General features: G+C 40.9%; 3 protein-coding genes across 4 annotated transcripts in view; all 3 read right to left on the reverse strand.

Annotated features, from left to right (window-relative positions):
• Positions 1 to 2,008: 2,008 nt before the first annotated feature.
• On the reverse strand, positions 2,009 to 3,348 carry LOC133613446 (ADP-ribosylation factor-like protein 4C). The gene is made up of 2 exons (XM_061970991.2): positions 2,511 to 3,348; positions 2,009 to 2,364 (listed from the first exon to the last, which is right to left on the reverse strand). Exon 1 carries the CDS (start codon positions 3,146 to 3,148, stop codon positions 2,576 to 2,578), a length of 573 nt encoding a protein of 190 aa, XP_061826975.1. The 5' UTR covers positions 3,149 to 3,348; the 3' UTR covers positions 2,009 to 2,364; positions 2,511 to 2,575.
• A 4,149-nt stretch (positions 3,349 to 7,497) lies between these two features.
• On the reverse strand, positions 7,498 to 52,440 carry LOC133613444 (SH3 domain-binding protein 4). Its single transcript, XM_061970990.2, has 5 exons — positions 52,236 to 52,440; positions 31,552 to 31,744; positions 28,270 to 30,599; positions 10,151 to 10,339; positions 7,498 to 10,064 (listed from the first exon to the last, which is right to left on the reverse strand). The coding sequence occupies exons 2-5, from the start codon at positions 31,673 to 31,675 to the stop codon at positions 9,840 to 9,842; spliced, it is 2,868 nt and encodes a 955-aa protein (XP_061826974.1). The 5' UTR covers positions 31,676 to 31,744; positions 52,236 to 52,440; the 3' UTR covers positions 7,498 to 9,839.
• Positions 52,441 to 56,147: 3,707 nt separating this feature from the next.
• pde1a (phosphodiesterase 1A, calmodulin-dependent) overlaps positions 56,148 to 72,089 on the reverse strand; it is a 21,914-nt gene continuing 5,972 nt past the window's right edge. The window contains exons 3-16 of one of the 2 annotated variants that reach the window (XM_061970984.2): positions 68,094 to 68,207; positions 67,857 to 68,039; positions 67,304 to 67,370; positions 66,663 to 66,779; positions 66,432 to 66,572; positions 61,605 to 61,705; positions 61,414 to 61,509; positions 61,246 to 61,347; positions 61,043 to 61,163; positions 60,881 to 60,962; positions 58,942 to 59,062; positions 58,687 to 58,871; positions 58,528 to 58,623; positions 56,148 to 58,455 (exon numbers count right to left, since the gene is read on the reverse strand). In XM_061970984.2, coding sequence (XP_061826968.2) covers positions 58,403 to 58,455; positions 58,528 to 58,623; positions 58,687 to 58,871; positions 58,942 to 59,062; positions 60,881 to 60,962; positions 61,043 to 61,163; positions 61,246 to 61,347; positions 61,414 to 61,509; positions 61,605 to 61,705; positions 66,432 to 66,572; positions 66,663 to 66,779; positions 67,304 to 67,370; positions 67,857 to 68,039; positions 68,094 to 68,207 — 1,579 coding nt within the window. In that variant the 3' untranslated portion in view covers positions 56,148 to 58,402. Of the gene's footprint in view, positions 58,456 to 58,527; positions 58,624 to 58,686; positions 58,872 to 58,941; positions 59,063 to 60,880; positions 60,963 to 61,042; positions 61,164 to 61,245; positions 61,348 to 61,413; positions 61,540 to 61,604; positions 61,706 to 66,431; positions 66,573 to 66,662; positions 66,780 to 67,303; positions 67,371 to 67,856; positions 68,040 to 68,093; positions 68,208 to 72,089 lie in introns of both variants that reach the window. The other variant, XM_061970983.2, reaches the window with a different exon arrangement.

Here is a 72,089-nt window from a genome sequence, read left to right on the forward strand (position 1 = left end):
AAAAAAACAAAAATATAATGAAAAATAAATAAATAAAATAATAAATAAACAAATAAGTTAATTGTCATGAGGTCAGACTTTGTCGTCTCTCACTGGGATTCTTCCAAATTCCCAGCTGTATTTGAAGGCAACATGAGGTCAGATCACACAAACACTGCAGAGGCTTGTGAAAACCTTCTTTTTACGTCATTGCTGTCTTGCGCGTGTGTGTGTGTGTGTGTGTGTGTGTGTGTGTGTGTGTGTGTTTGTGTTGCCCCCACCCCATGGGTGGAATCCTGTCCTGCTCAAACATTTAACATGTGAATTGTTGAAGACTCCTGAGAGTCATCTTTTGTTTACTCTGCAGGCTAAGAGTGCGTGTCGCTGTGGTCCCCCCCCCATAAAAGGGGAAGACTAAAAATAAAAGTACACAACTTGACAAAAAGAGTACACACCCAAACTGCAGCTAGAAATACAACTACCAAAAGTGGTCACATGTGTCCCAAAACTAGCAGCGACTACTTCTGTCAAAGAGAATATAACATCACAGCTGTGTGTGTGTGTGTGTGTGTGTGTGTCACAATAACATGAAGGACTCACACAACAGTATTTCTGAGTGAAGTCTCAGATAAAATACTTAAGTCAGTACACTCAAACAAGTGCACTTGTCCTCACAATAATTGTCCACTTCCTTGTCGTCTCCTCTCATTTTTCACGGCCAATTGCAACCACTACAGTCAGTCCCGCACCTTCCCACCAACGTGGCTACTTTTGATGTGCGGCTTGGGTGTCCATAGCGGCGTTCGTTACTACACGACTGTATTTAATGTTGTAATTATGGTGGTACTTAATGAATACTTAAGTCTATTAATGTTGTAATTATGGTGGTACTTGATGAATACTTAGGTCTACTACACTACTGTATTTAATGTTGTAATTATGGTGGTACTTGATGAATACTTAGGTCTACTACACTACTGTATTTTAATGTTGTCATTATGGTGGTACTTAATGAATACTTAGGTCTATTACACTACTGTATTTTAATGTTGTCATTATGGTGGTACTTAATGAATACTTAGGTCTACTACACTACTGTATTTTAATGTTGTCATTATGGTGGTACTTAATTAATACTTAGGTCTACTACACTACTGTATTTTAATGTTGTCATTATGGTGGTATTTAATGAATACTTACGTCGAATACACTACTGTATTTAATGTTGTCATTATGGTGGTACTTAATGAATACTTAGGTCTACTACACTACTGTATTTTAATGTTGTCTTTATGGTGGTACTCAATGAATACTTTGGTCTATTACACTACTGTATTTTAATGTTGTCATTATGGTGGTATTTAATGAATACTTATGTCTATTACACTACTGTATTTTAATGTTGTCATTATGGTGGTATTTAATGAATACTTAAGTCTACTACACTACTGTATTTAATGTTGTCATTATGGTGGTACTTGATGAATACTTAGGTCTACTACACTACTGTATTTTAATGTTGTCATTATGGTGGTATTTAATGAATACTTAGGTCTATTACACTATTGTATTTTAATGTCATTATGGTGGTACTTAATGAATACTTAGGTCTATTACACTACTCTATTTTAATGTTGTCATTACAGTGGTATTTAATGAATACTTAAGTCTACTACACTACTGTATCTTAATGCTGTCAACATGGTGGTACTTGGTGAAAAAGTTTGAGAATCATACATTTTATTCTTACTTATTTGTGTATTTTGTTCTATATTGTTAACATGTAAGAGAGTTCAACCCAGTGACGTCACTGCAATACATATTTACAATAATAACACTACAACAACAAAAGTATCATACGTTATAAAAAATAACTATAATAACGAGTCTTGGAAAGAAACAGCTCCTCAAGACCCGACTCTCTGTCACCATTCGAGTACTGCCAGACAGTGTACTCACTCGGCATGTTAAGTGCACTCAGGACGTGCGCAGCCAGCTCCTCTGTGAGTCAGTATAAACGCTCAACGTGTGATGATAACAGCCACTTTATTAGGAACATCCTCGAATGAAAACTTTTTTTTTCTTACAACACGTCTTTTATGAACTCCTATTTCCACCTCACGGTCATATTATTAGCAACAGTTTTTCCATGGCGCGCGCGTGTGTGTGTGTGTGTGGTCCATACTGAGACATCTCCCAGACTAAACTGCAGCAGGCGCGCGACACATTTGTCAGCGCTCTGTTAAACACATCAGCGTGCACACGCACCCGAGCGCGCGCACGTCTTGCCCATGCAGTGGAATGTCTGCTCGCGCGCGTGCCCGCCAACCTCGGACGAGCCTAAAAGATTCCCATAGGAAACAATGGCAATTGGTCCGTTCCGGGGTCAAACTGCGGCCACCGTGAACGATCCACGGCCACGCTGTGATGTCCTTCAGTGTTCTTGTCACACTCCCGAGACGAGGAAGTTTTTTGTTTTGTTTTTCCCACGGCCGCAGCTTGACCCCGGAACGGACTATTTTGGACCCGAGGCCAACACAGCGGCACCGTTTCATATACTCGGGAAAAGTGCAAAGTCGGACATCCGGATGTGACGTCACCGCTTCTTCTTGGCCTTCAGGCTCTTCCGCCGCTTGACGATCATCTCGTGCAGCTTGTCCATGCCCTCGTGCAGACCCTCGCCGATGATGGCGCAGGCGGGCTGCACGTGGTAGCAGGTGGCGGGGGCCAGCTCGTGCAGGGCCAGCTGCTTCTCGATGGCGTCCACCGGCAGCGAGCGGGGCAGGTCCTGCTTGTTGGCGATGACCAGCAGCGGCGTGCCCTGGTTCTCCGCGAACTTGGTCACCTTGTGCAGCTCGGTGCGGGCCTCCTCCAGCCGGTCCACGTCCACCGAGTCCACCACGTAGACGATGCCGTCCGTGCAGCGGCTGTAGGACTTCCAGAGGGGGCGGAGCTTCTCCTGGCCGCCGACGTCCCAGAAGTGGCAGCTGATGCCCTTGGCGCTGCTCAGCTTGATCTTCTCCGTGTTGAAGCCGATGGTGGGCACCGTGTTGACGAACTCGTTGAACTTGAGCCGGTACAGGACCGTGGTCTTGCCGGCCGAGTCCAGACCCAGCATGACGATGTGGAGCGACTGGAAGGCGGACACGTTGGACAAACTGTTGCCCATGTCGGCCGGGCTGGTCCACCTCCCTGGGGCTCAGGTGGCGAGCAACCGGTGTAGTCCCCGGTCTCGACTGGCGGAAAAAAAAAAACACCACCTCCCTCCCCCTTCTTGTTAGTCCTCTCAGGCGACCATCGGCGTGCTCCCGGCGGACACGTCAGAGAAACACGGCCTCCACGGACTGCTCTCCGCTACTAACAACAAAACCCGCATAGAGGAGGAGGCCCCGCCAAGCTCCGCCCCCCGAGGGCGAGAGCCAATCAGAGGGCGAGTGTCTCAGAACCGGAAGCAACAAAGACGTCAAATAAAGAAAAACGGATAAAAAAAAAACAACAATTATATAATCTTAACTGATCGAAATATGCAACGAGTGCTGCCCAACTATCATTTATCCACGCCACTTTTATTTAAAAACTATTGAATTCTCTATTTGGTTCAAATCTATACAAAGTCAACCGCTTACAAAGTACAACTTTGCCGCCACCTGCAGGCCACCAAGCAGCAGTACAGTTTACACATTCATACAGTAAAGCATCCATCCATCCATCCATTTTTTATCGCTTGTCCCAGCTTGTTAATTATTTGATGTTTCCCCAGTAAGAAAATACAGTTCACCCCCCCCCCCCTCTAAATAATTTTTATTTTACAATAAAAGTACTTTTTAATTTTCCTGAGGGAACTCTCCTGAAGGAATCAATAAAGTACTATCTATCTATCATTTTTCTGTAAAATTGGTGTGTGTACACCTCCACATAACACTGTATCTTAAACAAGAGAGAGAAAAAGAAATATAGATCAAATTATAACAAAGAATACGTGTTTTAGTCTGTAGCAGAAAACATTTAAAGTGCATCAGTTTGCCATAAATAAAAATAAATAAATCCTTGTTTAAACTATACTTTTTTTTGACCGACTTAAACCATGCAATTCAAATACATTCGCAGCACTAACTCAGTGGCACAACATATAAAAACAATTTAACCTACAAAACAAAAATGAATAAAATGTTGTGTGCTGATTAAATTGTTTATTTTTTAATCAAAATGAGGACGTCATGAATAAAGGCTACAATGAGCACGTTTTGTCAGGTACAGTTTCCTGAATCAGGGTTTGAAGCGTGATGCTGTATGATACTGATAAAACATGTTCCCGGGGTCCACAAAAGGGGGGCCCACCTGAATATTTAGGAACTCAATGGGCGAGAACAGGGGTCCCCAAAGTTTTTGACTCTGGGCCCGCATTGAGAGAAACAAATTTGGGCCGGGCTATATATATATATATATATATATATATATATATATATATATATACATACATATACACATATATATATATATACATACATATATATATATTTACATATAAATACATATATAAATATACATATTTACATATAAATACATATATAAATATACATATATATATATATACACACATATATATGTATATATATATACATATATATATATACATATACACACACATATATACATACATATATATATACATATATAAATATATATATACATATATATATACGTATATATATATATATACAAAATATACATATATACACATATAGATAATATGTATATACACATATATATATAATATACACATATAGATAATATGTATATACACATATATAAATAATATACACATATATATATAATATAGCAGCATGGTGGAGGAGGGGTTAGTGCGTCTGCCTCACAGTACGATGGTTCTGGGTTCGATCCTGCGCTGGGAATCTTTCTGTGTGGAGTTTGCATGTTCTCCCCGTTACCGCGTGGGTTCCCTCCGGGTACTCCAGCTTCATCCCACCTCCAAAAACATGCATCTGGGGATAGGTTGATTGGCAACACTAAATTGGCCCTAGTGTGTGAATGTGAGTGTGAATGTTGTCTGCCTATCTGTGTTGGCCCTGCGATGAGGTGGCAACTTGTCCAGGGTGTACCCCGCCTTCCGCCTGAATGCAGCTGAAATAGGCTCCAGCACCCCCCGCGCCCCCGAAAGGGAGAAGTGGTAGAAAATGGATGGATATATATATAATATATACACATATATATAATATATGTATATATATATACATACATATATATATATATAATATATATACATATATGCATGTACATGTATATATATATATATATATATATATATTCCGAGCGCGATGATGTCACGTTATCGATGGAAAAGTGCATTTTTAGACAATATGATTTGCCTGAGCGGCTAGGAGACACCAAGAGTAACAAGCGGTAGAAAATGGATTAGAAAGGACAGATTTAAAATAATAATAATAATAATTTAAAAAAAATTCATAAATATGTACTTTTTTTTTTTTTAACTTGGGACTTCCCGTGGGTCGTAGTTTGGGTACCACTGGGCTAGAAACAACCCTTCCCATAAAACAGGGGAGTCCAAACAATTTAGCGACTGAAAAGTTGAAGTATGCGGCTGCCATTGGGATATTTTTTTGTTTTGTAAAAAAAACAAAAAACAATATACATATACATGTGGAATATATAAGTGTATATATATATATATATGTAAACACACACACACATATATCTCTGTGTTATAGGCACGAGGGTCATTTGTAGCCCGCAGCTTGAGTTCTGTTGGCCTGCAGCATACACATTAAAATGAATCATTAATGAAAAGGAGCACAAAGAAGTAGAAACTTATATCTTCCTCTTAGTCACACAATTTCAACACTTGTTGTTCAACCCAGAAGACTATTAAGGTGATATTTGTATTTCATAACATCCATCCATTCATTTTCTACCGCTTGTCCCTTTCGGGGTCGCGGGGGGTGCTGGAGCCTATCTCAGCTGCATTCGGGCGGAAGGCGGGGTACACCCTGGACAAGTCGCCACCTCATTGCAGGGCCAACACAGATAGGCAGACAACATTCACACTCACATTCACACACTAGGGCCAATTTAGTGTTGCCAATCAACTTATCCCAAGGTGCATGTCTTTGGAGGTGGGAGGAAGCCGGAGTACCCGGAGGGAACCCACGCAGTCATGGGGAGAACATGCAAAAAAATAAAAATAAAAACAATAGCTTACAATAATATTGATAAACTATTATTAGTATCACTTACCCTATTTCAATGTGACGAAGCCTGCAAGCCAACAGTACTTCTTCCTGCCACTAGAGGTCGACATTGTATGAGGTTTGTTCTGCTGCATGAAGTTGAAGTACTGTAAAAATAGAACCCATCCATCCATCCATTTGCTACCGCTAGTCCCTTTTGGCGTCGCTGGAGCCTATCTCAGCTGCATCCTTTTTTGTAAAAATATTTTTAACACACACAATTTTTGACTGACAGGTTGTTGTTAAAAACACTTCTGACTATTTTTTGAGTTTTTTTCCGTTTTGTGGGGAAAATAAACTTTGTTTTGTCACAAAAGTACATCCATATCCTACCGCTTGTCCCTCTCGGGGTCACGGGGGTGGCTGGAGCCTATCCCAGCTGCAAGTCGCCACCTCATCGCAGAGCCAACAACTTTTTCCTAATGTTATATTAACAACTGTACACAAGTTTTGTCTCACACTTTTGTGAGTTTCATGGTGTAGTTTTCTTCTTTTCAGCACATCCTGTTTGCCTACAAAGGGTTAGGAGAAATCTCTGAAAAGGCCCCCCGCGGGGATGATGCAACCCCGGCACCGCTGTGCAACGCTGTTTCAAAGCGACTCCATGGCGTGCACCGCTTCTTGGCTTGTGAAAAGCTGAAGGACTAAGACGTCGCCCCCTGGCGGCTGGCTGCGCAAAGTGCGGGTCAAGGGTCATCATTAACATACAAACTTAATCAGTTCCCACGAGGTCACACATCGTGGCCTCCAGTGTGCTCATCCTCGACACACGCACACACACACACACACACACAAAGGTTGCCATGGAGACGAGCATGCTGCGCTGTGGAGGTCGCCATGGCGCCAGTGTTTACTCGAAGCAGAGGCGGGCGGAGCCAACTGTGAGGCTTCAAGTGGCTGACGAGTGTTGAAAGCACTCAGGACAAGATTCTCTGGAAGACCCACACACACACACACACACACACACACACACACACACACACACACACACACACACACACACACACACACACAGAGGAAGGGGAGGGGGCTGCCAGGTGAGCAGAGAGAGAGAGAGAGAGGTTTCGGTGTCCATCACCTTTGACCGTGAGGACAATCAAGCTTTTGTTCTTCTGGACAAATACTTGATGACCTTCTATGCAAATGAGTTTCCCTTCCACGTAAAGTGCTTCATTCTTCCGCCGTGAGCGCGCGGGGACGGACCGCACGGTCACACAAGGCGATAGGGTACAGCGTGAGCGAGGAGGCAGGATGACGGTGCAAATATTGACACTTTATTACTCGGGACCACAGTGAACAGACGCTGCCGGGTCACATGACGTCGGGCGCCTTTTTGGCAGGTGCTGATTAAAAGACGGACAAAAAAAAAAAAAAAGTCCACGTGGTGAAAACCCGAGAGCGTTTCTTGAGTGGTTCTGCCTAAAAACGAGCCAAGGAGTGGACCTGAGCTTTTGAATTGTTCTAGAAACATCCAAAAGACGGGCTGGTTGGGAACGTTTGCTGGTTGGACGGGGGGGTGTCCCTAAAGTGTGGACACTAACCTGCTCAAAGTATACAAAATGAACTGTTGTTTACATTTATTTACTGTACATTCCGGACTATGAGCCGCTCATTTTTTCCTACACCTGCGGATTATAAAACGGTGCAGCTAATTTATGAATTTCTCTTCACTGACGGCCGTAATGCAAATCGTTTTTTTTAAAAAAGCAACAAAATGTGTGTTTTGGTTTGTCCTATGGCGCCGTATTTTGGACGAGTTTGCTCACTGCAGGTGCTGCAGTGCCTTCAACCGGAAGTACAAGTGCCGTCCATAGCGTTTTTACTTGTATGGATTATACAATTGTTTGTACCGTATTTTTCGGACTATAAGTCGCAGTTTTTTTCATAGTTTGGCCGGGGGTGCGACTTATACTCTGGAGCGACTTATGTGTGAAATTATTAACACATTACTGTAAAATATCAAATAATATTATTTAGCTCATTCACGTAAGAGACTGGACGTATAAGATTTCATGGGATTTAGCGATTAGGAGTGACAGATTGTTTGGTAAACGTATAGCATATTCTATATGTTATAGTTATTTGAATGACTCTTACCATAATATGTTACGTTAACATACCAGGCACGTTCTCAGTTGGTTATTTATGCCTCATATAACGTACACTTATTCAGCCTGTTGTTCACTATTCTTTATTTATTTTAAATTGCCTTTCAAATGTCTATTCTTGGTGTTGGGTTTTATCAAATACATTTCCCCCAAAAATGCGACTTATACTCCAGTGCAACTTATATATGTTTTTTACCTTCTTTATTATGCATTTTCGGCCGGTGCGACTTATACTCCGGAGCGATTTATACTCCGAACAATACGGTAAGTTTTACAATATAACCAAAACAATTCTTACTTACTAAACCGTCCCATGTGAGATGCCTGTAGGAGTGTTTTCATGCATATTTGTCGTTAGCATTAGCTGGTATGCTAACACGTGTTAGTATTATTCATTTCCAATGGCGTTCTTTTTGTATTGTTTCAGTTTCACAAATTAACTAAAATGTCACCGTGGAGTTATTGAGTCTGTTTAGCTGATTGGAGAGTTAGCTTCTGTAGCTAGTGGGTCCATGACGATGACTTCTGTTTTGTTTGATCAGCCGTTTTACTGCCGTGTTACAGACACCGTTTGGAAACAATTAAGGTATGTAAATAAACATTTACAGAATATTTATGTGTAAATAACTCATACCTGCGGTTTATATCCCGGTGCGGCTAATATATGGAAAAATTGTGTTGTTGTTTTTTAAATGTAGCGGGTGCGGCTTATATACCGTGTAGATAAAGGGTTTTACTAGGTAAACCGTTTTGAGTCTCTAGAAAAAAGCGCTACATAAATATAAATCACTTCACTCTATAGTCCGGAAAATACAGTATGAATATTTCTAATTAAATCCTTTGTTATAAAATGAATTCTTATTCTGGTGGTTAATTACATTAACAAAAAGTGTGTATTTTGTTGGTTGCTGTGGTTGAATCCAAGTTAACACTGCCATGCTTTTATTTTGAAGCTTACATTGCATTAAACAGGAAGTTTTAATGCGTTGTAAGTAGACAGTAGTTATGTTGCTTATATTAATGATAACAATAATAATAATAATAATATAACGGACCATTTTTCATAGAAATGTCAACTTAAACAGGCACTAATAAGTGCAACAACTTAAACGGGAAAGACCTAAGCTGGTAAAATGATAAAAACATTAAGTAAATATATATAATACATTATTTATAATGGTAATGATTTATGTAGTAATTAATTTTTTAAAAAAAAGGTAAATTTCTTGGATGAATGTGTGTATTTTATGTCCAGACTTTAGGGTCCCCCTGATAGCTCACAGAAAGAATAAATTAGCACAGGAAGTCAATAAATAGAAGACACAGTTGAACTCACGTGTCTCTGCCCACAGTTTGGAACCAAGAAGGTGTGCCGCCAGGACATAGAAAATACACCACGCTGCGGGACGACTAGAAAAGGCGAATACTACCGGCGGTGTACGGGGCACCAGGAGGCACAGGCTGGTGGTGTTTTTAGGGGGCTAGCTCAGATGGCATAGTCGTCCTGGGCGGTGGGGCTGAAGGCGGAGCTCCGCAGGGCGTCCAGGCAGTTGACCAGGATGAGCGTCCCGGTCAGGTGCTTCCAGCGTTTGGTGATGGGACTCTTCATCTTGTCCAGGCCCAGGTGAAGGTCCTGGATCACGTCGCGGTAACTGTCGCCGATCTGCGCCGCCCACGTGACCAGGAAGTCGTACGCCGGTTTCCACATGGCCTGCGGAAACATCACCAATGCATCGTGCGCTAAGAATGAAATGTTGCCTTCACTGACAGTCCGAGTGTAACAGCACATGGACGCACCTCGCTGTCCACCACGCCGTTCCTGTCGCGGTGCGGCGCCTCGTAAGCGTCCATCTGCTGGCGGGAGACTTTGGCCAGCCTCTCTGCCAGCTCCCGCCAACGGCCCGCCACCTCCACCGCTGTGGTCAGCAGGACGAAGTCCATGACAAGCCGGGCCACCAGACCCTGACAGTCCAGCTTCAAGAGCGCCTGTGGGGACCAGACCTCTTAGTGGACATGATAGTATAGTAATAGCAAGAGTATAGTACAGTATAGTTTACTTTAATATAGTATAGTAGTTGTAGTATAGTACAGTACAGTATAGTATAGTGTACTTCAATATAGTATAGTACAGTATAGTGTGATTTACTTTTATACAGTATAGTATAGTTTATTTCAATATAGTATAGTGTAGGAGCAAGATTTTAGTAGAGTACAGTACAGTATAGTTTAGTTTAATATAGTATAGTAGTTATAGTATAGTATAATAGCAAAAGTATAGTATAGTACAGAGGTCCCCAACCACCGGGCCGCGGCCCGGTACCGGTCCGTGGATCGATTGGTACCTGGCCGCACAAGAAAAAAAAAAAGAAAAAAAAAAGAAAGAAAAAAATATATAAATCAACATAAAAAACACCAGACACACTTACAATTAGTGCACCTACATTATATATCAATATAGATCAATACAGTCTGCAGGGATACAGTCCGTAAGCACACATGATTGTATTTTTTTATGACAAACCCCCCCCGGTACGTGGGACAAATTTTCAAGCGTTGACCGGTCCGCGGTTCCAAAAATGTTGGGGACCACTGGTATAGTACATACTACAGTATAGTAGAGTTTAGTTTAATATAGTATAGTAGCAAAAGTATAGTATAGTATAGTTCTTATAGCATAGTAACAATAGTATAGTATAGTTTAATATAGTATAGCAGTTATTGTATAGGAGCAAAATTATAGTATAGTGCAGTTTAATATAGAATAGTAGTTATAGTATAGTAGCAAAGGTATAGTATAGTACAGTGTAGTTGTTATAGCATAGTACACTATAGTAGCAATAGTACAGTATAGTTTAATATAGTATAGCAGTTATAGTATAGTAGCAAAAGTATAGTACAGTATAATTTAGAATAGTATAGTAGCAAAAGTATAGTATAGTACAGTAGAGTATATTGTATTCTAATATAGTATAGTAATTCTAATATAGTATCGTAGCAAAAGTATATTATATTATAGTTATTATAGTATAGTTATAATAGTATAGTAGTTATAGTATAGTAGCTATAGTATAGTATAGTAGCAATAGTATAGTAGCCATACTATAATATAGTTTATTAGAAATAGTATAGTATAAATTAGAGCTGGGAGATATATCGAGTTTGTAAGATATATCGATATATTTTTAAACAAGATATGAATTAGGAAAATATCGTAATATAGATATAATTTTTTTCACGTTAAAATGACCAAACGCCGCTTATTTGTTGTTTTCCTTGTTCTCCCCTGCAACACTCCATGGGCTCCCCTTCCCCCTTCCAAGACGTGCTTGTCATACTTGCCAACCCTCCCGGATTTTCCGGGAGACTCCCGAAATTCAGCGAATCTCCCGAAAACCTCCCGGGACAAATTTTCTCCCGAAAATCTCCCGAAATTCAGGCGGACCTGAGTGACGTGTCGACAGCCTGTTTTCACGTCCGCTTTCCCACAATATAAACAGCGTGGCTGCCCAATCACGTTATAACTGTAGAATGATCGAGGGCGAGTTCTTGGTTTCTTATGTGGGTTTATTGTTAGGCAGTTTCATTAACGTCCTCCCAGCGCGGCAACAACACACAACAACAGCAGTCACGTTTTCGTCTACCGTAAAGCAGTTTGTCTGCTGTAAACAGCAATGTTGTGACACTCTTAAACAGGACAATACTGCCATCTACTGTACATGCATATGTGACAATAACATCTACGGCTTTTAGAGAGTGCAGTGCACAACTGCGCACACAACAAGGAGACGAAGCACAATGCATCATCAGAGAGGGTGTTCAGCATGGTTAGAAAAATAGTGACAGAGAATAGAACAAGGATGGACAATTCAACCCTTAACTCAACAATGAGTAGATGAGTGTTATGTGTGTGTGTATATGTGTAAATAAATGAACACTGAAATTCAATCAAGAATTTCTCTTATATATATATATATATATATATATATATATATATATATATATATATATATAATAAAATAAATATATATATATATATATATAGCTAGAATTCACTGAAAGTCAAGTATTTCTTATATATATATATATATATATATATATATATATATATATATATATATATATATATATATATATATATATATATATATATATATATAGGTGAATTCTAGCTGTAAATATACTCCTCTCCTCTTAACCACACCCCCGCCACCCCCCATCGCCCACCTACCGAAATCGGAGGTCTCAAGGTTGGCAAGTATGGTGACAGTCCATTACATCAGTGTTTCTCAAATGGGGGTACTTGAAGGTATGCCAAGGGGTACGTGAGCTTTTTTTAAATATTCTAAAAATAGGAACAATTCAAAAATCCCTTATAAAATTTTTTTTTTTAATAATACTTCAACAAAATATGAATGTAAGTTCATAAACTGAACATCAAATCAAGTAGGCTATTCCATTCATTACCATAAACCCAGAGTTTCCCCCATGCCATGATGGTTTGACCCTACCTGGCGGTGCCACACGACACCAACTGTCAATCAACTATCGATGTAGAAAACAATGGAGGCTTGGTTAAAGCGTAGCAGTAATGCAGCTGAAAACAAGGAGGAACATGTGCCAAAGAAGGCCAAACCAGAGCAAAATTCAGACCGTATTCCGAAGAATATGTGTTAATGGGATTTACGGCTTCGAGTTGTAACCCCCCAAGGCATTGTGTTTTTTCTGTGGAGAAATGTTAGCTAACAGCGGCATCTCCGGACAAAACACGCTTGCCATGTCGGTCAGCCACCTGATTTTTTAAAGAGGAGACTAAATAAATTCCGGTCATCTCAAGACACGATGCGGAAAGCCTCCACAACATCAGCCAAAGCCCTGGAGGCTTCTTACGCGGTGTCTTCGCTTGTTGCTAAAGCCAAAAAGCCGTTCACTATCGCTGAAGAGCTGATACTTCCAGCCGCTGCTGTCATGTCTGTGTAATCATGTTTTGTTTTAAGTCATGTTTTGTTTAGTTTCTGGCTTTTCACTCCCTTGTCTTGTTTGCATGATTACCCATTAGTTTCACCTGTTCCACGTTTGGACTCATTGTGCACTCTTGTTTGTCACCATAGCAACCATTAGTTTTCACCTGTCACGTCACGCACCTGTTTCACGTTTTGAGTCACGCACCTGTTTTCGTTAATCATGTCTGTGTTATTTAAGCTTTTCATTTTCTGTTGTTCGTCCTGACGACATCCCCGCATTTATGCTCCTGCACACTCTCCACACCCTTATGACCCTTGCTACTCTTTTTTCATGCCGGTTCCATGCCAAGTAAGTTTTTGTTTATTAAGCCACAGTTAGTGTTTTGTTTAATTGTTCATAGTTTCTGCCAATGTGCAAGTTTTGTGTTTATAGTCTAGTTTTGTACCTCCGCCCCTGTACGCGCTTTTCGTTTATTCCTTTTTTGATAGTTTAAATAAATCATGTACCGTATTTTCCGCACCATAAGGCGCCCTGGGTTATAAGCCGCGCCTTCAATGAACGGCATATTTCAAAACTTTGTCCACCTATAAGCCGCCCCGTGTTGTAAGCCGCATCTAACTGCGCTAAAGGAATGTCAAAAAAACAGTCAGATAGGTCAGTCAAACTTTAATAATATATTAAAAACCAGCGTGATGTGGGCGCGCATGGAATCGTATATCAACATGGACAGAGCTGCTGAAAAAAGCCACCCGGCCTCTTCGCGTAAACTTAAACTTACCTTAACCACTCGCTCATCTTTTCTTCATCCATCCCTTCGAGTTAGCTTTTATGATGACGCCGGCTGGAAAGGTCTCTTTTGGCAAGGTCTTCCTTTTGAATATCACCATGGGTGGAAGTTTCTGGCCATTAGCATGGCAAGCTAGAACCACAGTGAAGGATGACTTCTCATTCCCTGTGGTGCGAATATTCACCGTACGTGCTCCCGTTGTATCCACAGTGCGGTTCACAGGAATATCAGTTGCTGTGAAATAGTAATCCGTGTGCGGATGGAGAGATTGCGTCTTTTCATGAACCGGATCCCTGTCACTTGGTAGGAGCCATTTTGTGGTCTTTACAGATGTAAACACACAAAGGAAATGAAACGTACGGTATATCCGCGCGCTTTTTCTTCTACTACGCGGGCGGGTGGTTGCTTACAGTAGAAGAAGAAGCGCTTCCTGTTCTATGGGGGCGGGTGCTTACCTTGGCGGTTGCTTGCGTAGAAGAAGAAGCGCTTCCTGTTCTACCGGGAAAAAAGATGGCGGCTGTTTACCGAAGTTGCGAGACCGAAACTTTATGAAAATGAATCTTAATATTTATCCATATATAAAGCGCACCGGGTTATAAGGCGCACTGTCAGCTTTTGAGAAAATTTGTGGTTTTTAGGTGCGCCTTATAGTGCGGAAAATACGGTACCCACCTTCAAGCCTTGACCAGTCCAATTCACTTGCACCTCGGGAGAACAAACCAAGCCATAGTCCAAGTCGTGACAGATGTCATCAGCAAAAAAGTTCTCCCGCAAGATTGGACGAAGGAACGTGGGAGGTCCTGCGCGCCATGGAAGCTGAGACGCTCCGCTATTCCCCCACGGAGCGCAAGGAACTCATGTGGGGTCCGACCGGCAAACTGGTGCCGATCAGCTCCGTTTGGCCCGGGGACGTTGGCGCGTCATCCCAGCCACGGAAGCGCCGCCAAAGGAGAGGGACGTCAGGTAGAACTTCCGCGAGCCAGCAGGACGCGCCGCTCCCACAAGCCCCGCCCCCTCCGGGCGGAAGCAAGCAGCAGTCTGCCCGGCTTCCCCAGGATGACATCACAGCCCAGGATTTTTTTTCAACTCTTTTTCTTTTGAACACCCGCCTCCAACAAAAGACTCTAATGCCATGACTTTGATAAAACATTATCAAAACATGTTTTTAGAAATCAGATCTAATCAGTCCAAGCCACGTCCCAAACTTCATGCCCCGCCCCCCAAGACTCATGCCCCGCCCCCCAAGACTCAAGTCCCGCCCCCGTCACAATTTTTTTCTTTTTTTCCGCCCACACAACCCCAGGTGGGGGATAAAAAAACCCATTGTGGACAACTTAAAGGGGGAGTTTCAGCCCCCCTCCAGACCTCCCTCCGCCCACCCCTAGAGAGAGTTCCAGACCGCAGGGAGCGCGTCTGGTATCCGCCCCTTGAGGGGGGGGCTGGGGTCGGGAGCTGTGTAGGTGGGGTGGCTCTGCATCACCATGTCAAGCCACAGCCTCCAGCACGGCCGCCACCACCAGTCTTCCGACCTGTCAAGCCACAGCCTCCAGCACGACCGCCCTCACCAGTCTTCCGACCCGTCAAGCCACAGCCTCCAGCACGACCGCCCTCACCAGTCTTCCGACCTGCCAAGCCGCAACCCCCAGCTAGGCCACCTCCACCTGCTCCAAGGCTAGCACCACGGCTAGCTTCTCCAAGGCTAGCACCTGTCGCTGCTCCAAGGCTAGCACCTGTCGCTGCTCCAAGGCTAGCACCTGTCGCTGCTCCACGGCTAGCACCTGTAGCTGCTCCACGGCTAGCACCTGTAGCTGCTCCACGGCTAGCACCAGACCCTCCACACCAAGACCCTCCACGCCAAGTCCAAGACCCTCCACGCCAAGTCCAAGACCAAGACCAAGACCCTCCACGCCAAGACCAAGACCCTCCACGCCAAGTCCAAGAACAAGACCCTCCACGCCAAGTCCCGCCAGTCGCAGCTCCAAGACGCCAAGTGCCGCCAGTCGCAGCTCCACGACGCCAAGTGCCGCCAGTCGCAGCTCAACGACGCCAAGTGCCGCCAGTCGCAGCTCAACGACGCCAAGTGCCGCCAGTCGCAGCTCAACGACGCCAAGTGCCGCCAGTCGCAGCTCAACGACGTCAAGACCTAAACCCGCCATGCCAAGACCTAGACCCGCCATGCCAACACCTAGACCTGCCATGCCAAGACCAAGACCAAGACCAAGACCCGCCATGCCAAGACCAAGACCCGCCATGCCAAGACCAAGACCCGCCATGCCAAGACCAAGACCAAGACCCGCCATGCCAAGACCAAGACCAAGACCCGCCATGCCAAGACCAAGACCCGCCATGCCAAGACCAAGACCAAGACCCGCCATGCCAAGACCAAGACCCGCCATGCCAAGACCAAGACCCGCCATTCCAAGACCAAGACCCACGCCAAGACCAAGACCAAGACCAAGACCCGTCATGCCAAGACCAAGACCCGTCATGCCAAGACCAAGACCCGCCATGCCAAGACCAAGACCCGCCATGCCAAGACCAAGACCCACGCCTAGGCCAAGACCAAGACGCGCCACGCCGAGCTTCGCTGCCTGCATCATCTGCTGCTTCCACGCCTGCCACGATGACGATGCGCCTTCCTCCTCGTCGGCCACGGATATGGCCGCTACCTGGTCGCCCGCCACGCCAAGTGCGCCCACCTCCCAGTCGGCCACGAATGTGGCCATTCCCTGGGCGCCCGCCTCGCCTGCTGCAGCGGCGTTCCACTCACCGCCGCCGGATACAGGGACACGTGGTCTGGCGACCCACCGCCATGACTCTTGTTAATTTTTTTATGGACATCTGGTATCTGTCCTTAAGGGAGGGGCTCTGTCATGTCTGTGTAATCATGTTTTGTTTTAAGTCATGTTTTGTTTAGTTTCTGGCTTTTCACTCCCTTGTCTTGTTTGCATGATTACCCATTAGTTTCACCTGTTCCACGTTTGGACTCATTGTGCACTCTTGTTTGTCACCATAGCAACCATTAGTTTTCACCTGTCACGTCACGCACCTGTTTCACGTTTTGAGTCACGCACCTGTTTTTGTTAATCATGTCTGTGTTATTTAAGCTTTTCATTTTCTGTTGTTCGTCCTGACGACATCCCCGCATTTATGCTCCTGCACACTTTCCACACCCTTATGACCCTTGCTACTCTTTTTTCATGCCGGTTCCATGCCAAGTAAGTTTTTGTTTATTAAGGCACAGTTAGTGTTTTGTTTAATTGTTCATAGTTTCTGACAATGTGCAAGTTTTGTGTTTATAGTCTAGTTTTGTACCTCCACCCCTGTGCGCGCTTTTCGTTTATTCCTTTTTTGATAGTTTAAATAAATCATGTACCCACCTTCAAGCCTTGACCAGTCCAATTCACTTGCACCTCGGGAGAACAAACCAAGCCATAGTCCAAGTCGTGACAGCTGCAGTGCTGGCCGAGACAATGCTGGATAAAAACGCGGCCGAGAAAATGAAGAATGTGCCTTTATCAAATGACTCTGTTTGCCGGAGAGTAGATAAAATGGGAAAAGACATTGTTGAGCAAGTTGTTGGAAAACTTAGCGACTCATTTTCCCTCCAGCTGGATGAATCCACATATATTAGTGGAAATGCACAACTTGTAGGTTTTGTGAGATACATCGATATTGACGATATTTATGAGCACATACTTTTTTGTAAAACATTAGAGGGGAGAACAACAGGAGAGGACACTTTTGACATTGTCAACACTTTTTTCTCTGAGAATAGCATTAGCTGGAAGTCCTGTAGAACAGTGTTTTTCAACCTTTTTTGAGCCAAGGCACATTTTTTACGTTGAAAAAAATACGGAGGCACACCACCAGCAGAAATCATTAAAAATTGAAACTGAGTTGACAGTAAAAAGACGTTGTCGCAATTGTTGGATATGACTTTAAAGCATAACCAAGCATGCATCAATATAGCTCTTGTCTCAAAGTAGGTGTACTGTCACCACCTGTCACATCACACTCTGACTTATTTGGAGTTTTTTGCTGTTTTCCTGTGTGTAGTGTTTTAGTTCTTGTCTTGCGCTCCTATTTTGGTGGCTTTTTCTCTTTTTTCTGTATTTTCCTGTAGCAGTTTCATGTCTTCCTTTGAGCACTATTCCCCGCACCTGCTTTGTTTTAGCAATCAAGACTATTTAAGATGTTTTTATCCTTCTTTGTGGGGACATTGTTGATTGTCATGTCATGTTCGGGTGTACATTGTCTTTGCTCCACAGTAAGTCTTTGCTGTCGTCCAGCATTCTGTTTTTGTTTACTTTGTAGCCAGTTCAATTTTAGTTGTGTTTTGCATAGCCTTCCTTAAGCTTCAATGCCTTTTCTTAGGGGCACTCACCTTTTGTTTATTTTGGTTAAAGCCTTAGACACCTTTTTACCTGCACCCTGCCTCCCGCTTTTTCCGACATCTACAAAGCAATTAGCTACCGGCTGCCACCTATTGATATGGAAGAGTATTACACGGTTACGCTGCCGAGCTCTAGACAGCACCGACACTCAACAACAACACATCATTTGCAGACTATAATTACTGGTTTGCAAAAAATATTTTTTACCCAAATAGGTGAAATTAGATAATCTCCCACGGCACACCAGACTGTATCTCACGGCACACTAGTGTGCCGCGGCACAGTGGTTGAAAAACACTGCTGTAGCAGCATCTGCACAGATGTCAATGACGGGCAGCGTGAGAGGACTGATTGCACGCGCTAAAAAAGAAAACCCCGACGTGAAGTGGACTCACTGTGTCATACACAGGGAGGCATTGGCGTCCAGGAAAATTAGCCCCGTGCTTCATGACGTTTTAAACGACAGCGTCAAAGTCATCCACTTTATAAAGTCAAGGCCACTTAATTCACGTCTGTTTCGTCGCCTCTGTGAAAATATGGGAGCTGAACACACGCAACTGCTGCTGCACACAGAAGTGCGCTGGCTCTCCCGAGGGAAAATACTAAATCGGCTGTTGGAATTACGTTCCGAGGTACACACCTTTCTGATTGATCACCATCCCCCCCACGCCACCTTGTTCCAGGACACGGACTGGCTTGCTAAGTTATGTTATCTGGCAGATATTTTCGGCAAACTGAATGAACTGAATATGTCCCTACAGGGCAAGGACACCAACATTTTAAACCTTTATGAAAAGGTGGGTGGTTTTCAGAAGAAAGCTAAGCCTGTGCTCAGGGAAATTTCACCTGCTTTCCTCAGGTGGATGATTTTCTCACAAATGAGGATGTGGACAGAGCTCATGGGTCATTTGACCAACTTGATTCAAGATTTTCATTACTACTTTCCTGACATGGAGGAGAAATCTGCACAGCTGGATTGTGTGAGAAATCTGTTTCTATTGTCTGAAGCTACCAGAAGCAAGCTACCTGTCACTTATCAGGAACAACTCCTGGAAGTGTCATCTGACCGTGGCTTCCAGATGAAGTTTTCCACCTCCACACTCACACAGTTCTGGGTGTTTGTGAAGCAGGAGCACGCTTTGGAGCAGCTATTACCCTTTGCCTCCACATATTCATGCGAGTCCTCCTTCTCTGCAATGACTGTGATCAAGTCAAAGCAAAGAAACAGACTCTGCGTGGAGAAGAGCTTGATCACAGCAGTTGCCTCCCTGCCACCAAGACTGACAAAGATCCTCAGTGAAGCACAAGCTCAGGTTTCTCACTAAAATGTCTGTCAAAAAGAACTGTGAAAAGAAATGCAACAATGCAATATTCAGTGTTGACAGCTAGATTTTTTGTGGACATGTTCCATAAATATTGATGTTAAAGATTTCTTTTTTTGTGAAGAAATGTTTAGAATTAAGTTCATGAATCCAGATGGATCTCTATTACAATCCACAAAGAGGGCACTTTAAGTTGATGATTACTTCTGTGTAGAAATCTTTATTTATAATTGAATCACTTGTTTAATTTTCAACATGTTTTTAGTTATTTTTATATCTTTTTTTCCAAATAGTTCAAGAAAGACCACTACAAATGAGCAATATTTTGCACTGTTATACAATTTAATAAATCAGAAACTGATGACATAGTGCTGTATTTTACTTCTGTATCTCTTTTTTTCAACCAAAAATGCTTTGCTCTGATTAGGGGGTACTTGAATTAAAAAAATGTTCACAGGGGGTACATCACTGAAAAAAGGTTGAGAACCACTGATTTAGTGTGACACCCCCTGGAGGAAAACACCTGCCCTGAATCAAGAAGCATTGGTTGTCATGGAGACAACTCCATACTTTTGCCCATGTCTTACAGGACCAAGACAGCGTGAGGTCAGCTGTGTGCAGGACTGTGACAGGAAGTGTAGAGGGAGAGGCGAGCAACGTCAAAGAGCAGGGGGGAGAGGCTCTAACAGCCCCACAAAAGAGGAAAGCCCTACCAAAATAAGAGTGGGGGTACACTGAATAACAATAAAGGCAGACAAGCGTAGGCTTCATCTCACGCGATGGTACGAGTGTCACAGCGCCATCTAGTGGTGTGGTATGCACACTGCAGTCGGCAGTGACTGCAGCATTCATGGCTGAGGTGTGTGTGTGTGTGTGTGTGTCCTGAAGGTCCTCAGACTATCGCTGCATCAATCAGCTTGTCGAGAGTACAGCCGACATGTGACAAACAAGGGCAGCGTTCCAAGTCGCCCCCGCCATCACAAACACAAACCCCGAGTGACCCGCCGGCGGCTGATAAAGAACCGTCGTCCCCCACAAGTCTCCCTCAATCTCCACTCCATTACTTTTCTATCTCATTTTCATTTTCCTTCCGACGTCAACCATCTGCCGCCTCTCTGCTCCATCAGCGTCTTGTCGGCCTCCCTGCCTTATGTCTCGTTATGTCCACGAGAAGACCGGCCTGACATCTGACCTTCTGTCTGATAAGCTGAAATAACTTGCACATTCCAGCAAGTTCCCCCCTACAAGGGCGGGGGTGGACCGGTGATGCTAAAAAAAGCAAATAGGGGACAAAAGATGGAGAAATGAGACATCACAAGGACCAGAGTGGACTCTTCAAAGTCTTGGTCCACAAATAAGACCTTATCTCGCTCAGGATGCTTCTGCAGAGTCATGAAGCTCCGCTGCAGAGCCCACATGACATTCCACAGGCTCGCAGCACGCTCACAAGGTGAGTCTCAACTGGCATACTTCCCAAAGTACACTTTTAGAAGTACACTGGGTGTAGTAGTACACTTTGTACTTAGCTCCAGACTGCGCACATTGTCACGGTGCTTACACTTACAGGGAACAACAAAGGCAATATTTACCTGCTTCTTCTTCTTGTATCCACTACTTTCTTCACCATATATGGAGCTTGACCCATAGAGGTCTGCCATTTTTATTCAGTTGTCGCCCCAAGTTCTAGTCAATAAGCTTCTCCTACAAGTATGCTCTTGTTTTGGGGCCGACTGGTTCGCACATGCACATGCGTGCAAAACTCCTGAGCTGTTGCCATTTCTAATACAAAGTGGTGTATAGTTCTAGCTTATATCTGTCAGTAGACACGTTATGGAAGATAAAAACTACATTTCTAATACAAAGTAGCGTATAGTTCTAACTTACATCTGTCAGTAAATTATGGTAAATGGGTTATACTTGTATAGCACTTTTCTACCTTCAAGGTACTCAAAGCGCTTTGACACTATTTCCACATTCACACACACATTCACACACTGATGGTGGGAGCTGCCATGCAAGGCCCTAACCACGACCCATCAGGAGCAAGGGTGAAGTGTCTTGCTCAAGGACACATCGGACGTGACAAGGTTGGTAGAAGGTGGGGATTGAACCAGGAACCCTCAGGTTGCTGGCACGGCGGTTGGGAGAGTCTACGTTTTATCTTCCATAACGTAGACACGTTAGGGGACGGCGTGGCGAAGTTGGGAGAGTGGCCGTGTCAGCAATCTGAGGGTTACTCATAAAAATCAGAAAATACATTTTTTTTCATGTTTTTCCTATTAAATTCAGTTTACAAAAAAAAGTTAACATTTGAGGTCCTTTTCATCCTATGTTCAATGGAATAGACTGCGGGGGCGGGGTGTTTGACGTTCGAACTGGTAAACTTGGTTATTTTTTTGCAAATGTTAGCTCATTTAGAGTTTGATGCCTGCAACATGTTTCAAAGTGTCAAAGCGCTTTGAGTTCCTTAAAAAGGTAGAAAAGCGCTATACAAGTATAAACATTTACCATTTAATTTATGGAAGATAACAATTACAACATTTCTAATACAAAGTAGTGTATAGTTCTAATTTATATCTGTCAGTAGTCACGTTATGGAAGATAAAAACTACAACATTTCTAATACAATAGTAGTGTATAGTTCTTACTTATATCTGTCAGTAGACATGTTATGGAAGATAACAACTACAACATTTCTAATACAAAGTAGTGTATAGTTCTAACTTATATCTGTCAGAAGACACGTTATGGAAGATAAAAAGTACAACATTTCTAATACAAAGTAGTGTATAGTACTAACTTATATCTGTCAGTAAACACGTTACGGAAGATAAAAACTACAACAATTCTAAAACAAAGTAGTGTATAGTTCTAACTTATATCCGTCAGTGGACACGTTATGGAAGATACAAACTACAACATTTCTAATACAATAGTAGTGTATAGTTCTTACTTATATCTGTCAGTAGACATGTTATGGAAGATAAAAACTACAGCATTTCTAATACAAAGTAGTGTATAGTTCTAATTTATATCTGTCAGTAGTCACGTTATGGAAGATAAAAACTACAACATTTCTAATACAAAGTAGCTTATAGTTCTAACTTATATCTGTCAGTAAACACGTTATGGAAGATAAAAACTACAACATTTCTAATACAAAGTAGTATATAGTTCTAATTTATATCTGTCAGTAGACACGTTATGGAAGATAAAAACTACAACATTTCTAATACAAATAATTAGTCGTTTAAGAAGTTACAAACAAGAATCGAAATCAATCGAAAATCAATCAATTTTCAATGGAATCGGCACATTCTAAAGTAGGGATGTCCCGATCCGATATTTGGATCGGATCGGCAGCCGATATTTGCAAAAAAATGCGTATCGGCAAGGCATGGGAAAATGCCGATCCAGATCCAGTTAAAAAAAACTCCGCTCCGTGTTTTCCAACGCACCTATTTAAATAATACATTCCACTTTTCTGCTGCTCCCTAATTTCCGTTCCGCATTTTCCAGCACACCTTCAACACATCCACAGGTCTGTGGATTCTCACGCAGTTGCTTTTAGCTGCTGGTATTACACGACAGTCTCTTCTCACTCTTTTCTGTGTCTCCCTCTCACAGACAGCAAGCGCACCTTCTTACACACGTCACATACTGTCACGTCAGACGTCACATACTGTCACGTCATACGTCACATACTGTCACGTCATACGTCACATACGTATACGTCCTCCCCGAGCAGAGAGGTAGCAGCATGGCTAACGTTAGCTGTGATGCTAGCGCAGCCGTGTGACCAACGTTCTCTCTAAGGTGCGCGCTTGTGCAATTGCGCACTGTTTAAACGTCCTCTGCGCATAGCAATTATATGCCACGCACAAAATCAAATAAAAAAATAAGCGCATAACAATTTTCGACACACGGACACGACAGAGAAAACAGTTTTCGTCATCATTGTTCAAATATTGTGACGTCTGTCGAGACGCTTATCTCCATTCGGTGCCACACGTCCACACCATCAAAATGCCGAGGCAAACATTTCCACATTAACACCGTATGAAAAAATTAGTGATTTTTTTAGTTGTGATTTCCTTCTCTGCATGAACGTTTAAAAGTAGCATATATTAATGCAGTATGAAGAAGAATGTTTTAATGTAGACATGCAAGCCTTGAAAGAAAATTTTGAAAATCAAGACATTTCCTGCAAATGGATGCATTCCTACCCTATATTTTAACTTTAGATTTATTCTTATTTCAAACTCTTTTAGCTGTCTTTTTGACACTTACATCCGGCGCCCCTACTCCACACCCTGGATTATAAATAATGTAAATAATTCAATGTGATTATCTTGTGTGATGACTGTATTATGATGATAGTATATATCTGATAGTATGTATCTGTATCATGAATCAATTTAAGTGGACCCCGACTTAAACAAGTTGAAAAACTTATTGGGGTGTTACCATTTAGTGGTCAATTGTACGGAATATGTACTTCACTGTGCAACCTACTAATAAAAGTCTCAATCAATCAATCAAAACACATAGAATCATCATACTGCTGTGATTATATGCATCAAGTGTTCATTCAAGGCTGAGGCAAAATATCGAGATATATATTGTGTATCGCAATATGGCCTTAAAATATCGCAATATTTAAAAAAGGCCATATCGCCCAGACCTAGTTTCAATGATGCCATTTCTGTTTGTCATGTATAATTTTGTGTATTTTGTGTTTATCCTTGAATAAACAGGTCAGTTTCTTGTTACCAACCATTGTGTATTATTCAAACTCCCCTAATTCAGCTGGCTAGTTGTTATCAAGAGTACTAAAACCCTTTTCAACATGATTCTGACAACTAAGTAGGCTAAATAACTTTAAACTTTAATACATGCTCGGATAGGCCAGTATCGGTCAGTATCGGTATCGGTCAGTATCGGTATCGGATCGGAAATGCAAAAACAATATCGGTATCGGATCGGAAGTGCAAAAACCTGGATCGGGACATCCCTACCACCTATGTTTACTTTCAAGAGCTTAGCGGTTAGCTTGGCTTATTGTACCTTCCTACAATGTGTAGTGTAGCGTGTTTAGCTATCCGTCGTCCTCCAGTGATAATGCTACTTGTAAGACACAATGTATTTGCCGCCATGGAGGCTGGGATTACTGACTTTGACTGACTGACTGGCTTTGCACTGTGGAAAGACGTTAGCTGCTAGCTCGCTGGCGAGGATGCTACATTGTGTTGAGGACACGACTGTTCTCTTGTCGGTCAGTATTTTTTGCACTGCTTTTTTTCCCCTACTTGCCAACATGAAAAAAAGTTACGCACTTAAAACGTGTAAGTACGTGAGTACAGAACCTGAAGTGCTAAGTTAGCAGACTACTTCTTTACTGACATACGATGAAATACAAGTTTGAACCATGAAATATCTGAATCCAAGTTGTAAGTTTGTGTGACAGAACCCTCATGCCTTGGATGGAGGGGCTAAAGGGAAGGACCAGTAACTCGTACTCCGACTGGTACGGGACTTCTGTTTAGTTGAAGAACAATGAGCCAGGAAACATCTGCCCGCCTGAGACGCACTTGATCCTAGTCCAACCTTCGCCATCAACAACTTTGAGGACTTCTTGGACCCCCTCAGGCCGCCGGACATGGGAACCTAAGTAGAAGCTGTCACACTTTTCAGTCTCCCGACCCAGCGGGAAGTTTGGACTGGAGCCAGGCGAGGCGCAGTCAGAACTACTGTAAGTCAAATAAAGGAGAAGATAATTCTCTTCACCACAAACAATCAGTGCTGCTGAAAATAGACTTCCTCTCACAGCCAATCGGGGACTGTCCCCCGGGGGACGGGAGCAGGATCTAACACCCACAAGTGGACCAGCTCCAAAACCAACATTCATGCACTGCAACGTCTCCACCTTCCCGTACGTTCTTTTCCATTCTGCAATTTGGGTCTATAAATATCTCAGGCCGCTTTAATTACAGTCTGCTTGTTCAGCTGCGACCTCTGACCTCTGTCCTACTGACAAAGGACACGTTGGCTTGGACACCAGTTGTCTTACCCTAAACCTTCCCACTTTATTAGAAGAGTTTGTCACTCGGTTCATTCGTGTGGACTTTTTAAAGCTTAGAAACTATGAACTCTCCTCTGTTTTGTTTTGTTACTTTAATGCTGACTCACTGAAACTTGTGCAGGGGGGGGGACAAGCATGATTGGACATGACGGCGTACCGCAGAAGAAAACTGCAGCGGGACAAAAAGTGATACAAAAACAAAGATAACACATTTGCAACAGTAGAACATTTCACACACAGAAATGTAACTGCTCATTTACTGGAGGCGCTATCTAGCTTAAATAATAACATGAGCACAAGACACACCAATTTCTTTCACCGTTACAAACGACATACCCCAAACTAAAGGTGTATAAACATACTAATGGTGTGTTCTACTTACCCCGGAAGTTGGAAGTCGGGGAACAGGGACATAGCTATGAGCGTTACAGTTACGAAGTCGGAAATCAAGATGGCCGCGTCTACGAAAGCTTTTGCCTGAATATAAACAACTTATGGAAAAATGTTCACTCTTACTGCAACCTTCAAACACGGTGGATGATGTGGAAACACGGATGCTAATGCTAGCGCTGTAGAACATATATACCCAGGGCTGTACACGGCCTTTGCGACTTGAAATAGGTCGTGGGAGTATGAAAAAAAAATGCAAATAAAGATTTTAACACCTTAATTTGCATTTTTCTCACAAAATAAATCCATCCAAAGTTGATCAAACTAGAGTTTGCGCAACTGTATAGCTTGTTCGAAATAAACTTAATCCATAACCAAATGGACAAGTGATTGACACGGAAGTGTCCCTCCTCCTCCATGCACAGAGGGGGGCGGGGCTGTAGGGATGATGTTCGAAACCGGTTCTCCCGGTTGTTCGATAAAAAAAGAACCGATTCCGTGGACTCGAATCCCTTTTTGAGAACCAGTTCCCGTTATCAAAGCCACTATAGTAAAGAAAAAGAGATGGTTCTTTATTCCAATCCCTGGGAACGAATCCCGTCCCACAGGAAATGCCCTGTGGCACGTCCCAGGAAATGACGTAGCCCAGTCATTATGCGGCAGATACAGAAAGCAGAAACAACAATGGACCGGAAAAAACGCCTCAAGGCATGGCTTCATTTTTCCAAAAACTACGACGAGGAAACGGCTATCTGCAATTATTGCCAGGCTTCGCTCTCATGTAAGGGGGGAAGTACAACAAGCATGTTCAGGCTGCACATTACCTGAAGGTTAGAGAAAGGTGTCATGGAGAATCAGCGACGAAGCACGCCCCTCTTTCTGTGCTTCAACCTGCAGCACCAATTCCAGTGATAGTGCTGGTGAGTAACTAACGTTAACTGTTGCCGGTTAATTTCCATATCTGCTCACTCGTACCCTTTAGGCTAAAATAACGTTACCTCGTTGTCAATCCAAGACTGCAGTAATGTTAGCAAGACTAACGTTACCCAAGCATAGTCAGTGGCTAACGGTAACGTTAGCCTTTTTGTATGTGTCTGATAACGCTAACGTTATCTTGTAGCCTACACCAGTGGTCCCCAACCACCGGTCCGTAGATCAATTGGTACTGGGCCGCACAAGAAATTTAAAAAAAATAAATAAATAAATACATTTAAATTTGTTTTATTAAATCAACATAAAAAACACAAGATACACTAACAATTAGTGCACCAACCCAAAAAACCTCCCTCCCCCATTTATACTCATTCACACTCATTCGCACAAAAGGGTTGTTTTTCTGTTATTAATATTTCTGGTTCCTACATTATATATCAATATAGATCTATACAGTCTGCAGGGATACAGTCCGTAAGCACAAATGATTGTATTTTTTTTATGACATAAAAAAAATAAAAATAAAAATACCTTACCGTACTTAATATACTTTGGGTAACAACAGCCAATATTTTTTTTTTTTTATTTTTTTATTTTTTTTTTTAGGGGGGTAACAACAGTCAATATGTATTTATTTATATATTTTTTTCTTATAAAATAAAAGTGAGCTTTTGTTAAACCAAATATTGTGTGTGTTTTTCCATATACAACAACCTATGTGGATTTGATAAGAGAATCGATAAGGAATCGGTTCGATAAGAGGAGTCGATAATGGGTTCGAACTCGATAATTTCTTATCAAACATCATCCCTACGGGGCTGTGGTTCACACACTCAGTCATCAAACACGGAAGAAACGATGTCTTAGTTTGAGGAAGTGGTCACAACAAATCAATTTTCACCGCAAACAAAGAGGTATGTGTGAAGCTGCGCCCCAGCAGCAAAAACCCACTAAGCTCACATGAAAAGAAAAGGAAAAGTGGTGCTATATTTCTATTGTAAGTCCTCGATTTCCTGCTGATTTTGTAAGAAAAAAGGACTTACCGTCAACAGTTCCTTTTGGAAGGACTTGCGTTCCTTGCTGTCTGCGTTGTTGCAGTCCTCCTTCAGCGTCTCCAGTACACACGCCACCCGCTCAGGTTCGCTGTCCAGCTCCGCTCGGCAGAAGTGCGTCAGGGGCAGGTTCTCGTACCCAAGGGCGTCGGCAAACGCTCGCCAGTTGCCGATGTTCTCCATGAGGATGGTCCTGACGGAGGCGTAGATGTAGGTTAAGAACTTGCAGGGCCTCAGTACCTGCTCCAGCAACAAGGACGTGGTCAGCTCCGGCCCGGTGAAGTAAATGGGCTTGACTTTGCCGACCACCAGCACGTTCTTTGTGTGGATCAGTCCCACCCGGCCCTGGTAGTATCCAATGTACCATTCTTTGGTCCACAATTGGCCCTTCAGCTTGATCTTCTCCTCACTTAGCAGAGCGACAAAGTCTCCTTTCTTGTACTCCAGCAGGTAGCTGTTCTTGGTCTGTCTGATGACCGTCTTGATCAGCTTTCCAAACTTCAGGTTGTTTATTCTCCTGTCCTGGAACACCGGGTACTTGGTGGCCACGGCCAGCGGGGACAAGACGATCTTGCCCACCTCCTTCTTTTTGAGGAAGCGACGCTGCATGGACGTCTTTGGCCCCGTTTTGGGCGGTGGCGGCGGGGTCTGCACACAAAACTGTGCCAGGATGACATCCAGGTGGTCTTTGACCTGGATCCTCAAGGTGAAGTCGGAAACATCTGCCGCGTTGCGTGAGGTGATAAGAAAGACCAGCCGGCTTACTTTGCCCAGTTTGATCTGGAAGCCACGCACCACCCTGGCCTGCTCGCTGGCTTTCACTTGGTAGTTGGCCATGTTGGAGTACACCCCCACGCGCAGGTCCTGCGTTCTGGACAGGACAAACTGGTGCTTCCCCCACAGCTGGAGCGCCACAGGTGGTGCCGCCTTGGCCTGCTTTCCCACCTCGCTCACTAACAGAGACTTTGGAGCACAATCGTGACCGAACATGGCGACGACTGTTTTGAAAGAGGGGTGGATGTGTTTGGGGCCGTACACGCCTAGAGTCATTTTTTTGACAACGTGATCCCACACTGTGGAGTCTGGAGAGGTGGTCTGAGATTGTGCCACCACACACACGTACATGCACGGCTCCAGGTTGTCCAGGGACACTTGGACTGTATCCCCGTACAGGTAAGTGTGTGGAATGCACCTGTAGGGCCCCTCTTTACAGTCGCTCCTGACACACAGGATGTCTGTGGTCTCCTTGTTCTCAGCTTTGACTGCAACAGATACTTTCATCTCCACGGTGATGGCAGTTTTGGTCTCCATGTTGCTGAGCTTGAGCTCTACCACGGGGCTGGAGGTGCTGCAGCGGTCGTTGTTCAGCTCCAGCGGCGGGTCAAGCAGCGCTTTGATGGAGATCTGCTGGGTGTCGCCCTCTGCTACGTGGCCCTCAGGGATGTGGACACTGATGTTGGTGTCCGGAAGCTGAACCGCACCTCCTGAACTGTCCAACCGGCAGACAATGTTGGTCTCCACCGGTTGGGTTTGACCCCAGCCCGGGTTTTGACCCAGTGAGTCCAAGTCGTGGCAGGACCTGGCTAGCTTGCGGTGAGTAAGCCAAGCAGCCCGGAAGTCCTCCCTACTCTGGAACTGCTCTGGCGCCGGCGCTTTCAGGTTGCTGAAGAAACTGCTGGACATTTGAGGGCTGTCTGACTGCGCCTGCAGGATGGACATGTCCGACAGACTGTAGGACCGCTTGCTTCTAAAGAAGGGGTTGTCTCTTCGCAGGGATTGCCCCGTCCCAACTGTGGGACTTAGAGGGTTAAAAACGCTGCTGCCAAATCCATTGATGCAGCTCGTGGACTCTGGCGCTGATGGAGTGTCAAAGAGAAGAAGATCAACTGATTTCTGATTGCTGTTCTGGTCCAAGGAGCCCCGAGGACCCGCGTGAAGGAAAGGGTTGGTCGAGGTGTGTGTTGTGTTGAAAGGATTTCCATTATGGAAGGTGGTCGGCTTCAGAATCACGCCGGCCCATTCTCCAAGAAGGTCCATTTCTGTAGCCGCCTCCTCTTTGCCGTCGATCATCCCGCTGTCGCTGAAGGACGAGTCTCTGAAGTTGATGGGCTCCACGTACGCGGCCGGGATGTAGCCCATCTCCGTGTTGTTGTGGGCGTACCACCACTCGCCTCCCGACGTGTCCAGAACGTAGAGGCGGTCCCCTTTGGAGAACTTCAGGGTGGTGAAGCTGGACGGACAGTAGTCCTTGATAGCAACCACCTCCCTGGCGGTGCCGAAGGAGGCGGTGGCATCCAGACGTAAGGCACTGGGAGAAGGCACTGTGGAGACAAGACCAAGAATGGTGTCACCAACTGAACTGGGACCAGAAAAGAGGTGGACTATCCTGATCAGACAATCATACCGGGACTGGATCCGCTTCACACCTGCACTCCAACATGCTTTGCTAGCACTAATTGGCGAGCCCGCAACTACATCATGGTGCGTAAAGAATATGCCTCTTTTAATTCATGCCATCGCTCCTCTCACAAGTAATTAATGACAATCGCCACCTTTTAAATACTCATTACAACAACTCCAAATAGGACTGGAAATAATCTGCAAAGTCAGGGAAATGTATGTGAATAAATGACGATACACTAAGCTTTTAATACGATCGTTATATCGTGACTAACAACCGCGTCCTTAACGCAATGTAGCGTCTTTGCCAGCGGCTAATGTCCCTCCACAGCGTGAAGCTACCTCCATGGCGGCAAATAAACAAAGTTTTTTTAACTACATACTGTAAGAAGATGCAAAAAGGCCCAGCTAACCGCTAAGTTAGAGCTCTTGCATGTAAACAAGGGTGGGCAGATTGATACCAATATCGACAGTAATGATACCAAGTATAGTATTGGGTAAGGATTGATACTACAGCGATCAAATTGATATTTTTTATTATCCCAAAATTGTTTTTTGTCTTTTATTGTTTACAAACTCGGGATATAGGAGCCACTAGTAGTTTTTGCTTTTGTTGAATTATTTATTGACTTTATTATACATTTTGTACAGGAAGAGCTGGACGAAGCTTCTCTGCTTAGGCTGCTGCCCCCGCCACCCCACTTCGGAAAAGCAGAAGAAGATGGAAAAATGGATGGATACATTTTGTATGTAATAAAAGGAATTAAGCAAAAAAGCCACATAATATATTATTTTATATGTTATAATTTATAGATATCAAGCCATACTATTCATAATCACTAAAACAGCGAGTAGCCAGTCGGCGCGGCTGACCTTTGACATCAATCAGACTGGACTCGGACACCCCCTCGCTGAGGTCAATGAGCGTCCCCTCGGACTTGCAGCGAGGGAGCGAAGCGTTGTTATTGGCCGAGGCTCTGATCCGATGGGCGGCCATGTTGGGACTTGCTCCTCCTCCTCGCTCGAGTGGCTTCTATGGTGGCACGTCAGCAGCCTCCCCTCATTTCTGAAAGACACCACCAACATTTCAAGTTCAAATGAGTGCTCATCCATATTCATTTTTTATTCATCAGCTGCAGCAGAGTTTTAGCGCCTCCTCAATCAGTGTTTTCCTTTGCAGACTCACTTTCAAGCCGTCTGAGCGACTTTGATCTTCTCCGCCGCCTACAAACCAGAGCTACATCTTTGGAAACAAAACAACAGCTTTTCATCCCAGCGGCAGTGTTGTTGACGCTTGTTTTTCAAATCTAATCTTCATATTGACGCACAACCTGTTCTAATGTGCACAACTTAACATTTGGGTTGCTCAGGCAGCAATGTGTGTTTCAATTAGGAATGCTCCATGAATTGATTAACGTGGACCCCGACTTAAACAAGTTGAAAAACTTATTGGGGTGTTACCATTTAGTGGTCAATTGTACGGAATATGTACTGTACTGTGCAACCTACTAATAAAAGTTTCAATCAATCAATCCAATAAGGGTTTTATGCTGACCATTCCAATACCGATCGTCCGTGAGAGAGATCGGCCGATACCAACACTGATACCGATCACATGTACCGACTTTAAATTAAAAAAAAAATTTGATGGCGAGTGCCAAATTAACAGTTGAACAATATTGACACAATATTTAAACCAGTGGTTCTTAACCTTGTTTGAGGTACCGAACCCCACCAGTTTCATATGCGCATTCACCGAACCCTCCTTTTTTTTTCAAATTCAAGACAAAGTTATTATATGTTTTTGGTAACACTTTAGTATGGGGAACATATTCTAAGTAACAAAGACTTAATTTAGAGTTTTTTGGACACTAGGGCAACATATTCTAAGTAAGAAAGACTTAATTTAGAGTTATTTGGTTAGGGTTGGGGTTGGGGTTAGGGCCAGGGTTATAATAAGGCCATGTCGAATAAGGCATTAATAAGTACTTAAAATGACTAGTTAAGAGCCAATATGTTACTAATCTGCATGTTAATAAGCAACTAATTAATGGTGAATATGTTCCCCATACTAAAGTGTTACCATGTTTTATTACTGGTGCACAAAATGAACCGTGCATGAACATCACCTTGTTCTAACAACAAAACCAACACAGTGCATAAACTCACAACAAATTACACACCTGCAAATCAGTGTGACTTCTGCTGTTGCCGTATCCGTAATACGCCGATACGGAGAAGTTTTTATTTACTCGATGAGTCGGGCGTGTTTTGACCTGCGCCGAACCCCTGAGCCCGACTCACCGAACCCCTAGGGTTCGATTGAACCCAGGTTAAGAACCACTGATTTAAACCATTTCCTTATTATGTTTTATTGCATAAAATTGTGTGATCAAAACCGTCAAAAGTACTCGTCAAACACTTGAAAAGTAACGTAAAAACAAAAGGCGCGCAAAAAAGTCATATTCGAATCGCGGTTCTTATTCAGGGTTTTGGCGGGTCATTAAAAATTAATTTGGGCCTTAAAGGGCATTAAAAAGCATTAATTACGACAGAGTTTCTCAACCACCCAGAGGGCGGCCATGAAATATCTAATTCTCCGTTATTCCGTTGTAATACACATTTCCACCACATGTGGCAGTAATGACAATATCAAACAAACAGAGAGAGAGTCTGGAGCTAAAGTCATAGAGAAGTTTCACAAAACATTTATTACATTAGTATTTATTTAGTTAGAATGTATTTATTTTAGCACTGTTTAGCACAATTCGTTTTTTTACAAGTTTTAATAAGACCCTTCTTTTGCAGTATATTTGGTGAATCATTTTTGAAATCAGTCCACCATGATAATTATCTTTGTCGTTAACACATGATTTTGTATCATATGACAAGGTGTGTCTCTTTGTTAAACTGTAATTACTAATTGAGTGTTCATAATTGAGAGGGCCCCGGGTCAAAAAGGTTAGTGCCTGCAGATACCCTGGTATTCATCCCGATTTTATATCGAGTCATAATTTTTAAAACACTCGATAACATGTTTTTTTCTATTTTTAAAAAGACGTTTTTCGGCCATCTCCATGCAACTTTTTTGAAAAAGGTTCATTAGAAATATTATAGTAAGGAAAACATTGGAACGTGAGAGTCTATTTCGAATCGGATCGAAACAATAGGGGCCCAAAGATTCACACCTGTAGCAGAAACTGCTATCAACTACTCTTTTAAGTACTTTGGTTTTTGCCCTCAAAGTCCTCCTGTGTCCAAGGAATTATCCACTAAACTTGCAAACATGAACAAAATCAACAAAAACATTTTTTAGAGAAAATAAAAAATATTAAGCTAATGACTCTATAATCGATCACATACTTAAAGTTAAAGTTAAAGTACCCATGATTGTACTGTGAGTTACCGTATTTTTCGGACTTTAAGTCGCAGTTTTTTTCATAGTTTGGCCGGAGGTGCGACTTATACTCAGGAGCGACTTATGTGTGAAATTATTAACACATTACCGTAAAATATCAAATAATATTATTTAGCTCATTCACGTAAGAGACTCGACGTATAAGATTTCATGGGATTTAGCGATTAGGAGTGACAGATTGTTTGGTAAACGTATAGCATGTTCTATATGTTATAGTTATTTGAATGACTCTTACCATAATATGTTACGTTAACATACCAGGCACGTTCTCAGTTGGTTATTTATGCATCATATAACGTACACTTATTCAGCCTGTTGTTCACTATTCTTTATTTATTTTAAATTGCCTTTCAAATGTCTATTCTTGGTGTTGGGTTTTATCAAATAAATTTCCCCAAAAAATGCGACTTATACTCCAGTGCGACTTATATATGTTTTTTTCCTTCTTTATTATGCATTTTCGGCCGGTGCGACTTATACTCCGGAGCGACTTATAGTCCGAAAAATACGGTATCTCGAACTCTTTTTAAAATACTTATCAATTTCCTGTTAATAACTGCTTACTTTCTGCTACAAAGTGCTTCTAACCACACGTCTTCAAGTTCACACAGCACTTATTTATTGGTGTTGTTTAAAGCTAGCTTAGCGGTTAGTTTAGCTCAGTGATTCTCAACCTTTTTTCAGTGATGTACCCCCTGTGAAATTTTTTTTAATTCAAGTACCCCCTAATCAGAGCAAAGCATTTTTGGTTGAAAAAAAGAGATAAAGAAGTAAAATATCAATCAATCAATCAATCTTTATTTATATAGCCCTAAATCACAAGTGTCTCAAAGGGCTGCACAAGCCACAACGACATCCTCGGTACAAAGCCCACATACGGGCAAGGAAAAACTCACCCCAGTGGGACGTCGAAATACAGCACTATGTCATCAGTTTCTGATTTATTAAATTGTACAACAGTGCAAAATATTGCTCATTTGTAGTGGTCTTTCTTGAACTATTTGGAAAGAAATATATAAAAATAACTAAAAACTTGTTGAAAAATAAACAAGTGATTCAATTATAAATAAAGATTTCTACACAGAAGTAATCATCAACTCACAAAGTGCCCTCTTTGGGGATTGTAATAAAGATCCATCTGGATTCATGAACTTAATTCTAAACATTTCTTCACAAAAAAAAATATCTTTAACATCAATATTTATGGAACATGTTCACAAAAAATCTAGCTGTCAACACTGAATATTGCATTGTTGCATTGTAATAAATGGAATAACCTACTTGATTTGATGTTCAGTTTATGAACTTACATTCATATTTTGTTGAAGTATTATTCAATAAATATATTTATAAAGGATTTTTGAATCATTGCTATTTTTTAGAATATTCAAAAAAAATCTCACGTACCCCTTGGCATTCCTTCAAGTACCCCCAGGGGTACGCGTACCCCCATTTGAGAACCACTGGCTTAGCTATCAGCATGCCTGCTCCTGGCTTGTGTTTAGTGTGTAACATGTTTAGCCTCGTCCTCCAGTGATACTGGTACTGGATAATGATAAGAAATTTATCGTAAGTATTTAGGGCTGCAGCTAACGATTATTTTTCTATCGATTAATCTATAGATTATTTTTTTTCGATTAATCGGTTAATCTATAGATTATGTTTTCGATTAATCTATAGATTATTTTTCCTTTTACCGATTTTTTTTTTAATTTAAAATGAAGAGGAAAAAATAAATGTAGGCCAGTTTTTTCAAAAGGCATGGCTTTTATTTACAAAAAAAAAAGTATGGCCACTCAGTCAACATTGACAACAACATGACAAAATATTCTGTAACAATGTAAACATTTAAAACTTTTAACATTTAACAAAATTAAAAGTAGCTTATTTGCTTTTTAATGTGCAAATATAAAAGTAAACATCCAGTGCAAATCTTAATATTCTGGAATAGTATAAGCATTTAAAAAGTAAAAGTATTGCTTATTTTGTTTTAAAATGTGCAAAAATAAAGATAAACATCCAATACAAAAAAGTGCAAAACGGAAATATTCTGTAACAAGTGTAAACATTTCAACAAAAGTAAAAGTATTGCTTATTTTGCTTAATAACACAACAATGATAGTATGATTAAAGTGAAAGTTAATTGTTGGTTTGTACATAGTATATGTAACTGTTAATGTTGTAAAAGGTATTTGCACAACTAATTAACGTTAGCGTTTGTGACACGTCTTGTGCCGTGGGGTTCTTTCAGGACCGACAGACTGAACGCCAGACGGCTTTGCCAGGTTTACAATCTTTTAATCTTACACAAAGTCTTTTCTCTTCCAACTCTTTTCTCTTTCTTTCCTCGCTTTTCAGCTCCTCTTCCTCGCTCGCTCGTCGTCCCCTGTCTCTTGCGGCGTCGCTCCCGGCGCGCCCCGCCTCGCCGCTCGCTCGCCGCCGCCGCCTCTCCACAGCGTTAAAGAGGAGCGCGTCTTTGTAAACACTGAACAGGCACGCCAAACGCGCCTCTCAGAGCAAACGGTGCTTTAGTTTATGAATTTACAACGCAGATACAAATGACACATTCATGTTTTTGTGTAATAATGACAACGTATACGCACGCGGACAATTGACTTGTTGATGGTGATGGCAAGAACGCTGTCGGGGGTTTTCTTTTCAAATGTTCGTTCATAGCCGTTGTGCTGCTATGATAGGCCATTTCCGCTCGACACAGTGTGCATACAACAACATTATTAGGCCGTTTATTGAAATACTCCGACACTTTTGACGACTTTTGGCGTGCTTTTTTCCCCTCGCTCGCATCGTCTGCTTTGCGCTCCGCCATGACAGTAGTGTGACGTAAATATGCGACGCGCCGACGCACAAAAACGGCGTCGACGTATTTACGTAACCGATGACGTCGACTACGCCGACGCGTCGTTTCAGCCTTATAAGTATTATTATATTATACTATTATTAGCTAAGGGGAGCAGCTCCACACTGTGTATAGAGACACATAATTAGCTGCTAGCCACTGGTCAGCCGGGGGACCAAAAATAAGTAAAGTGTCACCCAGAGGGGATCGGCGTTTATGATCGGCATTAATCGGCAATGGCAATCACGTACTTTTTGGCAAAAATTGTCCGATTCCGATTGCTGTCCGATGAATCGGCACATTCCTTGTTTATACAAGTAAGATTGGGGTACGACGTCTGTAATGGGAATTACGTTAATATATTCATGTTTGCATTAAAGCTAGTGCGCTAGATGCCAGTTTGTGATTAGGAGTGCTAGCTGCTAGCCAGCGAATAATGATCCTCGCTGCTATAGCATGCTAGTTTTCTTCTCCGGGGAATTAGAAGTATCACCAGTTATCCAAGTGTTATGACCATTTTCATTTGAAGTGGTAATACTAACCATTGGAAATGTTTCGTGGGGTTTACCATTACTCCGTCAAAACAGTCTTCAACATTTGCATGCTTGTAAATATTTGCCACAAGCTAAAGGGACAGCAAGTTGTGTATTAACAGTAATCAATGTTTTCTCCTGACTTCCTCCAGGAAGTTGATAAAGTTAAAAAGTTAAAGTACCAATGATTGTCACACACACACTGGGTGTGGCGAAATTATTCTCTGCATTTGACCCATCACCCTGAGTGCCAAGCAGGGAGGTAATGGGTCCCATTTTTATAGTCTTTGGTATGACTCGGCCGGGGTTTAAACTCACAACCTACCGATCTCAGGGTGGACACTCTAACCACTAGGTTACTGATGTTAAGCTTATTAATGATGAATAGAGTTGATATTTAGCTCTCACACTATTATTTGTTTTCTCTTTCGCTTCACAATTATTTGACATGATGTTTCAAGGTAGCGTCCTTCACACCAATTGGGTTCTTGCTTAGACAAATTCTGTGTGTCAAGTGCACAATCTAAGTATACTATGTCCACTGTGTACTTAGTTACTGAGTGCGCACATTTTGACACTGTAGCGCTGTCCAAAATTTATCGGAAATGACGGTGGCAATTTCGATTTTTTCCCCGAAAAAGGTTAGGTAGCCAAGACGGTAGTTAGTGAAGGCGGTCGCTGTGCACTCACAATTTTGAGTGCCACACCCGCGGACTGAGCTGTCCTATCTAAGTCTTTCTGAGACAATCTGAACAGTCCAGTTGTGAGGTTTTGTTTATGGAGCGTGTTTATTTAACACTATAAATAACTGAACGCAGTGAGCCCTCTTCGGTCATTTGCAGTCTTTGTCTCCGTGGGCGTAGAGCTTTACTCGCTGGTGAGAAATTCCGCAAAGAAACAAAAATTAGGAGGAAAGAAATATGATTACAAATGTGCCAAATGACCTGTCGTGGTAATATTTCAACTTCAAATCTGATGAGCAATATGAGCCCATCAACACGGACGAACGAGCAAGAATACCCTCGTACTCTTTACGTCCACGTTTTTCCGACTCGGAAAAAACGCACAATAAGATGTTTGGCGTCTTCAGTAATGCGGACGCTGTATCGATCCGTTGTGGTGAAAAAAGGAGCTGGGCCGGAAGGCAAAGCTCTCAATTTACCGGTCGATCTACGTTCCCATCCTCACCTATGGTCATGAGCTTTGGGTTATGATCGAAAGGACGAGATCACGGGTACAAGCGGCCGAAATGAGTTTCTTCTGCCGGGTGGCGGGGCTCTCCCTTAGAGATAGGGTGAGAAGCTCTGCCATCCGGGGGGAGCTCAAAAAAAAAAGCCGCTGCTCCTTCACATTTAGAGGAGCCAGATGAGGTGGTTCGGGCATCTGGTCAGCATGCCACCCGAACGTCTCCCTAGGGAGGTGTTTAGGGCACGGGGAAGACCCAGGACACGTTGGGAAGACTATGTCTCCCGGCTGGCCTGGGAACGCCTCGGGATCCCCCGGGAAGAGCTGGACAAAGTGGTTGGGGAGAGGGAAGTTTGGGTTTCCCTGAGTAGGCTGCTGCCCCCGCGACCTGACCTCGGATAAGCGGAAGAAGATGGATAGATGGATGGATGGTGTATATATACAGTACATTCATAAACACACATATACACACACACACACACACACACACACACACACACACACACACACACACACACACACACACACACACACACACACACACACACACATACGTATATACACACACACACATATAAATACATTCATATATGTAACACCAAATTGAAGACGGACGTTTGCCAAACGTGTAAAAATTCAGTGCAAGCCAATTTTCAAGGTAACTGGCCAAAACGCTGTTATGCGCAACACGCACACACAGACACGCGCACACACACGGACACTTTATTTGCGACACAGTACATGACAACAATCATTTTGTACAAAAAGAAAATCTGTCTGTTAAAGCGTGAATTAAAACAACCTGTGGCGAACAGACTGAACAACAACACGTTGACACTCCCCTCACTACAATATAAAACATACATTAACTATTAAATGTATGTCAACAGTTCCTACCTTGTTTACTTCCCTGAAGGCCTCCTTAAAGTTTTGTAATCAATCAGAAATATCCATCCATTTTCTCTCAATGTCCCTCAAGTAACTAAAATGGTCACACATGTCAAAGTGTAAAGAGTCTTTTGTATCATTAGGCTTAGTAAATGGGTTAAATGGGTGTATTTTTGAATTATGTATGGTACTATTGGAATTTTTTTATACTGTCCACATAGTTCAGTGGGCAAGTTGTGTGTTTTAAACCACATTCTTCAACATTCCGTGTTGGGTTTTGATGAATTGCACCATGATTTGGGAAGGTTGTCTGAATTAGTACCCATATGTAGAGTATGTGCACCCTGTGCCTGTGAAATGCACGTGTGTCAATAATAGTCGCTGTAGACCACTTTCGCCAGATGGCAACACAATTGCAATGCTTCAAATTTCATGTTTTAAAACTGCACGTGGGCTGAATTAAGCGATTTGAAAAACACTGATGTAGACAAAAGTTCTGAGTCAAATATTTTTGAAAGTAAATTATTGCATATTGTTCTGAAGTTGTGGCACCCTGTTGGTTGGCAGTCTAAAAGAAGCATGTCTTCTTTCACTCGTTCTTTTCACAGTTTTATGCATTTTTATGTATAAAATATAAAAATCACTAATCGCAATTTTGGAGAGAAAAATCGCAATAAGGTTTGTCCTCAAAATCGTGCAGCCCAATCCTAAAATAGCGAGCATCGAGAAGACAACTCAAAAAGTACCCATTTGGTACTGGCATGGATCAAACTGTAAAACTGAGACAAAGACAAAATATGTCCAGAAGCAAGATGCCTTGCCCTCACTGCAAAAAGTCAGTGTTCAAAAACAAGAAAAAAAAATACAAAAATGAGGGGTATTTTATTTGAACTACCGGTAAGCAAAATTATCTGCCAATAGAACAAGAACATTTGGCTTGTCAAGACTTTCCAAAACAAGTCAAATTAGTTAACCTCAATGAACCCAAAAATACCTTAAAATAAGTATATTCTCACTAATAACAAGTGCACTTTTCTTGGTAGAAAAAAAGAGACCTTTTTGCTCAATATGTTGAAAAATATTCTTAGATTAAGTAAATGCTAGTGCCATTATCTTGACATAATGATATGCGCTCGGCATTACATTTCTTGAAACCAGCAAACTTATACTAAAAACTGATTTATTGTTCTTAATGGAAAAGCAACAAGGCAACCGCTTGTTACTCTCTGGGTTTCCTAGCCGCTCAAGCAAATCATAGTCTAAAAATGCATTTTCCCATCGATAACATGACATCATCGCGCCAAGCGCGTGCTCTTTCAGTCAATTAGTGCGCATCTATACAGCTTGGCCAAACATTTTTTAATTGTAATTTTGAGGAATTTATCTGAATGTGCATGAACTATTTCTGTTCAAAATTGTTTGAAATGTTAAATGTTTAAATATTAACTGTCAGTTTACTGTACAGTACTATATGAGTACGTATTTTCTATTGTTTCATTGAACATAAAACAGCAAAGTCCATTTGGCTGTCATCTGTTTTAATTATGAGACACAATTGTGTCAAAATCATGAGTTTTTTTTCATGCTTGATATAAGAAATGATTACTTTAAAAAAGTAGTTTTATACTTGTGAGTGTTGATGACACAGCTTTGCAACACTTGATATTCTAGTTTCAAGCATGTTTTACTCAATATAGGGCATAAAATCTCAGCAACAAGCTGTAATATCTTACTGAGATCATTTAGGACCAAAACCCTTAAAACAAGTAAAAGACTCTAACATAAAATCTGCTTAGTGAGAAGAATTATCTTATCAGACAGAAAATAAGCAAATATCACCCTTATTTGAGATATTTCATCTTACTTAGATTTCAGTTTTTGCAGTGCTGTATGTGTCAGATACTGACAGAAAGATGTGGCAGGACTGATGTGGGTCAGTGGAACATCATCCTTCATAATTCATGAGTCTGCTCTGCACACAAAAATACCATCAAACCTGAGTTCTGATCTACAGATCCATGGCGCACATCGTGCTTGTTTTCGCTTTTAATCCCGCTTTTCTCTCCTCTCAAGCAGCAATGCAGCCTGTCATGTGGGAAACAAGCAAGCAGGGGCTTTTTAATGGACGGCGTCGCCATGGTAACTGAACCTCTGGATGGGATGGAAACATAAAAGCAGGGATTCTGCAGGATGCTCGTGTCCTTCAGCAGTCCGCATCCAACGATGCCATAAAAAACTGCTGACTCCGGCAAGTCACAAAGTAGCTGTTATCAGCCGGACCACCCAGAACCCGGCGCAGAGGGCGGGGCATACAAAAACAAGACAGAAGTGGCGTCTAAATGCAAATGTTGAGGAGGCCATGTGGTCCTCCTTAAGGACCCCCGCAGCTTTTGGGTCCAGATGGGAGCGTTTTAGCAACACAAACATCTGGATCCAGTGATCGGCCGTCCCGCACCATTGTCACAAAGCATTATGGGTAGAATATTTATATGACAGGTCACATGGTTACACGGAGAGGGCCTAAAACCTCTTTTTAAAAACTGATTCTTCGACATATCGTGACTTTTTATCACATCATTTCGACTTTCTTATCTCTTCATTATTACTTTTTATCTGATAATTTCGACTTTTATCTTATAATTCTGACTTTTTGTTTCATAATATTCAATTTGTATCTCATTATTATGACTCTCATACTTACAACTTTTTATCTCAAAATTATGACTTTTTATCTTAAAATGAAGACTATCTAGTAGAACTTTTTGTCTCTTAATTATGACTTTTTATTGAAATATTATGACCTTTTTACCTCATAATTTTGACTTTATCTATCTGCTTTTAACTCATTATTTCGGCTTCATATCTCATAATTTTGACTTTTTATCTCATGATTACGCCTTTTTGTCTCATAATTATGACATTTTTATCTTAAAAATATGCCTTACCATTGGGGTTTTTTCTGCGGCGGGATCGGGCTTCCATATTCTTATGACAAAATTTAAAAAAAAAGTTTTTTAATACATTTTTGAAAATGATGAATCCTTCTGGTTACATGGCGGTGGCCTAAAAATGCCTTTTTAAAAACTGATTCTTCTACGGAAGCCCGTATCGTGACTTCTTATCTCATCATTTCAACTTTCTTATCTTTTCATAATTACTTTTTATCTCATAAGTTCGACTTTTAAACTCATAATTTTGTCTTTTTAACTCTAATTTCGACTTTCTCTCATAATTATGATTATTTTTAAGGCATAATTTCAACTTTTTAACGCATAATTTTGAGGGTTTTTTTTATCTCATAATTTCCACTTTTTGATCTTATAATTCAGACTTTATAACTAATTTAGACTTTTCAACTCATAATTTCAATTTTATAACTCATGATTCCGAATTTTTTACTCACAATTGCAACTTTTATTTCATGATTACGCCTTTTTTTTTTTTTTTTTTTTTTTTAAATCACATAATTATGAGTTTTTAACTCATAATTCTGATTTACCATTGGGGTATTTTTTTTTCGGCGGAATCGGGCTTTCATATTCTTAAAAAATATATATTTAAAAAATACAATTATTATTATAAAATAAATTATTTTTAAATAGATTTTTAAAAATTATGAATAAATTTAGAATCAGGATGAATAAGAATTGCGATTCGGAGGTGACTCCATTTTTTTTGTGCATGCCTACTTCCTGTGGAGGTCCATACCCAGCCACAACAGTTCTAAGCCCTTTCTCACTTCCTGTGGAGAACGACGTCCCACAGGAAACACGAAGAATAGAGAACGTGGGCGGGGCTTATCCTTCAGAACTATGAGTGCAAAGTAAAAATGAACAAAATGGACATTCCTATAAGGGGGGGTCTACTTCAACCCTCGGGGCCATGGAGCTCACACCCAGACCCCACCTTCACCCCGCTGCAATAAGAGCATCCTGGTAGACAGTGGGGGAAGACAAAGCAGGAAGTGAGGAGCTGAGGAGGAAATGCCTTTGTGATGATGTTTGCTAGGGAGGGTTCTGGCAGTCCAGAGGAGGGAGAGGAGGACGTCCAGACCATAAAGGTGCAGGTCACCACCATGTTGATAAACATGAAAATGTTCCAGCTACGCTAACGGATGATGATCAGTCAAACGTGTTTTCATTTTGGACGCGGTGTGTTCCAGAACCACGTAGGGACTCGCCTCGCAGTGCAAACAGGTCTACTAAAGTCACATGACATCAAACGGATCCCACCGATCCTGAGGCGTCCCTGGTCTCACACCGCCATCAGCCTCCGGCAGTTTTTATTTGTCTACGTCCGAACCGGACCCTCGTGAACCCTCCCCCCTGCCGACATGTGGTCCACATGGGGTTACAACAACCTACCCAAGTAGGCAACTTAACCAAAGAAGGTTCCGTGTGCTTCCAAAGTAAGCTCAGGGGGCAGGAATGTGAGGAATGTCGGCTGCGGAAGAGATCATGAATTATTCAGCAGCTAAAACGTCAGCGCCATGGCGACCAAAAGGAGACAACTCTTTGTGCCGTTGTGCGCTCTTTGTTGCCCATCTTGTCCTGACACACTGACATGATGACATCACACACGCACACACACGTACAATTGGGCAGGCTTGAGATAAATTCTCCGTTGACATCATTGTTTACGTTTTTTTATCGGACAGCTAATTAGCTCGCTTGTTAGCTCAGCCTGTAAGTTAGTGGAATGCTTCAGTCAGTACACTTAAGTCGGTACACTTGAGTCCAGGGGTCCCCAAACTACGGCCCGCGGGCCGTATCCGGCCCCCCAGCATCCAAAATCCGGCCCACAGGAAGTCCCAAGTTAAAAAAAATGTTTTTTTTTTTTTAAATGTATTTATTTATCTTTCCTTTCTAATCCATTTTCTACTGATAGCTACTCCTGGTGTCTCCTAGCCGCTCAGGCAAATTATATTGTCTAAAAATGAATTTTCCCATCGATAACGTGACAATGTTAAATGTTGATGACCATCAATGTTAATTGATGTTAAATAACAAAATGGATTATAAAGACAATGTATATATATATATATATATATATATATACATATACACATACATACAGTATATATATATATATATATATATATATATACATATATACATATACACATACATACAGTATATATATATATATATACATACAGCCACATTTTTTTAACCCAATGCGGCCCCCGAGTCAAAAAGTTTGGGGACCCCTGCTCAAGTCGATACGTTTCAGTCAGTACACTTCGTTCCGTACACTTAAGTCGGTACACTTAAGTCGGTACACTCAAGTCAGTACACTTAAGTCAGTACCCTTAAGTCAGTACACTCAATTCAGTACACTTAAGTCAGTACACTTCCTTCCAGAGTGCGCTGGCAGTTACTTACACGCCTCTTCTTCTGTCCGCCACTCTGCAACACTTTTTGAGTTGCTCCCCAGTCGCCGTCATTTCAAGTTAGCTCCTCCCCTTCGGCTACGTAGCCAAGAAGGCAGGTATTGAGTGCAGTGTTTCCCACAGGACGGCAAAATTAAAAGACAAATCTTTGTGTTAGTACGCCTTTTTGCTGTGATTTACCAGGTTTTTTGCCCAAAAATGGCCTCTGAGCTGCACTTTGGACAACCCTGGTTTACGCATTTCACCAGGATGTGAGGTCTTAGCAATAGGCCTTTTTCCACCAAAACCTCAGGTTCCTGGAATCTTTAGTTCCAGGAACTATGTGTTCCCGTGGAAGCGTGTGGTTTGTGTTTCCACCACATTTCACAGGTCAGGTAGTTAATACAAATCAGGCTGATGACGTATGGAAAAGTGGTTTACTATATTTAATCTACACTGATACCATGTAAATAAACAATATTCTGTCAGAGTTATTTTACTAAAATGTAAGTAAATGAAATACAAAGCAATAATATACGAAACAATATAATAAATGTTTAAAAAGTACCACATTTTACATAAAAAGTCAGGCTTTTGTCCAAGAGTCAGAAAGTCGTCCTCTCAGTGAATGATGAATTCATGAGGTTTAGAATATTTATTTTGGTCCATTTCAGCTGTAAATAACAATATATCAATAATAAATGTCAGTGTTTATCTGTAAATAACAATATATAAAAAATAAATGTCAGTGTTTATCTGTAAGTAACAATATATACATAATACAAGTCAGTTTTTATCTGTAAATAACAATATATAAATAATAAATGTCAGTGATTATCTGTAAATAGCAATATATAAATAATAAATGTCAGTGTTTATATGTAAATAACAATATATAAATACAAATGTCAGTGTTTATCTGTATATAATATATAGATAATAAATGTCAGTGTTCATCTGTAAATAACAATATATAAATAATACATGTCAGTGTTTATCTGTAAATGACAATATATACAAAATAAATATCAGTGTTTATCTGTAAATAACAATATATAAATAATAAATGTCAGTGTTTATCTGTAAATGACAATATATACATAGTAAATATCAGTGTTTATCGTAAATAACAATATATAAATAATTTTAGGCAGTGTTTATCTGTAAATGACAATATATACATAATAAATATCAGTGTTTATCTGTAAATGACAATATATTATAATAAATGTCAGTGTTTATCTGTAAACAATATATAAATAATAAATGTCAGTGTTTATCTCACGCCGACAACACAAACACATCACTTTAGCGTTAGCCTGTTAGCATTCCGTTCACTTGTGTTGACAAACCGCTACTTTTTTCCCACGCTTTGGACTCTGCGGCTTATAAAAAGGCGCGATTAATTTCTAGATTTTTTTTACGCTGACGGCCATAATATTTGTGTTCAACAAATAGTTTTCATGGACAGTGTTCATAATAACAGAGTTAGTAACGCAACAACAGCAAGGCAGCGTCATAAGTGCAGCAAGTTCAATGAAGGAAATATCTGTTAACTAGTGAAATCAACAAGCAGCACCGCACTAAAAGGAACTTGATATCAAATAGGAAGAAGCAACAGACAACAACATACGCACACGTACACAGTGGGAATATTGAACAACAAATCAACGATTTAAGTGACAAACTTGCCATCCAAACAATACACCGTTTGTTGACAAGAAGATATGACAGCCATCAAAGCACATTCAATCTCTTTATCAACCAGAGCCGACAAACTGCGCTGCTAACTGCTAAAGCTAACAAACACAGCTCCGTTGAAACCCTTGACGACGTCATACATTACTAGGCAACAGGCCCCGCCTTTTAAAAGCACACACAGGCACACTGTGATCTCATTTGGAAACGTCTCTCAACTGCATATGCCAGATATTTGAAGTTGTTTTTTCTTAAGTAAAGTAGCAAATACCTTCCCTAATAATTAATTCTATTTATTAAAAACTAATTCAGTTAGTAATTCAATTACTTAACTAATCAAATTACGAAACTATAATTAATTACGGTTTAAAAATAATTTTCAGAAGACTGTCCATAGAACACCGGCAGAGACACTGAAAAGGTGCGTGATTGTTTGTGCTATGGCGCCATCTTTTGGACGAGTTCGCTCACTGCAGGTGTTGCTGGTCAAAAAAAAAAATTCTGCTTCGTCCTTTGAACTGGAAGTACAACCGCCCATAGCGTTTCTGCTTGAAACAATTCTTCATCCATCGCTCCAAGCAACGTTTGCGAGTTTTACAACTAAAATATTTCATACCTGCTAAACCGTCCCATGTGTGATGTCCGTAGGAATGTTTTCATGCATATTTGTACGTGCTATCGTAATGTATTTAAGCTAGCGCCATAAGCATTAGCAGATATGCTAACACTTTTACAAGTGTCTGTTTTAGTATGGCATTTTTTTTTTTATTGTTTCAGTTTCGTAAATTCACCAAAACACCACCGTGGAGTTATTGAGTCTGTTTAGCTGAGTGGAGAGCTAGCTTCTGCAGCTATTGGGTCCATGACGATGACTTCTGTTTTGTTTGATCAGCCGTTTTACTGCCGTGTTACAGACATCGTTTGGAAACAATTAAGGTATATAAACATTTACAGAATATTTCTGTGTAAATATCTAATTTCATAAAGTATATGTCTGTGGCTTATAGTCCGGTGCGGCTAATATATGGAGAAACATGTTTTTCTTCGAACATTTGATGGCTTAAATACCGGTGCCCTATATAACCTGGAAAATATAGTAGTTTAAAGACAGCTGAGCAAAAACACTGCAAGATAGTTCCACTGATCAGCGCTCTTCAGCACACAGATGCACCATAAAGTTCCTAAAAGTCCCTCCGCTGTCAAGTATTTTGTCATAGAAGTACACAAGAAATAAGACATAAACAAGTTATCCTCGCATACTCTAATGGCGACTGAAACTTGGTATACAAAATTTTCGGGAACACCCCAACACGTCTTCAACCAATCAGCGTTCGACAGCACACCCCGCTTCTTTAAAGTTCCTGGGAACCCACAAATGTCCCACCTCGTTACAAGGAACTTGAACATAGTTCCTGAAGAACTAAATCTGCCCGGGTAGTTTTAGGTGGAAACACAGGAGTACTTTATGGGAAAGTTTCTCTTAAAGTTCCTAATATTGCTAATCAGAGGCTTGGCTGCACGCTTCCACGCCACACCACAAGCTTGTGGAGGTGCCCTGCATATCTGGAACTCTGCTCTCACAGCGAATACGTCACCTTTTGTGAGTAAAATGATGATGCTGACAACAGCGTGTGCACCTGCAAACACAGAAGTAAATAGACCACACCACAAGTGGGTCACATGACAGCAGGTGAACAAACAAACAAGTCCACATCAGAACCAAACAATACCAGCCTGCGACGTGACCAGGAGGTGTATGCTAACCCCCCTGGAGGAGGGGTCAGGCTTATCTAAGATCACATGTGTTCATTCAAACAATGAGCTCCATTCAAGAGCAGCACAACTTTCCCCACACAACCGTCCCAGGGATGATGTCAGCTGACGTCCATTTTCCCGTACGGCGCCGTCAAGTGGTTCTTGTCGTCGACGGCCAGCAGCTTGTTTGCGTGCTCGCTGACACAAACACTCATTTGTGGAAGGGAAACACTTCTTTGTTGCGCTACTGGTGTCTCTGCAAGATGCTGCACTGCCATGGCAACACTCTTTGACTGCCCGTCTGTCAATCAAGGTGATTACTTTCCTCCATAGTCTTGGTTTAAGGACTCCCACTTCTATTGGAAACCTGTCAATCACACTGCATTCCACGCAACTGACAAGTCCACCATTCAGACCTTGGGCTGAGTTGGCCTAACGTTAGTTCTACTAAAACCTACACAACTGTGCCAATAAAACTATACAGAGTCCTCAAAACATCAAATATCATATATATGACTGAACTGCCCTGCTGTGTTTAAGATACTACTGCAAAACACTAGTCAAATATCCTCTATATGACAGTGGCAAACTGCTGTTTTTTAAGAAATGCTTGCAAAAACCTTAGTTAAAGATCCTATGACAAAACTGTCCTGCTTTTTTCTTTTTTTAGAAACTAATGCAAAAACACCAGTCCAAGATCATACATCTGAAAAGAGCCGCCTGTTGTTTTACTACTGCAAAAACATTTGTCAAAGATCCTATATATGACAGGACCACTCTGCTGTTTTAAAGAAACTACTGCAAAAACACTAGTCCAAGATCATAACTATAAAAGGGGCAGTCCGCTGTTTTTTATGAAACTACTGCAAAAACACTAGTCAAAGATCTTCTATATGGCAGGAGCAGTGGGTTGTTTTTAAGAAACTACTGCAAAAACACGAGTCAAAGATCTTCTATATGGCAGGAGCAGTGGGTTGTTTTTAAGAAACTACTGCAAAAACACGAGTCAAAGATCTCCTATAGGGCAGGAGCAGTGTGCTGTTTTTAAGAAACTAATGCAAAAACACTAGTCAAAGATCATACATATGAAAGGAGCCACCTGTTGTTTTTACTACAGCAAAAATATTTCTTAAAGATCCTATTAATAACAGGACCACTTTGCTGTTTTAAAAATAACTACTGCAAAAACACTAGGCCGAGATCTCAACTATAAAAGAAGCAGTGGGCTCTTTTTAAGAAACTAATGTAAAAACACTAGTTTTACATTCTATGAATGACAGGAGCAGTCGTTTTTAATGTTTTTTCAGAAACCACTAGTCAAAGATCCTCTAGATAACAGGAGCAGTCTGCTGTTTTTAATAAACTACTACAAAAACACTAGTCAAAGATCATCCATATGAAAGGAGCCGCCTGTTGTTTGACTACTGCAAAAACATTTGTCAAAGATCCTATACAATAAAGTACTATCTATCTATCTATCTATCTATCTATCTATCTATCTAAATGACAGGACCACTTTGCTGTTTTAAAGAAACTACTGCGAAAACACTAGTCCAAGATAATAAATATAAAAGGAGTAGTGGGCTGTTTTTAAGAAACTAATGCAAAAACACTAGTCAAAGATTGTAATATGAAAGGAGCCGCCTGTTGTTTTACTACTGCAAAAACATTTGTCAAAGATCCTATAAATGACAGGACCACTCTGCTGTTTTAAAGAAACTACTGAAACAACACTAGTCCAAAATCATAACTATAAAAGGGGCAGTGGAATGTTTTTAAGAAACTACTGCAAAAACACTAGTTTTAGATTCTATGAATGACAGGAGCAGTCGTTTTTAATGTTTTTTCAGAAACCAATAGTCAAAGATCCTCTATATAACAGGAGCAGTCTGCTGTTTTTAATAAACTACTACAAAAACCCTAGTCAAAGATCTTACATATGAAAGGAGCCGCCTGATGTTTTACTACTGTAAAAACATTTGTCATAGATCCTATATATGACAGGACCACTCTGCTGTTTTAAAGAAACTACTGCAAAAACACTAGTCCAAGATCATAACTATAAAAGGAGCAGTGGGCTGTTTTTAAGAAACTACTGCAAAAACACTAATTGTAGATTCTATGAATGACAGGAGCAGTCGGTTTTAATGTTTTTTCAGAAACCAATAGTCAAGGATCCTGTCTGCTGTTTTAATAAACTACTACAAAAACACTAGTCAAATATCATATGTGTAAAATGAGCAGTCTGCTGTACGAACCACAACAAAAACATTAGTCCAAGATCCTCTATATGACAGGAACAGTCTGCGATTTTTAAGAAACTACTGCAAGAACACCGGTCAAAGATTTTATATATGACGGGAGAAGCCTGCTGTTTTTAAGAAACTACTACAAAACCCTTAGTCCAAGATTCTATATGCGACAGGAGCAGTCTACTGTTTTTAAGAAATGACAGCAAAAACACTGGTCAAAGATCCTGTGTATGACAGGAGCAGTCTGCTGTTTTTAAGGATGACAAAAACTTTAGTCAAAGATCCTCTATATGACAAAAGCATTCTGATATTTTTATGAACATACTGCAAAAACAAAAACAGAGAACTTCTGGATGATAGAACCACGTTGCTGCTTATAAGACTCCCAAAAACACGAGTCAAAGATGCTCTATACGAGAGGAGCAGTCTGCTGTTTTTGAAAACTACCGCAAAAACACTAGCTAGAGATCCTATGTATGACAGGAGCAGTAATATTGTAATATTTTTTAAGGAAGTGCTGCAAAAACTTCAGTCAACGATCCTCTATAAGATAGGAGCAGTCTGCTGTTTTTGCGAAACCCCAGCAAAAACGCTCATCAAAGATCCTCTATATAACAAAAGGAGTATGCAGTTTTAAGGAGCTACTGTCAAAAACGTTAGTCAAAGATCCCATATATGCCAAAAGCATTCTGATATTTTTATGGACATACTGCAAAAACTAAAACAAAGATCCTCGGTATGATAGGACCACTTTGCTGTTTTTTAGAACTTACTCACAAAAACTTTAGTCAAAGATCCTCTATATGGCAGGAGCAGTCTACTACTTTTGAGAAACTATTGCAAAAACAATAGTCAAAGATCCTACGTAAGACAGAACTGCCCCGTTGTTTTGACAAAACTACGTCCAAAACACTAGTCAAAGATCCTATATATAACAGAAGCAGCCTGCTGTTTTTCAGGACTTTACCGCTAAAAACTTGAGTCAAAGGGCCTATATTTATGACAAAATCATACTGATATTTTTAAGGACCTACTGCAAAAACACAAGCAAAGATCATGTAAACAACAGAACCACTTTGCTGTTTTTAAGAAAATACTCTTAAAAATTTTAGTCAAAGATCTTCTATTTTACAGGAGCACTTTTTAGTAACCGGCTGCAAAAACCTTGCGGTTTGATACGCAGAGCGTGTTTCATTTAACGCAACGTCTTCATGGGGCTAGTGTCGCCCCCTAGCGGCCTGGCGTGTAAGCACAGCTCCAGCCGAGCATCTAAACGTCCAGACGGACTTCAGCCGTGCAGCCCATCAAGTCTCGTCAAGCCTGTCCGCCATCGTTAGGTCGTGTCGCCATGGCAACCACACGCAATGGCCGCCCGCTGAGGACACTTCTAAGATGATGATGAGCTGCTTCGGCCAAGACTCGACAAAGCAGCCACGACTCCCACCAAATACCGAAAAAACAACTTGGACACAAAGTCCACGTCCACGTTTCAAAAATGTCGGACGCAAACTTTTCCCTCAACCCTTCGCACTTTGGCGCCTTTCCCCACACTCTGTGCGCGCCGTGACGACGTCGAGAAGAAGCAAAGATGGCAGCTCACCTCCTCCAACCGCCGCACGGCTCACGTGTCTCACCGCCAGCCGGGCGCCCTGAAGCCGAGCAGCCGCCGTCGTGAGAAGCCCGCCTGCCCGCCGAAGCCCGCTGGAGGCTGAGTGGCCGCCCGAGCCCCGCCTGAGCCCCGCCAGGCCCGCGGCCAGCCCGGCTGATGTCACCGAGGCGGGGAGGAGCTCCGGCGGGTACAGCCCTCCCCGGGAGGACGTCATCCACACACACACATCATGTTATGCTGTATGCAAGAAAAACATGGACAATATGATGACAATAAACAACACTAAGTTTATTTAAAAGATCAAACTCTTACCTTGTGTTCTATCAATACACTGTCAGAAGATCATAGCACTTCCAATTAAAAAATATCCACATAGCAAAAAAAATTAAAAAAACATATATATATATATATATAAAATATGTCATATATACAGTATATATATTATTTAAATAAAGTTGTGTTCAATCATTAATCAATTAAAAATAATTATTTTAAATTACACTGGAAAAACAAGACTATCATTTTAGTATTAATATTAATAACAATAGATCTTCATATTGCGCCTTTTTGCTCTATTTTCCCATTTTTTTAAATCATGTTGGCAGCTGCATTTTGGACATAACGGTTTTCCTGGGTCATACTGATAGTTAAACTACTTCTAATTTGTACAATACAGTATTATAAAATATATATATATATATATATATATATATATATATACACACACACACATATATATACAGGTATATGTATCTATATATGTATATATATACATGTACATATATATACATATATGTATCTATATACATATATAGATACATATACATGTATCTATATATATATACATACATGTACTGTATATATATATACATACATATACACATATATACATACAAATACATATATACACTTATACATATATACATGTATATACGTATATATGTATCTATATATGTATATATATATACATGTACATATATGTATCTATATACATATATAGATACATATACATGTATATATACATGTATATATTCATATACATGTATATATATACAAATAAATACATATATACATATATATACACTTATACATATATACACATATACATGTACATATTCACACATATACATGTATTTATACATGTACATGTATATATACAAATAAATACATATATATACACTTATACATATATACACATATATATTCACACATATACATGTATATATACATATACATGTATATATATAAAGTTACACATAAATATATATATATATATATATATATATATACACATTACATATATACACATACAGGTATATACATATGTACACGTATATACACATATATTCTTATATATATATATATATATATATATAAAAGAATATGTGTATATACGTGTATATACACGTATATATATTTTATATATATATACACAGTTTATATACATCCATATATCCATCCATCCATTTTCTACCGCTTGATCATTTAATAGTTTGAATGAAATACTTTTAACAAAAAATACATTAAATAAAAAAACTAGACTGCAATAAAGAACATTAGTTTATGAATATTATGTATAGTAGATTGAAATGTAAAAAAAATATTTTGTAATGGCATAATATGACATATACACTTTTGTGTGTCTTAAGTTCTTCGTGCACTTGAGAAACCACCAGATGAGGCCTTCCTCCATTCTGTCAGTCTTTATTTGGAGTTGAAGAAGACTCAGTGAGAAAGGACAATGTGTAAAATAGGTGTTTACACCGCGTGCCCGTGACAGACGCTCACAGAGGGCCGGCGTCAGGACGTGTCACTTCCAACTGTTCTGGTGAAGAAAGGCAGGAAGCATCCAAACAAAGCTGTGAAGAGGCAGCACTTCCTGCTTGGGAACTGTGTGTGTGTGTGTGTGTGTGTGTTCAAAAATAAAGTGTTCTCACACATAACTACAACTGATGCCAATATAAACAAAAACACAATCAAAGTAACACTAAGTGAGCACTTTCAACAAGAAAACTTTTGTGAAAAACATTTTTCGATTCTTTTTGACCTTTCATATATTCCCTTTCTTTTTTGTATGCTTTTGCTTTTTATCTGACTTACTGTCATATTTAAGTGTTACAGTATAATTGTGTCTTTTCTAGAAAATGACATTCTTCAGGCTTCTTATTGGGGAACATAACCTTACTGTTGGAAGTTATAGCGCCACCTGTTGTTTTGGTATGCACTTGCCAGCATATGCGTGTGCCTGTGCATGTGTGTGTATGTGTGTGTGTGAAAATGCTGGAAATTAAGTTTGCAAAAGCAGAGAGAGAGATTTTGACCTTGGAACTCTGTTATTTAGTATTCTATTATCCAATAGGGTGTCATTTTTCTTAAAAATGAGCCTAGATCAGTTAGCAAATGTGACTTCTTAATTGTGCTGTTTAGTCAATGGACTTCTGCACAGTGAATGGAACACAAAGCATGTCATAGTGAGGATGAGGTGTCACAAATCAGCTGTGACAAGTTCCGTCCACTTTTTGAAATCTTTTTCTTAATGTTCACACTTTTTGCTCTGCTTCGGTTTTTGATAAAACACGGGCTCTCCCAGCAGCCACAAGACATTGAAACAACGCTGACAACTTGTTGAATTAGTTCCTGACGTTGAGCAACTCAAACATAACATTGAAACAACATGCTTTTTGACGACGTTTAGTCGATGTGAGGTTGTGACGTTGATTTGACTATTGAAATTTGATCATTTCCCAACCAATATTCTACTACACAAATACGTTGAAACAACATGATTTTTGACGACGTTTAATCAATGTTGGGTGCTGACGTTGATTTGACCATTGAAATTTGGTCGTTTCCCAACCAATATTCTACAACACAAATACAACGTTGAAACAACATGCTTTTTGACAACGTGTATTCAATGTCGGGTTGTGACGTTGATTTGATCATTGAATTTTGGTCATTTCCCAACCAATATTCTACACCACAAATACAACGTTGAAACAACATACTTTTTGACAACGTTTATTCGATGTCGGGTTGGGACGTTGATTTGACCATTGAAATTTGGTCATTTCCTAACCAATATTCTACAACACAAATACGTTGAAACAACATGCTTTTTGACAACGTTTAATCAATGTTGGGTTCTGACGTTGATTTGACCATTGAAATTTGGTCATTTCACACCCAATATTTTAAAACTCAAAACATAACGTTAAAACAACATGCTTTTTGACAACGTTTAATCAATGTCAAGTTGTGACGTTGATTTGATCATTGAATTTTGGTCATTTCCCAACCAATATTTTACAACACAAATACGTTGAAACAACATGCTTTTTGACAACATTTATTCAATGTCAGGTTGTGACGTTGATTTGACCATTGAAATTTGGTCATTTCCTAACCAATATTCTACAACACAAATACGTTGAAACAACATGCTTTTTAACAACGTTTAATCAATGTTGGGTTCTGACGTTGATTTGACCATTGAAATTTGGTCATTTCACACCCAATATTTTACAACTCAAAACATAACGTTGAAACATGCTTTTTGACAACGTTTAATCAATGTCAGGTTGTGACGTTGATTTGATCATTGAATTTTGGTCATTTCGCAACCAATATTTTACAACACAAATACGTTGAAACAACATGCTTTTTGACAACGTTTAATCAATGTTGGGTTCTGACGTTGATTTGACCATTGAAATTTGGTCGTTTCCCAACCAATATTCTACAACACAAATACAACTTTGAAACAACATGCTTTTTGACAACGTTTAATCAATGTCAGGTTGTGACGTTGATTTGACCATTGAAATTTGGTCATTTCCTGACCAATATTGTACAACACAAATACGTTGAAACAACATGCTTTTTGACAACGTTTAATCAATGTTGGGTTCTGACGTTGATTTGACCATTGAAATTTGGTCATTTCACACCCAATATTTTACAACTCAAAACATAACGTTGAAACATGCTTTTTGACAACGTTTAATCAATGTCAGGTTGTGACGTTGATTTGATCATTGAATTTTGGTCATTTCGCAACCAATATTTTACAACACAAATACGTTGAAACAACATGCTTTTTGACAACGTTTAATCAATGTTGGGTTCTGACGTTGATTTGACCATTGAAATTTGGTCGTTTCCCAACCAATATTCTACAACACAAATACAACTTTGAAACAACATGCTTTTTGACAACGTTTAATCAATGTCAGGTTGTGACGTTGATTTGACCATTGAAATTTGGTCATTTCCTGACCAATATTGTACAACACAAATACGTTGAAACAACATGCTTTTTGACAACGTTTAATCAATGTTGGGTTCTGACGTTGATTTGACCATTGAAATTTGGTCATTTCCCAACCAATATTCTACAACACAAATACAACATTGAAACTAAATACTTTTTGATGACGTTTATTCAATGTCGGTTTCTGATGTTGATTTGATCATTGAATTTTGGTCAATTCCCAACCAGTATCCATCCATCCATTTTCTACCGCTTGTCCCATTTGGGGTCGCAAGGGGTGCTGGAGCCTATCTCAGCTGCATTCGGCGGAAGGCGGGGTACACCCTGGACAAGTCGCCACCTCATTGCAGGGCCAAGACAGAAAGACAGACAGCTTTCACACTCACATTCACACACTAGGGCCAATTTAGTGTTGCCAATCAACCTATCTCCAGGTGCATGTCTTTGGAGGTGGGAGGAAGCCGGAGTACCCGGAGGGTCCCACGCAGTCACGGGGAGAACATGTTAACTCCACACAGAAAGATCCTGAGCCCAGGATTGAACCCAGGACATTCGTATTGTGAGGCACACACACTAACCCCTGTTCCTCCGTGCTGCCCCAAACCAATATTCTACAACACAAAAACAACGTTGAAACAACATGCTTTTTGACGACATTTAATCAATGTCAGGTTGTGACATTGATTTGACCATTGAAATTTGGTCATTTCCCAACCAATATTCAACAACACAAATACAACGTTGAAACATGCCTTTTGACAACGTTTAATCAATGTCAAGGTTGTGACGTTGATTAGACCATTGAAATTTGGTCATTTCCCAACAACGTGGATCCAACTTTAGACATCAACGTTGTCTCAATTTACAAATGTAATAAAAAAAATAATATTTTGCAACAATGTTTCAAAGTCAGTTTTAAAGGGCGTGTACGTATAATCAATGTTCTATCAATGCCTTGCGCCTGCTAGGATCCTCATTCTGACATTTCTTAAACAGGCCGTTCTGTCAATGGGCTTCTGCACTGCATCGACAGCGACAGGGTTGGACCACTCACCTGACCATGTTCTTGTGCTGCTCTCTAATTCAGTCCTAATGTTCTCAGTATTCTGCTTGTCCTCGTCTTTTCTTGAACGCACACAAATCACTGGCCATCTTTCTGCCAAGACGATACTCTGCTGAAAATTCTGGTTGCGTGTGAGACACTTTGGGGAGTTTGTCCTACAGGGACAACACGATGATGATTTAAGAGGATGGCCGTGAAGAAGGTTGCACTGAGTACACAACAACAACAACACAGTTAGCCATGACATGTGACATTGATTTACACGTGCTCCTCTGGCGCCCTCTGGCGGCAGTAACCTGATTTGCAGGCTGCTCAGTGAACACAACTGCGAGCGTGTCAAGTCAACGTTGTCTTTGCAAAGGCATGGGCTGTGTACCTAATGAAGTGACCTTTGACCTCTGAGAGTGACCTGCGGGAGACGTGACTGAGACAAGCGGAGAACGTTTAATGCACGTTTACAGAAGCGACACAATACCTACTGCACGCGTCACACCACCAGGCGTTGCCGTGGCGACGGTGGATCTTTATTGACGACGATGAGCGTAAAAACACCAGAAGCCACGTGAGGAGAGCGGTGGTCCGCAGCACTGATGCATGCTGGGACGTGAAGGCTAGAAGCGTCTGGGTTCGTTCTTCGGCGCTCTAACGGGTACTTCCTGTCAGCTCCAAGGCTCCGCCCCTCTATGTTTGGCCCATGAAGCTGCCAGGAAGCGCGTGGTGCCTTCGCGGTCGCTAGTAAACAAAAGTTCTGGAGGCTTCCAGGCCGCTGCGCCGTCGGTCGCCATGGCGACGGCATCCCTCTCAAACGCTTCGCAGTGGGCGTCAGGCGATTTCAGGCACTTTGTCGTCTTCCTGCTCCTCTTTCGGCCCCGCCCCTGCAAGTGTCACCATAGCAACAAGGTCAGCGCACAGAGAGCTGGGGGCGAGTGTGCGCGCGCCACTCGCACCGTTCCACGTGGAGTGGTCTGCGGGTTCGAGGTCCGCCGGGCCCTGCGGCAGGTCCTTCCTAGACTCCGCTTTCTCTCGCTCCTTATTGGCCAACTCTGGTGACACACGCAAAGCACACTCGGCGTCACATCGCCGCACATGTGCACGTGCACACCCACCGTCCACCGAGAGCTCCTTCCACCGCTCCTTGTTGCCGGCAATGACGGCGGACAGGTGCGTCCTCAGCGCCGGCAAGTCAATGGCGGTCAACGAGAAGTCCAACTGTCCGTCGTCGCGGCTGCCATGGTGACCGCTGTTGTGTCGTTGGACGGACTCCACGGTGACGGAGCCACTTCCTGTGAGGCTGCAGCAGAGTGACGTCACTGCCTGAAGGGCTAACTCATGAACAAAGTGCATTATGGGAGTTGTGATACCTGGACCGCCTGTTTCCGGTCTCCCGACCCTTCCTGTCCTCGTCGATCAGAGGAGCGATCACCTTCTCCGTCATGTCCACCAGAACACTGAATGTGGGCTCCACGATGAAGTCGATGAAACCTGACGGACAGGAAGTGACATTTTACGTGGTGGTTGGGGACAAAATTACATGGACACATGAATGAGTGAATCATTCAATGGTCGTTTTTTAGATTATTTGATGTATTTGCAGGTTTGTGTGTTAGTTCCAAAAGTTATGGCTTTATTTTGATGAAATTTCAGGAAAGTGATTCCATTTTGGGGGTGATCCGGATCACCATCTGGAGTCCGGATTTTTTTTAGAAAAATTTTATGTTCAGCAAACAATCCTCCAAGACCCTAAAACAATAACTTATTCAACCTTTTAAGTAGTTTGGCTCTTTTTTGGTATAGACAAAAATATATTCCATATTTTTTTTATTTGTATTTTGAAGTCATTATTTATTCTATTTTTTTTTGTGTTGTATTCATTCATTCCCTTTTCTTTATTTGTTATGTTTTAAGTCACATATTTTTTCATTTTTCAATATGTCACGGCACGGGCTCGAACCCGCTTTTCTCCTGCAACTCTGCCAGCAGGACACGCCCCAGGTCGCGCAGGGCGCTTCACGCCCACGCAACGGCAAAGCTGCAGGCAATCTTCTATCAGCGCACCTGGGCCTAATCAAGACAAGCAGTATAAAGACCAGCGGATCCAGGGAGCTGACGCCGGAACGTAGCCAACTCTTTGTAGTAAGCATTCTGTCTCTAGCTTCCCCTCCCGCGTACTTGGTATGTCCTGGTCTTTCTAGTTTTCCTCGTCTCATGTCCTTTGTGTCCTCCACAGTGTCCTAACTGTTTCCCCATGTTCGAGTTGTGTACCTCAACTTCCCCTTGGATTCCAGACTGTTTCCCTCGATCCTTGACCTCTGCTGGGACACGGACCTTGTCGCTTCTCTCCAGCCCCCGACCACCTGCCTGCCCATGGATACCTCTTTGCCTCGCCCCTCTGGACTGACGAAGGATTCATCCAACACGCACTTACAACAACCCTGGTAACATTTACATTATTAACTCTACACATCGTCTGGCACCACACTTAGAGTAGCGTACACATCCCACACATTTATCAAAGGTTTAAATAAACCTCTTAACCTGACCTTCCTCGTGGTGTCGTCTCCTTCCCCTGATAAACGTAACAGAATATCTATAATTTTGAATTATTGAACATTTGTAAAATGTCATTGTTGTATTTTCAATTAAAACAAAAATGAAAACATAACTTTTCAAAATGATGTTAACAGTTTGGCACCATGGCTTATTTTGTTTGGAAAATTTTTTTTTTTTAAGTATTTCAATTCATTTTCAAAGTTCATTATGTATTTGATTCATTCATTTATTGACATTATTTGTAAGTTTTAATTTATGTATTTTTCATTTTACGTTTATAAATATATTATAATTTTTAAATAATGCATTTTCCTTTATTTAATTAGTTTTATTAAATTATTTTGTTGTAATTTTGTAATCATAAACATGTTTTAAACATTGATTACATTTGTAAAAATGTTTTAATCATTGAATTTTTTAATTTACACATTTGTATTTATGAAATATTTAAGTTGTTTAGCAATTTTGTATTTTTTTTTACTTTCATATTTCTTTATTGACTTGATTTTGTAAATATATATATATATATATATATATATATATATATATATATATATATATATATATATATATATATGTAAGTGTGTGTGTGTGTGTGTATATATATATATGTATGTGTGTGTGTGTGTGTATGGCACTATTATCATTATTGCCATTTTATTACAGTTTTTCAACATTTTTTAAATCACTTTATTGTACATTATTTGATGTATTTATTATTCAAATCTTCCTTGATAGTTTGAGTCTTACCAATCTGTGATTGTGCGATTACGGTTGCCTTGCGGTCACAGAGAGGAGAAAAAGGAAGTCCGAGCTCCACTTCTTTGTCTCCCTGGAAAACACAGCATGTCAGCCAAGAAAGACATGCAGGATTGCATGTGTGTGTGTGTGTGTGTGTGTGTGTGTGCGCACCTGTCTGAAGAACTCCTCCATCAGGCTGTGTGTCCAGCGGAAGTGCAGCGGCCACGCTTTGGCGGGATGACTGATGTCGGCGGCGTGAAGCATCAGAGACAAAACCTTCACCTTGTCCAAACTGCCAGGATGTCACATGACCAGCAGAACATCTGAGTCATTGCCAGAAATAGGCTTGGCGCCATGGGTCAAAGGTCACTGACCCGTGTGATTGTGTCAGGGTGTTCCTCATTGTCTTAATCTGCTGGAAGTGACACGACATGTCCGTGGACATCACCATCTCGATGACCAGCGCCCTCAGCTCCCTGGAGACAACGTGACAACCTATTGACACTGTGTGTGTGTGTGTGTGTGTGTTCATGTGCGCGCACCTCCAGTCTTCCTTGTTGAGGTTGACCAGGATGTTGGTGTCCTCCTCCGCCATCAGCCTGTAGGCAGCACTCACATGGTGGTTCTCCAGCACCGACCTGTCGTTGTAGAAGATTGCCACCTCCGACCTGAGGCATGCGCCACACGTCACCGGCGAGCGTGCACGGGGGCTCACTTTGCAGAAGGTACCTACCTGGTGTGGATGTGGAAGTTGTTGGTTGTTCCCGTGTGCTCGAAGTCGTGAATGGCAGCCGCAAACACCATCGCCAGGATCTCCAACTCACTGAGCCAGTGCTACACACACACACACACACACACACACACACACACACACAAGCACACACTTTGACTGGGGGGCCGCATTGGGCTTAAAAATTTGGGCATATATATATATATATATATATATATGTGTGCAGAGGTGGGTAGTAACGCGCTACATTTACTCCGTTACATCTACTTGAGTAACTTTTGGGATAAATTGTACTTCTAAGAGTAGTTTTAATGCAACATACTTTTACTTTTACTTAAGTATATTTATAGAGAGGGAACGCTACTTTTACTCCGCTACTTTTATCTACATTCAGCTCGCTACTCGCTACTAATTTTTATCGATCTGTTAATGCACGCTTTGTTTGTTTTGGTCTGTCAGACAGACCTTCTAAGTGCCTGCTTTACTGGTGACGTTTCACTTCGTTCCACCAATCAGATGCAGTCACTGGTGACGTTGGACCAATCAAACAGAGCCAGGTGGTCACATGACCTGACTTAAACAAGTTGAAAAACTTATTGGGGTGTTACCATTTAGTGGTCAATTGTACGGAATATATACTGTACTGTGCAATCTACTAATAAAAGTTCCAATCAATCAATCAAAAGTGTGAAGGAAAAAAGATACTTTTTTATTTCAACCGTACATCCCGTCAAAAGCCTAAAGACTGACTGCACAGTTCCTGTCTTCACAATAAAAGTGCCGCTCCATCGCGCCTGCGCTTTCAAAACAAGAGTCTCCGAAAGCCAGCGCAAACAAGCTAGCAAGCTAAGGAGTTTGACGCCAATATATTTCTTCTAAAGTGTATAAAAACGAATATGGAAGCTGTACAAATAAGATGCCAAAAACCCACCACTTTCATGTGGTATTAGACAGAAAGGAGGAACTTTTCTTCTCCTCCATTTGAAAACGTGGACGTTATCATCACTACTGTCTGATTACAATCAACGCAAGTCATCAGAATCAGGTAATACACCAACTTATATTCTAGTCTTCATGAAAGAAAGGAATCTATATGTTAAACATGCATGTATATTCATTAAAACATCTTTAACATGTAAACAAAAACAGCAAAATAAATACATATAAATTATATACTGTATATATCAATGTATATGTATGTATGTATATATATATATATATATATATATATATGTGTGTGTGTGTGTGTATGTTACTCATCAGTTACTCAGTACTTGAGTAGTTTTTTCACAACATACTTTTTACTTTTACTCAAGTAAATATTTGGGTGACTACTCCTAACTTTTACTTGAGTAATAAATCTCTAAAGTAACAGTACTCTTACTTGAGTACAATTTCTGGCTACTCTACCCACCTCTGTATGTGTGTATAAGTGTCAAACAGCTCAATTGTTGTTTCATCTGACAAAACATGGACAAAGATAAGACCTTCTGGAGGAAAGTTCTGTGGTCAGATGAAACAAAAATGTAGCTTTTTGGCCACAATACCCAGCAATATGTTTGGAGGAGAAAAGGTAAGGCCTTTAATCCCAGGAACACTACTACTACCGTCAAGCATGGTGGTGGTAGTATTATGCTCTGGGCCTGTTTTGCTGCCAATGGAACTGGTGCTTTCCAGAGAATAAATGGGACAATGAAAAAGGAGGATTACTTCCAAATTCTTCAGGACAACCTAAAATCATCAGCCCGGAGGTGGGGTCTTGGGCGCAATTGGGTGTTCCAGGAAGGAATGGCTAAATCAGGCTAGAATTAAGGTTTTAGAATGGCCTTCCCAACGTCCTGACGTGTGGACAATGTTGAAGAAACAAGTCCATGTCAGAAAACCAACAAATGTAGCTGAACTGCACCAATTTTGTCAAAAGAAGTGGTCAAAAATTCAACCAGAAGCTTGCCAGAAGCTTGTGGATGGCAACCAAAAGCACCTTATTGCAGTGAAAGTGCCAAGGGACATGTAACCAAATATTAACATTGCTGTATGTATACTTTTGACCAGCAGATTTGCTCACATTTTCAGTAGACCCATAATAAATTCATAAAAGAACCAAACTTCATGGATGTTTTTTGTGACCAACAAGTATGTGCTCCAATCATTCTATCACAGTGGTTATTAACCTGGGTTCGATCGAACCATAGAGGTTCGGTGAGTCGGCCTCAGGGGTTCGACGGAGCCTCCGCTGCGGAGGTCCAGACACACCCGACTCATCGTGTAAATAAAAACTTCTCCCTATCGGCTTTATGGATACGGCAACAGCAGAAGTCAGACTGATTTACATGTGTGTAATTTGTTGTGAGTTCATGCACTGTGTTGGTTTTGTTCTTTGAACAAGGTGATATTCATGCACGGTTCATTTTGTAAACCAGTAAAAAAACATAACTTTGTCTTGAATTTGAAAAAAATATATATTTTATTTTTCACTAAAGAAGGGTTTGGTGAATGCGCATATGAAACTGGTGGGGTTCGGTATCTCAAACAAGGTTAAGAACCACTGCTCTATCACAAAAAAATAAGAGTTGTAGAAATTATTGGAAACTCAAGGCAGCCATGACATTATGTTCTTTACAAGTGTAACTTTTGACCACGACTATATATATATATATATATATAGCCTATACATATATATGTATAAGTACATATTATTATAATAATATAATGGATATATAATTAATCATTATTATAATTGGTTATTAAGAGTATGTGAAAATTGACTCCTACCTCAACCTCCCTAAAGTTTTTTAACCAATCAGAAATATCAAGCAGCAAAAATGTGCCAAACATGGGTAAAGCGTGGGGGCGAGTGTTTTGCATTTTTTCCATCATCCCTTGTAATGGATTTAAATTAAAGTTAAAAGTTAAAGTGCCAATGATTGTCACACACACACTAGGTGTGGCGAAATTATTCTCTGCATTTGACCCATCACCCTTGATCACCCCCTGGGAGGTGAGGGGAGCAGTGAGCAGCAGCGGTGGCCGCGCCCGGGAATCATTTTGGTGATTTAACCCCCAATTCCAACCCTTGATGCTGAGTGCCAAGCAGGGAGGTAATGGGTCCCATTTTTAATAGTCTTTGGTATGACTCGGCCGGGGTTTTTGAACTCACAACCTACCGATCTCAGGGCGGACACTCTAACCACTAGGCCACTGAGTAGGTGGGTGGGTTTAGTTTTAATAGTTTTTTTTCATAATTAATAATTGGACGTGTTTTATAATATCCACAAATTTCAATGAGCAGGTTGTGTTATGTGTGACCATGATTGTTGAATTTTTGTGCTGGTTAATTAGGCACCATGACTAAGGAAGGTTGTTCATATAAGTGAATGATGTGCTCTGTTGCCTTGCAAGTACAACTAATGGTGGAGTTACTTTTGTTGGACACCAGGTGGCAACAAAAGGGCAACTATCAAGACCGCTGGCTAGTAATACAGGAAGTTAATACACCGCTCGCGGAGTCTTGCAAGCCAAATTGAAGACGCCCGCGCTGCCATAGTTTGGCATAGAGGAATATTTTCCACCTACGCCTCAGAATTGGCCTCCGTTTTACTAGAAAAGATACACACACGATGACTGTTACGTTATCAAATACATGAATTATTGTCTCCAGTTCAATGGTATTGTAAAGTACCAGCCTTGAGAGAGGAGGAATCAGCACACACGCTTCAAGATAACTTTCAGGTTTGAAACCCGTCGAGGCGTATTAACCTAGCTGGACAAAAGCATGAAGAGACGGGTGACCATTTTAGAGACTGCTGCGACCTTCAGATTGGCCGGCTCTCTCTCACAGCGCTGTTATTGGTATTGTTTGTACTTACCGTCGATTCTGAACTAAAAGACGCTACTTTTTTTCTACACTTTGAACCCTGCGGCTTATAAAACAATGCGGCTAATTTATGGATTTTTCTTCGCTGACGGCCATACTGCAAAAGAAACAAAGACATTAAAAAAAGGTGTTTTTGTTTGTGCCATCTTTTGGATGAGTTCACTCATCTCCCATTTCGTGCATTCAACTGGAAGTACAAGTGCCGTTCCATCTTCTATCAGTCTCGTAGGGATTCTTCATTCATCACTCCAAGCAACGTTTGTAAGTTTTACAATACAACTAAAACTGTTTATACTTACTAAACCATCCCATGTGTGATTTCTGTAGAAGTGTTTTTATGCATATTTTTACGTGCTATCGTATTGTAATCAAGCCAGCGTCATTAGCATTAGCTAAAATGTTACCACGTTTAGAGTGTCTGTGTTAGTATTATTAACTCACAACAACATTCTTTTGTATTGTTTCAGTTTCACAAATTCCTCAGTAAATTCAGCAAAATGTCTCCGTGGAGTTTTCGAGTCTGTTTAGCTGATTGGAGAGCTAGCTTGCGAAACTAGCGGGTCCATGACGATGACTTCTGTTTTGTTTGATAAGCCGTTTGGAAACAATTAAGGTCTGCAAATAAACATTTATAAAATATTTCTGTGTAAATAGCTAATTTCACAACGTATGTATATATATATATATATATATATATATATATATATATATATATACATATATATATATATATATATATATATATATATCTGCAGCTTATAGTCTGGTGCAGCATATATATGGAAATTTGGTTTTCCTTTGAAAGTGTAGTGGCTGCTCTATAGTCCGGAAAATACGGTGCTCCTGTTTTGTAGAATAAATTGTGAAACTTCAATTCTATCATCATTTAAGACCGCTTTAGAATAAAAGGATCTGGGTGGACTCTTCTCTCCCAAAGGGGCGGGGCCTAACAGTACCATGAGTCCGGTGTGCAGCATCAGGAAGTGTGCCGTCTGGGTGACGTCAGCGGCGTGGACCAGGTTGTGGTACGGGTTCTTGTGTTTGCTGTAGCCGTTCTCCAGAGCCTCAACGAACTGCACCAGAGCCGGGACAGGGATCTGGACACAGGACAGACTGTGGCTACAACTGGTCCTGACTCCATGGTAACGACACACACACACATGGCGACGACGTGGAGATGTGTGTACCCTGAACCTGTTGATGAGGTCATAGCGGGTCAGCAGCTCGTAGACCAGGAACTTGAGGGCGTGGTCTCCGGTGGCTTCGTGCAGAAGGAACACGTCAAAGGACCACCGATCCACGTCCTGAAAACACAACATCACTGTTGTTACACCTGGAGGCCAGCAGGGGGCAGCCCTACTTTGTATGGAATAATAATAATCATCAAGAACGATACAAGCACAAATTATTAATACAAATAGTATGAAAACAAGACATTAAAAGTATAAATGTAATATTATATATTACAAATAAAAATATATCATGAATTACTAATAAATAATAAAATATATTATCATTAAAAATATAAATAAATAATACAATATATTATGACAAATTACAAATAAAAACAATTGTTATAAAATATAATTTAAAAAACTCATAACAGAATTCAAAGCGTGACATTTAATTATATCATATTTCAGAATGTTTTTTTTTTAATCATTTTATTTTTACATTATGTGTGACGTATTGTGGAAAAATAACCAATTTAAAAATGATGAAAGACTGTTTTTATTCAATGACATCATCTGAGACGCATGATGATGTCACTTCCTGTTTATTACTGTTGCCGCAGCAATAAAACTTTTTTTTTTGGTTTTATATATACCTTGAGAGCTGTCAGAGCCGTGGGCGGGTACGAGAGTCCGGCCATGTTGGAGGTCCGTCTGTACATCCTGTCTCGCACGCGCACACACACACACACACACACACACACACACACACACACACACACACACACACACACACACACACACACACACACACACAGATATATAAATATCGTGCGCACAGTCTCCCATCCTCCTCCGCACTTTGTGAGCAGGATGGATTGTCAGTCGCCATGGTAACGGCCGTCTAAACACAGCGTGGCTGATCATTTTTGATTTCACGCGTCGTTAAGCCGCTGGCAGATGAAGCGATACCTCGCTGTCAACGGCGACTAATTTGAGCCCTAATGACCGCGGACTTCACCATCATCATCATCATCATTGCTATCATGCTCCACAGAGCGAATGTCTCCGCACTAACGTGATCACGCCGTGCCCTCACCCTGAGGTCCACAGATGTCCTTTTCGTTCCTCACCCGTCCTAATTGGGCTGTCAGTTGTCTAATGGGGTACATGGTGGTGGTCTGGATGCAGCGTTGTGACGAAGCTCACCTCTCAACAAAGATCCCGGCCTGCACGGCGTGGACGATGCTGCGGAATCGGGGTTTTTCTTCCGGGCGACGCTTGGCCACGCCCATCTTCCGGCTGAAGGTGCACGCCAGCCAATCGCGCACCTCACTCGGCACCGACTCGGCCTGCAGGTCGCTGAGCTCGTCCTCGGGGTCCAGGAGACGCCTGCAACACGCGGGCGGCGGTCAAAAGTTTTTTTCAAAGGGTTATTTGTCTTACTTGGTCTCGTCCGTGTAGACGGCGTCCAACATGGAGGCCGCCAGCTGCAGGTTGCGACGCAGCTCCTGCAGGTCCACCACGCCATGGTCCATCTGGTCCAGAACCACTTTGAGTCTGTCCACACAAACAAGAACAGGAAGTGCTTTGTTACCATCACTAAGGACACACTCATATTGTGAGGTTCATTCTTTTGAATTACATTTATTTATATACAAAACCCAAAACCAGTGAAGTTGGCATGTTGTATAAATGGTAAATAAAAACAGAATACAATGATTTGTAAATCCTTTTCAACCTATATTCAATTGAATAGACTGCAAAGACAAGATACTCAACGTTCGAACTGGAAAACTTTTTTTGCAAATATTAGTTTATTTGGAATTTGGTGCCAGCAACATGTTTCAAAAAAGCTGGCACAAGTGGCAAAAAAGACTGAGAAAGTTGAGGAATGCTCATCAAACACTTATTTGTTATATTCCACAGGTGAACAGGCTAATTGAATCCAGTATTATTATGCTTTTATATTTCCTGTATTTTATATTATTACTTTGAACTGTTTTATATTAAAACAATTTATCCTGTAAAGCATCTTTGAGTACTCTGAAAAGCGCTATACCAAATAAAATGTATTATTATTATTATTCAATGGGAACAGCTTCCATGAAATGTTCAATCATTCACAAACAAGGATGGTGCGAGGGACACCACTTTGTGAACAAATGCATGAGCAAATTCTTTAAGAGCAACATTTCTCAACCAGCTATTGCAAGGAATTTAGGGATTTCACCATCTACGGTCCGTAATATTATCGAAAGGTTCAGAAAATCTGGAGAAATCCCTGCACGTAAGCGGCAATGCCCGTGACCTTGGATCCCTCAGGCGGTACTGCATCAAAAACGACATCAGTGTGTAAAGGATATCACCACATGGGCTCAGGAACACTTCAGAAAACCACTGTCAGTAACTACAGTTGGTCGCTACATCTTGTTTGTTTCAAGTTTATTCACAATACCATAGAACAATCACAATTGTAGTGAATATCATTTAAAGATGTTGGTAAGTGAAAGGGTCCCCCAAATAAGCTAGAAGAAGCTTTTGACAGTGGGTCCAGAGGACAGTATATACATGGAATGATGAAACATGGTGGCAAGCACAAAAAAACAACAACACTATATGATAAACACAAGATAACAGTACTAAAGCAAGCATTCACATACATACATACATTCATTCAACCATGCAAAACCCAACAGTAGTCTACCCCACATGAGGCATTAGAGATAGGTGGTTAATAGGTAAGTTTTCAGTTTCTTTTTGAAGTTGGAGAATGGATACAGCATCTTGAGGCTCTCATTAAGCCGGTTCCAAATCTTTGGTCCCCTGCATACAACCCTTCGAGCAGTACAAGCCAGTAGACAATGTTTACCTGATATCAGATCTAAGTTACGAGTGTTGTGGGCATGCTGGGGATGATAGATAGGAACCAAGCTACAGAGCCTAAGATTCAGCCTGTGAATGACTTGATAGGTTAGACAAGCATTGTGATAAATATTGAACTCTGTCAGTCTTAAAAGATGATAATTATGGAATAGATGTCGAGTGGGGGCATTAAACTTGGACCATGACAGGGCCCGTATGATTTTCTTTTGCATGGATTCTAATTTGTGAAGGTAGGTAGGGAAGGTGTTACACCAGATGACATTACAGTAGTTTAGATGTGGTTCAAAGAGAGTTTTATATAAAGGTAAGTAGAGCATAAAGAGGAAGATAATGACAAAGGTGAAAGAACAGGCCAACATATTTGGATAATTTGTTTAACAGATGGCTAATGTGACATTTGAAATTGAGGTATTCGTCAATGATGACCCCCAGGAAGTTTGTGGAGTACACTCTCTGTATTTCCTGCCCATTGATGTTGATATGGCAGTGCTCAGTATTTGTCCGGTTTTTATGAGAACGAAATAAAATAAAATTAGTTTTATTAACATTAAGTGAGAGCTTATTGCATTTGAACCAGGAATCTACTTTCACAAGCTCTGAATTGATAGTTACTTGTAGATCGTGTAGGCTCCTGTGTGAGGTAAACAAATGTGTATCATCAGCAAAAATTATTTTATGAAAAGTTTCGGAGGAGTTTACAAAATCATTTATGTATAGGATAAAAAGGAAAAGCCCCAAGATGGATCCCTGGGGAACCCCATAATTTATGGTCATACAGGGTGAATTGTGATCATTGACGCATACACATTGTTGCCTTCCGTATAGGTAATAACGGAACCAATCGAGAGGTACCCCTCTGACACCATAGTGGTATAGTTTATACTATAAGATCTCAAAGTCTATTGTGTCAAAGGCCTTGGACAGATCCAAAAAAATGCCAATACCGCATTTTCCTTCTTCAATACAGTCAATGACTCTTTCCAAGAGGTCGAGTATAGCCATACAGGTGGTGCTTTTTTTTACGAAAACCATATTGGGAGGGGACAAGGATATCTAGTTTTTCTAGAAAGCCATTCAATCGGTTATAGACCACTTTCTCAAATTTTTTTGAAAATGTTGGTAAAATTGAAATTGGCCTATAATTGTTCATATCATTTGTATCACCTGATTTAAAAATTGGGATTACTTTTGCCACTTTGGACATTTTGGGTACAATTCCAGCACTAAGTGACAGGTTTATACAGTGACAAAGAGGATTTGTGATCACATTTGCTATGGCTTTCAAGATTTTGCTACATATCCCGTCCACTCCAGCTGTATGTGATGACTTTAGGTCCATAATGATCGTATAAAACTCATTGATGTCGGTTGGCTGCATGAAAAAGGAGCTAGGGTAGCTGCCTGATAAAAAATATTTAAAGGAATACCCTGGAGGTTGACTTATTTTACTAGATAGGTTTTCCCCAATAGAAGCAATAAAGGTATTAAAACTATTGGCAAGATCAGCCCTATTGGACCCTGTATCCGGAAAAATCTGTAAGTGCAAGTTAAAACTCTACTCTGCAAAGCCAAAGTCATTTATCAACAACACCCAGAAACGTTTCGCTCGGCCCAAGCTCATCTAAGATGGACTGATGCAAAGTGGAAAAGTGTTCTGTGGTCTTACGAGTCCAAATTTCAATTTGTTTTTGGAAACTGTGGACGTTGTGCTCTCCGAACCAAAGAGGAAACGAACCATCCGGATTGTTATGGGCGCAAAGTTCATAAGCCAGCATCTGTGATGGTATGGGGGTGTATTAGTGGCCAAGGCATGGGTAACTTACACATCTGTGAAGGCACCATTAATGCTGAAAAGTACATACAGGATTTGGAGCAACATATGTTGCCATCCAAGCAACGTTTTCATGGGCACTCCTGCTTTAATTCAGCAAGACAATGCCAAGCCACTTTCTGCAGGTGTTACATCAACGTAGCTTCATAGTAAAAGAGTGCGGGTACTAGACTGGCCTGCCTGTGTACCAGACCTGTCTCCCATTGAAAATGTGTGGCGCAATATGAAGCGTAAAATACCACAACGAAGACTGTTGAACAACTTAAGCTGTACATCAAGCAAGAATGGGAAATAATTCCACCTGAAAAGCTTCAAAAATTAGTCTCTTCAGTTCTCAAACGTTTACTGAGTGTTGTTAAAAGGAAAGGCCATGTAACACAGTGGTAAAAAGGCCCTTGTGCCAACTTTTTTGCAATGTGTTGCTGCCATTAAATTTTAAGTTAATGATTATTTGCAAAAAAAATTAAGTTTCTCAGTTCGAACATTAAGTATCTTGTCTTTGCACTCTATTCAATTTAATATAAGTTGAAAAGGATTTGCAAATCATTGTATTCTGTTTTTATTTACCATTTACACAACATGCCAACTTCACTGGTTTTGGGTTTTGTAAAATGATTGTATTGTGTCTTTATTATTTAATTGTGTGTCTTTTTTCACTACTCATCTTATAATTGAACTCTATTTTTAAATGCATATTGCAGACTTGAGAGACACGCAGTAGTTTG

The sequence above is a fragment of the Nerophis lumbriciformis genome, linkage group LG13, assembly GCF_033978685.3.
Source record: "Nerophis lumbriciformis linkage group LG13, RoL_Nlum_v2.1, whole genome shotgun sequence".
NCBI lineage: Eukaryota > Metazoa > Chordata > Actinopteri > Syngnathiformes > Syngnathidae > Nerophis > Nerophis lumbriciformis.

Coding starts and splice junctions, on each gene's coding strand:
- LOC133613444 (XM_061970990.2), bottom strand. CDS start 31,675: ATGGCCGCCCATCGGATCAGAGCCTCGGCCAATAACAACGCTTCGCTC. Junction 30,600..31,551: donor CAGTCTGATTGATGTCAAAG/GTCAGCCGCGCC, acceptor TTGTCTCCACAG/TGCCTTCTCCCAGTGCCTTA. Junction 10,340..28,269: donor TCCAAAAGGAACTGTTGACG/GTAAGTCCTTTT, acceptor TGGTCCCCACAG/GCGCTCTTGAAGCTGGACTG.
- LOC133613446 (XM_061970991.2), bottom strand. CDS start 3,148: ATGGGCAACAGTTTGTCCAACGTGTCCGCCTTCCAGTCGCTCCACATC.